General features: G+C 35.0%; 7 protein-coding genes across 8 annotated transcripts in view; 2 read left to right on the forward strand and 5 right to left on the reverse strand.

Annotated features, from left to right (window-relative positions):
• LOC104213671 (WAT1-related protein At3g28050-like) overlaps positions 1–701 on the reverse strand; it is a 4,775-nt gene extending 4,074 nt beyond the window's left edge. The window contains exons 1-2 of the mRNA XM_009763202.2: positions 275–701; positions 100–165 (exon numbers count right to left, since the gene is read on the reverse strand). Of these exons, the coding sequence (XP_009761504.1) occupies positions 100–165; positions 275–486 (278 nt within the window). The 5' untranslated portion in view covers positions 487–701. The remainder of the gene's footprint in view (positions 1–99; positions 166–274) is intronic.
• Positions 702–10,409: 9,708 nt separating this feature from the next.
• Positions 10,410–14,203, reverse strand: LOC104213672 (WAT1-related protein At5g40240-like). Its single transcript, XM_009763204.2, has 7 exons — positions 13,917–14,203; positions 13,766–13,828; positions 13,555–13,671; positions 12,409–12,646; positions 11,712–11,870; positions 11,477–11,628; positions 10,410–10,680 (listed from the first exon to the last, which is right to left on the reverse strand). Exons 1-7 carry the CDS (start codon positions 14,117–14,119, stop codon positions 10,536–10,538), a joined length of 1,077 nt encoding a protein of 358 aa, XP_009761506.1. The 5' UTR covers positions 14,120–14,203; the 3' UTR covers positions 10,410–10,535.
• A 6,204-nt stretch (positions 14,204–20,407) lies between these two features.
• On the forward strand, positions 20,408–20,899 carry LOC138882214 (uncharacterized). The gene has a single exon (XM_070162705.1). It carries the CDS (start codon positions 20,408–20,410, stop codon positions 20,897–20,899), a length of 492 nt encoding a protein of 163 aa, XP_070018806.1.
• A 2,603-nt stretch (positions 20,900–23,502) lies between these two features.
• LOC104213674 (RING-H2 finger protein ATL46-like) lies at positions 23,503–25,477 on the forward strand. The gene has a single exon (XM_009763205.2). The coding sequence runs from the start codon at positions 24,141–24,143 to the stop codon at positions 25,302–25,304; it is 1,164 nt and encodes a 387-aa protein (XP_009761507.1). The 5' UTR covers positions 23,503–24,140; the 3' UTR covers positions 25,305–25,477.
• Positions 25,478–30,761: 5,284 nt separating this feature from the next.
• LOC104213675 (uncharacterized) lies at positions 30,762–31,836 on the reverse strand. Its single transcript, XM_009763206.2, has one exon. The coding sequence runs from the start codon at positions 31,604–31,606 to the stop codon at positions 31,145–31,147; it is 462 nt and encodes a 153-aa protein (XP_009761508.1). The 5' UTR covers positions 31,607–31,836; the 3' UTR covers positions 30,762–31,144.
• A 22,299-nt stretch (positions 31,837–54,135) lies between these two features.
• LOC104213869 (uncharacterized) lies at positions 54,136–59,127 on the reverse strand. The gene is made up of 7 exons (XM_009763425.2): positions 58,567–59,127; positions 58,391–58,471; positions 57,923–58,099; positions 55,914–56,084; positions 55,520–55,738; positions 55,334–55,422; positions 54,136–55,083 (listed from the first exon to the last, which is right to left on the reverse strand). Exons 1-7 carry the CDS (start codon positions 58,661–58,663, stop codon positions 54,379–54,381), a joined length of 1,539 nt encoding a protein of 512 aa, XP_009761727.1. The 5' UTR covers positions 58,664–59,127; the 3' UTR covers positions 54,136–54,378.
• A 3,228-nt stretch (positions 59,128–62,355) lies between these two features.
• Positions 62,356–69,405, reverse strand: LOC104213868 (potassium transporter 8-like). Of its 2 annotated transcripts, none has more exons than XM_070167627.1 (8): positions 68,823–69,405; positions 68,255–68,738; positions 67,977–68,030; positions 65,746–66,006; positions 65,544–65,596; positions 64,609–64,807; positions 64,223–64,477; positions 62,356–63,615 (listed from the first exon to the last, which is right to left on the reverse strand). In XM_070167627.1, exons 1-8 carry the CDS (start codon positions 68,859–68,861, stop codon positions 62,576–62,578), a joined length of 2,385 nt encoding a protein of 794 aa, XP_070023728.1. In that variant the 5' UTR covers positions 68,862–69,405; the 3' UTR covers positions 62,356–62,575. The 2 variants fall into 2 exon arrangements, with proteins under 2 accessions (XP_070023728.1, XP_009761726.2); XM_009763424.2 differs by having other exon boundaries at positions 64,609–64,732; positions 68,823–69,403.
• Between the last annotated feature and the right edge of the window lie 2,515 nt (positions 69,406–71,920).

Below are 71,920 nucleotides of genomic sequence, written 5' to 3' on the forward strand. Positions count from 1 at the left end.
ATCATCAATCCTGATTTGCAGGAAAAGAAAAAATCTTTTTGGCTTTACATCTGCAGCAGAATGACCCAATAAGAATGAAAAAAAAAAATCAAATGTTACCCGATAACTCCAAGAAGAAAGATTTTGGCAAGAATTGAACAGTTGAGGGGTGGAAGTAGTCTTGATCTGCAATCAGATGATTCCAATTTTACAACCCCCATCAGATTCTTGATAAGATTTACACATACAACAATTGATCAAAAACAGAAAAAAAACATAGAGTGAAAACAGAAACCTGGTAGAGAAAAAGGGAGAAGGAAGAAGGAGAACAGCAGCAAGACCATAACTGTAAACAACAAAGACATGATTACTCATGCCTTTGTTAGTAGCAGCTTTGTAAAGTGTGTTTAATCCAACATTTATACATTCCATACACACCATAGCTGCAAATGGTAACACTTCTTTGTAAAAAACTGACTCTCTAATTCTTCCATTACTGTTTGCCATTTTTTCTCTCTTCTTCTGAGTCTTTGATTTTGTGCGTGTTGACACCAAAATTATCGAATACTACGCGTGGCGGACATGAGCTCTACCTGAAAATCTGGTAGCAAATATAAATAATTAATCATAGGAATGTGTGTCTAATACGCATATATAGTGGTTTCCACTAACAGTTTAAGGACCAGAGTTAAACTGTTTTTGTAGCTAAGATTATATTGAAAGTTGTAATCTTTATTCTCTTTTTATATTCTTTAGGTCCACCTCAAATGTCATTTTCTCTCCTCTTAGAAGTTGCATAACTCATTTTCTGACCATGACCTATTTATCAACAAGAATCTTTTGAATTTTTCCGAGTCATACTATGAGCCCGTTTGGGCATGAAATTTTTTTTACTTTTCCCCAAAATCAGTATTTGATTAAAAAAAATTTAATTTTTACTTAAAAATAAATTTTGGAATTTTTTAAAAATTTGAAAAACTCAAAAAAAATATTTTTTTAAATTCACTCAGATCACTTACAAAAATTCAAAAATAACCCAAATTATATTCATGCACAAACACAATTCTAATTTTCAAATATCATTTTCACTTGAATTTTTTTTATTTTTTTCGGAATTTTACAATTCTTATGTCCAAACGCCCATATATTTTCAACTTGCAAAAGTTTTTCGAATCAAACATGCTCCGTAATTACTACAATTTGTAATTAAACCTAGGCAAGATCAACATACATTACTAGAAGTGTTAATCATTTATGATTGCCAAACTCAAAATATCAGTCTGACAAGTGAGCCCGTCTTGAATAAGGATGGATTTCAATATTGTATTGGTCAAATCTGACCATCTCGACCAAGTTGAACGACATCCCGTCTCAGCAACTGAACAACGAATGTCAACAGAGTCCACTCCATTTCTCCTTTATGATATCCGACGAATCGGTAAGAGTGACGCCTAAAATCATGACCAAGACACATCAGTGGCAAGAAGATGTCGAGTCAAGCAAAGAGCAAAGATACCCTGATTATATATAGCCAGAGAAAGATCTCAACTGGGGGGCTTCTCCGATTTCTAAAAAAAGAAGATAAAAAGCTCCCTTCTGGTATTCTAGAAAAAGAGGAAATGACCTCGAAGAAAATATATAAATCTACTTCCTCATCCCATATGCAATCATTATTGTTAAATTTTTTATCTGGAATTAATTATGTTTGACTAAGATTTACCCCTTCATTTTTGATTGATTTGTTTTAAAAAGGTTTTAATATCTTTTGAGTCAAATAAATATATTTGTCGCAGGCTCGCAACACACCCTATTAATCTATTTTCGGATAAGCTCGATTAGAATACACTTTTTTTTAAAATTAAAATCTAGCAATAGAAATTCTTGTTTGTCTTTGATTTTCAGGAAGTCTTAAGATTCCATATCCTAATTTCCCTTCCCTTGCAAGAAAAAAAAAATCCCTTTCTTCTATTTTTTATCAGGGAGAGTATGCCAATATGAACTTAATGAGATTCATGACTTTATATTTGACATTCGTGGGGCTTCTCGAAACATATTTATAGCTCGTTTGGGCAAGCTGCAAAAATCAGCTTATTTTGAGAAGTGTTTTTTTCAAAAGTACTTTTCTCAAAAGTACTTTTTGTGAGAAACAGTTTGTGTTTAACTAATTAGTTTGAAAAGTACTTCTGAGCAGCCATTAGTGTTTGGCTAAGCTTTAAAAAACTGCTTCTAAGTGTATTTTTCTCAAAAGTACTTTTCAAAAAAGTGTTTTTGCAGAGAAATTACTTTTTTCCGTTTCTCCAAAACTATTTCTGCTTCTCCTCAAAAGCACTTTTTTCATTCCAGAAGCTTGGCCAAAAATAAGTTTGGCGAAACAGGCTATTAGTTTATCTGGAAGCACTAGTTTTAGAAGTAGCGCGGCGCCGAACGAAAGATTTTCAAATTTAATCATTGTTAATTATTAAATTTATATTCTACAAATCCATTTGGATCTTGTGTTGAGTTTATTTTGTTTATGCAAAATTCTTCTGGTGTTTGATTAATTTAATGATTGGTCGCATATCATTTTGAGGAAAGGATATTGGTTTTAGATACCAAGTTGCATAGCTGCATATAATTGGCATCTAATTAAAGATAAAAAACATTAGATACATCAGCACGCTAAGTAGGAGTTATCCTCAGAAAAGATGAGAGTTGCTTGTGGGAGTGATAAAGGCGTGTGACAGTTATGTCTTTATATGATAAAGGGGAAATTTATTAAATTAATACTTTAATTTTAATAGTTAAGAAACAAATCAAAAAAATACATCAATTACTATGATTAAGGTATAACTGTATGTATGCAAATTTACTTATTTATTTATTGGTTTGATATATATATTAAGTGTACATCTACAAATTCATATATCGTACTCCCTCCGGTTCACAATAAGTAATCAATTTGCTTTTAACACGCTCATTAAGAAAATACTAAATTCTATACAAAAAATATATATTATGACTAAACTATCCCTAATTAAACATTTAATGTGAGGAGTAAGAAAACTTTTTAAGGATATATACATAAGAGTTATTTTGTAAAAACAAATTGAATTTTTTCTTGATTACATAACTGGACACTTATTTTGAATCAAAACAAAAAAATAAATTGGTCACTTATTATTATGAATCGGAGGAAATAATAAAAGCGGCTTTCTTTAAACTAAAAGACAAAAGAACAAGTGAAGTTTGGAGTGACATGCAACTGTAGATGGTGAATGCTGACATTTAGACAATGCACTTTCCCTTCAATTATTGGTACTTTAAGCAGCTATAATAATGCTAGGGTCATTAAAAAGAACCAATCATCTAAAGAGAGATACCTAATGAAATTGGAAATTTTGATGGTCTTGCCAAATCCCAACTCCCAAATAAGAAACATATATCTCAGCGCCCTTCTACAAAAAAGAAAGGGAAAAAAAAAAAAACAGTAAGGAAGAGCCTAAATTGAACCCTTCCTTTTGTTTTGAAAGAAAAGTGCATTAAGGAATAAGGAGATTAACCTCACAAAGACAAATTAAGTGGGCGTTTGGACAAAAGAAGTGTAAAATTTCGAAAAAAAGTGAAGTTTTTTTTCAAGTGAAAAAATGACATATGAAAATTAAAGTTGTGTTTGGAAATGAATATAATTTTATATTATGTTTGAATTTTTGCGAGTGATCTGAGTAAAAATTTTGAAAAATAATTTTTTTGGAATTTTTCAAATTTTTGAAAGATCTCAAAATTCATCTTTAAGTGAAAATTTAATGGCCAAACACTGATTTCAAAAAAAAAGTAAAACACTTTTCATGGCCAAACGGGCTCTTAAGATTTTGAATTTTAAGTGTAATTGTACAAACTATAATGGTTCGAAAGTTGCATGTGGAAGGACTTTCGCTCTTCGGAATCAAAGATATGCTGGGGAGCACGAGCTACCTCGCTCCTTGATCATCAGGGAGGAGCAGTTCAAAGCAGGGCGGCTCAATCATATGTGTGACCTAAAGCTAAAGTTTAATATGAGGCCTAAATTTTTAAAAGAAAATTATGATATATATTTTTATTTGAACTCTATTTTTTTAGTTTTTTGAGATGTAAAGTCATTAATAATTTTCTTATAATCGACTTCCTCTAATAATTCCTTTTTAATTGATAACATAGCCAACCCATTTTATCTTTCTTGAGATATTGTTGATCTTAAGTAAGATTTTATTAATTATAATCTTAAAAAACTTCTTTTCTTTAAGGGAACTGTTTTAGAAAAACTTTGCTTTTGTATAAAAAGTACTAAATATTATTTTTTAAATACCTATAAACCTATTATTTCTAAATAATGGATCTCCCCAAATTTGGGACATAAGACACAAGCCTTACTGATGATATAACATTAGAGCAGCCCTGCTTCAAAGTATGCAGCAAGAGAAAATTAAGCATTTTAAAAAGTCGGGAAATTTTTAAATTATAGGAGTTTTATTCATGATCTAAAAATCTTTTCATGTGTAGGCTTGATTTTTTTAACCAAACAAGTGAAATATTTTCTTGTTAACGTGTGACGTAAAATGCAAATATAGAACTTCTACATTCCAGCTTTGACATGATATCTAAAACCACAAGTGAATGCTGAATGTATATTTCACTTTACATCGTTCTCCTTCTCCATAGCATATTTCCCCTCTCTTCTTTGAAATACTTTTTCATGAATAAATGGTTTATTTTTTCTTTTCTTTCTAAAAAATAGTATCTGAAGTAAATAATAATCTTCCTTATAAGGGAACTTTTGCTAGGTGTTGTCCTAATTTTCTTATCGTATTTGGTTTTCTTATCTCTTGAAGGATGAAGGAAAGGACAACATGTTTACCATAATTGAGTTTTCCTTCATGTAGAAGAAAATTATAAATTTTCCGTATTTGGCTAGTCCCTTTTCTTGTAGGAAAAGATTTGGACTTCTATGAATTGAGGATCATTCCTTCTCAGTCAGTAGCATCCACAATGTAGCCATATGGGGTTTGAGAGTCGTGTTTAGGGGGAGAATTTTACGGGACAAGTGTTAGCGCGTCACTTGTGTTTGCCTCTTCATGAGGTTGTTCTCTCGATATTTTGTACTCTCTTTTTATATAGTGGATTGCTCATCCCCATCTGTGGATGTAGGTCAATTGACCGAACCATGTTAAATGTTTGTGCCTCTTTTGATATATTTCTCTTTTGTTATCTGATTTATCGTCATGCAAATGTTGTTTTACTAGGTTCCGCATGACACCTGATTTTTTCGATCCTAACAGTGGTATCAGAGCCTTGGTTATTTATCCGGGTTGTTACAGAATGGAGGCGAATATGAGCAAGATGGTATGTTTAAATGAGAGAAATTATAATGTTTGGAGAAGCAAGATGAAAGATTTGTTGTTCGTGAAGAAGATGCATCTACCCATTTTTGCAGCTCATAAACCCGAGAGTATATTTGATGAAGATTGGGATTTCGAGCACCAACAAGTATGTGGATATATACGATAATGGGTTGAAGATAATGTTCGCAACCATATTGTGAATGAGACACATGCGAGATCATTGTGGGAAAAGCTAGAGACTCTTTATGCTTCAAAAACCGGGAACAACAAATTGTTCCTACTAAAGCAATTGATGACCTTTAAATACAAGGAAGGCAGCCCTATCCTTGATCACATAAATGATTTTTAGGATGTCCTTGATCATCTATCTGGAATGAGAGTTAATTTTGATGATAAGATATAAGGACTTTGGCTTCTTAATACTCTTCCAGACTCTTGGGAAACTCTTCGTGTTTCTTTGACAAATTCAGCTCCTAGAGGCAAGGTGACCATGGAATATGCCAAGAGTAGTGTGTTGAACGAGGAAGTAAGGAGAAAATCTCAGGGTTCGTCCTCACAAGCAAATATCTTGGTTATAGAAGATCAGGGGAGAGATAGAACACTAGAGAAGGAAAGAAAGTTGAAAATAAAGAGAACAATCTTTTTGCTAACGATAAAAACGTCATCAATTTGGTATCCCATGAGACGAGCTGGATAGTAGATTCTAGAGCTACCTCACATGTCACACCAAGAAAAAACTTTTTCTCATCTTATACTCTTGTTGATTCTAGAGTGTTAAAGATGGGCAATGCTAGTGAAGTTAAGGTGTTTGGTATTGGCACAGTTTGTTTGAAAACTAATAATGGTCCAACATTAGTTCTTCAAGATGTCAAGCATGCTCCAGACTTTTCTTTCAATTTGATTTTCGCAGGAAGATTAGACGATGAAGGTTAACATAATGCCCTCTTTAATGGCCAATGAAAGCTCACCAAAGGCTCGTTAGTAGTGGCTCAAGGAGTCAAGTATGGTCATTTGTATGTGATACAGGGCTCTATTCTTAATGACTTCATAAATCTGGTGGAAAGTGACACTTTATCAGAATTGTGGCACAGAAGATTGAGTCATATGAACGAGATGGGTATTACGTATTTGGCTAAGAAAAGTTTACTTTCTGGAGTGAAGCAAGAAAAGCTGAAAAGGTGTATCCATTATTTAGTTGGCAAACATAAAAGGGTTTCCTTTCATAGCCATCCTCCCTTAAGAAAGCCCGATTTATTGGAGCTAGTACACTATGATTTGTGTGGTCCTTTTAAAGTAAAGTCAAAAGGTAGTGCACTTTACTTTGTGACCTTCATTGATGATTATTTTCGTAAGCTTTGGGTGTATCCTTTGAAATCTAAAGATAAAGCACTTGGCGTGTTTAAGGAATTTCAGGCCTTAGCTGAGAGACAGATGGGGAAGAAATTAAAATGTATTCGCACAGACAATGGTGGTGAATATTGTGGTCCCTTTGATAACTATTGCAAGGAACAAGGAATTCGTCATCAGAAAACTCCGCCCAAGATGCCTCAATTGGATGGTTTGACAGAGATGATGAATAGAACTCTAGTTGAGAGAGTCAGATGCTTGCTTTCAGAGGCTAAACTTCCAAATACATTTTGGGCAGAAGCACTTAACACTGTTTCCTTTGTTATCAATTTGTCTCTTGTTATTGCCTTGGATGGTGATGTCCTAGACAGAGTTTGGCTTGCCAAAAATGTTTCTTATAATCACCTGAGCGTTTTTGGGTGTAAAGCTTGTATGCATGCTCTTAAAGATGAGAGATCGAAACTGGATGTCAAAACTAAGCAGTGCACCTTTATCGGTTATGGTCAAGATGAGTTCGGGTATCATTTTTATGATTCAGTTGACAATAAACTTATTAGAAGTCGTGGTGCAATATTCTTTGAAGACTAGACTATTGAAGATATTGACAAAACTGAGAAGATAGATTCTCAGAGTAATGAGAGCTTTGTTGATATTGATCCAGTTTTTATTGCCAAGGAACCTATTGCACATGAAGGAACCCAAGATAATAATAAAGATAGTGACCAAGATCAAAATGATCATCATGGTGTAGATGTTATGGATGCTCCAGTTGCTGAAGTTGTGGTTGATCAACAACCAATTCCTGCCTAGGTAACTACTTCGAATGCTCCTGAAACCTCTTTTAGAAGATCTACAAGGGAGAAGCAAAAGTCCATGCACTATCCTCCTGATGAGTATGTACTTTTGACTGATATGGAAGAACCTGAGAGCTATGATGAAGCCATGCAAGATACTCACAAAGATCAGTGGATAGAAGCCATGAAAGATGTGATGAAGCCACTCCATGAGAATGGCACATATGAGTTAATGAAATTACCGAAAGATAAGAAAACTTTATCAAACAAATGGATATTCAGAGTAAAACAAGATAACCATACCTCTGCGCCCAAGTACAACGCGAGGTTAGTTGTTAAAAGTTTTGGCCAGAAGAAGGGAGTTGACTTTGATGAAATTTTTCCCATGTTATGAAGATGTCTTTTATTCGTGTAGTTCTAGGCTTAGCCGCGAGTCTAGATTTACAGGTTGAGCAGATAGATGTCAATACTACTTTTCTTCATGGTGATTTAGATGATGAGATTTATATGGAGCAGTCTGAGGACTTCGTAGTTGAGCTTGCAGATAAGCATGCGTTTTGCAAAAAATTGGCAGGCATGAAGCCTGTCAATAGTTCCTCTACTTGAAGACACATTTGGACCCTTGGTTGGAGGAGGAGTTTGTTGGGTACATGCCCATGTTGTCCGACCAAAGTCCCAATGGCCTAATCCTATTTTCTTTTGGTTGCCATTCTTATTCGAAATTGGATTCGGTTTTTATTCCTATTTAGAGTTGGTTTTGGCTTTAAGATAAAACACCACTCATTATCTATAAATAGGACAACCTTGAAGAATTGCTCTATGCTCATTGGTACAAGTCTTTGAAAGACTTAAGCACATATGAGTGGTTTTTTAGAGAGCTTTCATCAATAGAGAAGAGAGAAGAAAAATATTCGTTTTGCTGCAGATTTTATTCCGACCAGCTAACTTCAAATTACGTTTTCCGAATTGTTAACCGTTAGATTAGGCTAACATTTTGACTGAGTGTTTGTAATATCTTTATCTTTGATTTGAATGGTGAAGATCTGGATTTGAGGCCTGTAGCATCTGATTTTGAGCCCCGAACAGCAGTTCCGGTTTTGTGACTTCTCCTCCTTCAATTGATGTGTTGTTGCTATTGTTGCTCCGTGTTTGGCAATTGTCATGTAGCCAATTTGGAGAACTTTTGTAACTCTCTTATTGTTATAATGGAGCTTTTTGGATCTTTGTGATCTCATGGTTTTTACCTTCGATTTGAAGGTTTTTCCACGTTGAAATTTGGTATTCTTTATCTTTTTTATTTTTGGGTTTGCCTCTTCCTCAACATAACAAGTGGTATCAGAGTGAGGTTCAAGACAGGCTCATCTTGACAGGTTTAGTTCTAATCGCAATGTATTTGACGATAATCATGATTTTTGTTTGACAAATTTGACCGGAGTAGTACTCACGTTGAGATGCGATTATTGAAGATTATGAGAAGAAGGTGGATCAAGTTAATTTCGTCAGAAAATTTAGGCCAGGGGGAGAATTGTTAGGTATTGTCCTAATTTTCTTACCATATTTGGTTTTCCTATCTCTTGAAGGAAAAGGCAAAATGTTTACTATAATTGAGTTTTCCTTCCTGTAGAAGAAAATTATAAATTTCTCATATTTGGCTAGTCCCTTTTCTTGTAGGAAAAGGTTTGGACTTCTATAAATTGAAGATCTTTCCTTCTCATTCAGTAGCATCCACAATGTAGTCATATGGGGTTTGAGAGTCGTGTTTAGGGGGAGATTTTACGGGACAAGTGTTAGTGCGTCACTTATGTTTGCCTTTTCGTGAGATTGTTCTCTCGATATTTTGTACTTTATTTTTATATAATGGATTGCTCTTTTCCATATGTGGATATAGGTCAATTGACCGAACCATATTAAATATTTGTGTCTCTTTTGGTATAATTCTCTTTTGTTATCTGATTTATCGTCGTGCAAGTGTTGCTTTACTAGGTTCCCTATTATACCTGATTTTTTCTTTCCTGACAGCTTTAACCAACTCCTTTTGACCGAATCAAATCTTTAATTCAGTGGTATATATTATCTTAATATTATCTTAAGCAAATAATCAAATCTTTCCTCCTTGTATGTTACTACTACAAGAAGACTAGTCCGCTGTTTTATCGGGTGAATAGTACTTATCTTCATTCAATGTTTACAACAAAAAGAATTCAACTTTTAGTATAAATTAAAGTATAAATACATCACTTAAATCATGAAGGTGATGAACGTCTCAACTCTCATGTGTGCATATAACAGAGGTTACTGTTCTGCTTTAAACACAGGAAAATGTAAGTATTTTTTTTCCTTTTATAGAGTAGCATATGCTGTTTAGCCTTGTAAATGTTTACATGTGAGTCGATATCCTAACACTTATAAATTATACTCCTTTCTCGTCACTTGAGTACCCCTAATACTTATAGAGTGACAGAATTCCAGGCAGTAGACAAATCAATTATGCTATACTCTTCCAAAGGGGTGGATTTCTGGACAGCGAATTTCTGCCCAAACATGTTTAACCAAATGAAATAATCATGCAAATAGACAATCTTTATTGGACTTCTTCCTACCACATTTAAGAACCAGAAAAAAAGGGAAGGAGGTTAAAAATATTTGCTGGTATTAAGCTAATCTGCTTTCTTGAAGAGTTTTTGGATGCTATATGTCTTGGCACATACACCTATTAAGCAGAGGCGGATGCATTATGAGTTCAATTGAACCTAATATTTCTACACGGAGCATAAATATATATGTGAAAAACTAAATTTCTACAAATATTAAGTTCTGAAGATTCAGTGGTAAGAATAAATATAGAATTCGTCAAATTTAAATCCTGAGTCTACTCGTGACTAATTTGCCTCTCATTAATCTAATGCCTCATCCACTAGCTTTTATCATCTTCATCTGAAATTAAGCAGCACTCGCTGGCGCATTCAAATACTTGTGAAATAGTAGTGTTAATTAACATGGTTGAGCAGCATAGTAAAAGGGCCATAAATAACACTTTATTTTATGTGTTTTTTTGTGCAATTTACTTTTGCAATAGAGGGCTTCTTTGGCTTGATGAGTCAATTCCAGAAACAATGTCCTCAATCTCAAGCATGGACTTGATCTCCTTGGCCTTTCCCCACAGCACAGAATAAAATCCAGCAGATATGATAACTGCTCCTATAACACTGCCCACCACATTGTAACAGATATTTACTTCATGAATTTATATATGTGCATTAAAAACTACTACTTCAAGCCTTTTAACCAATTATAGATGCATTAAACAAAGAGAGTTTAATTTTCTTTTTCTTTCTTGCTGACAAAAAAAAAACATTAAACAAAGAGGGGGAAAGGGAGCCTTTTAGCAATGGTAAAGTTGTCTCCATGTGACTTATAGGTCTCGGGTTCGAGCCGTGGAATTAGCCACTGAGGCTTGCATCAGGGTAGGCTGCCTACATCACACTCCTCGAGGTGCGGCCCTTGCCCGTACCCTGTGTGAATGGAGGATACTTCGTGCACCGGGCTACCCCTTTTTTATTAAACAAAGAGAGTATTACAGGGAGCAGGATGACTGCAGCACCTCATTACATAAAGTCGTAGAAGTGTTACTAGTAGCAGCAGCAGCAGAGCTATACCTAAACTAGTAGTAGAATTAATGGCAGTAGTAGCTATGACTAAACTGGTAGTGTCCGTTTGACGCTGGTCAGCCTAGGTTTTGTAATATAACTACAAGCAACTCAAAGCTAATTGATCAATCATGTATCAGCATGAGGAAAAGAATGACTTGAATATACAACAATAACAAACCCAGTGTAATCGCACATGTGGGGTCTGGGGAGGGTAGTGTGTACCCTGACCTTACTCCTACCTTATGGAGGTAGAGAGGATGTTTCCGACGGACACTCAGCTCAAGAAACAGTGAAAATAAAGTAACAAATTGCAGCAAACAACAATATAATGGCTTGAATATATTATATATACCTTCCTAAATGGAGTGATTCGGTAAGGAATAGGATCCCCAAAATTGCTGCAATTACCATTCCCAAGGGCTTGAACATTGCTACATAAAGAGGACCTTTCTTGTCCAAGCACCATGTCAAAACATTGTAACGAAACACACTTCCAGAAACCGCCTACAGTTTAAGATAACAGATCAGATGTCTGTTAAAGAACAAGGTATAGAAGAGAACTGAAAATGAAGCATCAAATTTCTTACTGAGAAAACAATGGCTATCATCCCAATCCCAGGCTTCACCATCCATGCCTCTGGATTTCTTTCTAATACCAGAGTTAAAATTGCACACTGAATACTCCCAAAGCAGCAAGTGAAGAACACTATTGTCATTTGTTCAGGGTATTTCTTCACGGTATCTGTCTAAGAGAGTACAACATGAAATGAATTTGTAATAATGTCCTAATACTGAGTTATAAACCTACTTATAACTTAAACCAATATCAAATTAGCAGCCACAGTTTAATGTTAAAATGGTTGAGACGACGAGAGTCTACAATTAAATAATTTAGGCACTATGTGAAATTCTAGTAAGTGTAAAATGAATCGAGCCTACCAAAACTTTGCTCGAGACAAAATGATTTTTTATGACTTATGAGCTATGAATTGGAAACAGATTGAAGCATCCTCTACTATGACATGTTCTACAGGCAGTATAAAAAGGGGCACCCCGGTAAACTAAGCTCCTGCTATGTGCGGTATCGCGGTATCACGGTATCAGGGAAAAGGCCGGACCACTAGGGTCTACTGTGAGGCTGTTTCCACGATGTTCTACGGGCAGTATCATTAACTGAAATAAGTCCTACATACACGAAACACACTGCTAACTCTGAAAGATTGTGAAGATGGTTTTTAACTTGAAATTCATTCTCATTGTTGAATTACATGTAATATGTTTTACCTGAAGAACGTTCCATCCAGAAGACATGATGCAGGTGATGGTAATGAGAAGACCTCCCAGTAACCAGTTCGATTCTTGTGAAAATAAAGAGTGATGAGATGAATCTGAATGCAAATTAGATGATCCAAGTACTCTTGGGCCTTTGTACAGAGTCATGATAGATGCCCCTATAATTGCAACTATGGTGCCCAAAGATTTTGCTTGACTGCTGGCTTTTCTTATATCTAACTTCTCCATCCTGAAAATTGCAAAAAGACTATGAAGAAATTCTGAACATGTGAACCACTAGACACAACTAAAATCTTGCAATCTTGCAAAGTACCACTTCTACTATTCAACTATTCAAGAAAAAAGCTCATGGTTCAAAAGCCCAGGCTATTCAGTGGCAGAAGCTAGTGATTTTGCAGCACTATGTCAAAAGATTTGTGTTTAAATAAGAAGATTACAACTTTTTGCATATGCCATGATAGAATAACTTGGGTACTGGAAACATCACCACCAAAGGAAGTGGTGCACTGGATGGGGCTGCTCTTCCCTTAACTAGATGTCTCGGGTTCGAGCCCTAGTATGGAAAAATCTTTGGCAGGGAGCACCTCCCCGAATGGGGTCCTACGCGGTGCGAATCCAGATATAGTCGTGCTCCAATGTAAGTACCGGACACCGAGTAAAGAGCAGCCCGGTGCACTAAGCTCCCGCTATGCGCGGGGTCCCGGGAAGGGCCGGACCACAAGGGTTTATCGTACACAGCCTTACCCTGCATTTTTGCAAGAGGCTATTTCCACAGCTCAAACCCGTGACCTCCTGGTCACATGGCAGCAACTTTACCAGTTACACCAAGGCGGACAACGGGTAAGAAACTCAAAAAAAAATACTGGAAACACCTAACTGCGGACTTTGACTCAGAGATAAAAGTGAGTTTACTGCACTAACAGTATAAAATATTTTTATACAGCCTGGTCATTTATAAAGTGATTACAGGTAAATTTCTATGACAAACATTACTTGGTAACCTAATAAAAATGGTATTTATCCTACTACAATATTTTAAGCTAACTGATAATATAAGAATCCATATACTGTATGAGCATGTTACTTAAATCTAACAAAAAGTAGAAGTTGGCTAAGCCCAATTTGGCAGTCCTATACCTGAAAATGATGGTAAGCAAAAATGTAAAACCAGGCAACAAATTCCCTAAAGCAGCTGCCAGAGTAGGAGAGCTGTATTTGATACCTGTATAGGCCAGGACCTGCAGCAAACATATTCTGCAATAGAATTTACAAGTAAAGTTCTGATTTTTTTAATCGAAAAGACCCCAAATTTGGTATCAATAAAACAGAGAAGAAATTTGTACAATACCCCAATAGACCAAGAAGGAAGAATCTCCACAGTATAGACAATGTAATAAGAGCCATATTGCTTCTGGAAAAAAAAAGATAGAAATTTGAGCTACTAAAAAGTAAGAAGTAATCACAAAAAAATGGCAGAAGAGTATTTGATTTTGACAAACCTGCACCTATGGAAGATTAAGAAAGGAAGAAGAAGAAAGGTACCAAGGGCATTATAGTAAACAACATAAACAAGATTACTCATTCCATCATTCATAGCTGCTTTTCCAAGTGTAATCATTCCCATTTCACAGCATTCCACCAACACCATTGCAACAAAAGGGAAAACATCCTTTGACCAAGATTGCATCTCCATTATAACCATTTCTCTTCTTTACACTCTATTCTATGATAAATAATGAAATCTTGTTCAGAATCTGATAAAAGACAGTTACTTTTCACTGATGAAAACCATGAGAATAGCTTTTCAAATGACTGGTATGTGTCAAGTGACTCAAAACACATGATTCCGTACTAAATTGACAATGTTTGTTTTGTTTTATGTGGGAAAAGGGTGATGTCATTAATCAAGTTGGCATTTGTTTGTCTATAGTATTGTCTTGTGTACTATAATACGATCAGTTATTTTAATGACCTCTCCTTTTCAATATTAGCTAGAAAAGGATAAAGAAAGAGAAATTTGATTACAAAAGGCAAAGGAGGGCCAAGGTGGAGTTGCCAACTTCACTTGATTTTAGTGGTTAAGTCATTATAGCAGTTAATTTGGTTTCAAACAACAACAATAACCCAGTATAATGCAGACCTTAACTCTACCCTAGAGTACAGAAGCTGTTTCCAAATAGACCCCCGACATCCTTCCTCCAAGAACTTCTCACCTTACTCTTGGGAGACTCGAACTCACAATCTCTTGGTTGAATGTGGAGGTTGTTTACCATCAAAGCAACCCGTCTTGTCTAGCAACCCCTCCTGTCTAAATATAGTGCTTAAATAGTTAAGGTGAACTTTTTAATTCGCGTATACAATTTTTATTTTAGTTTTATGCAAGGTGAAAATTTCAGGTAATTATTTTGAACTTAACCCTCTTGGAACATGTAATTTGAGCTTGAACACTGCGAAGTTGAACTTCATTTAAATGACTGAATATTTGTTGATGATGATTGTAAGCACGTGATTTTTGCCCTATGAGAGAATTACTCTCAAAAAATTCAAAATAAAACAATTTTTCTTTTGGGTGCAATTTTGTGAATTTCGTGGCATTTTTTGATAATTATTTGAATTTTGTCCATGCATGTTTATTTGTGAAATTAATAAAAAAAAATACAAAAATTTGCATTTAGGATTTAATTCTACAATTAGAAGTAATTAAGTTTGTTTTACAAGAAAGAAAAAATCATAAAAATAATGTACGTTGCATTTTTAGCATTTAATGTTCAAATTGTGTGATTTTTTCGTAATTGTTATTTAATTGTGTGTTAATTGTTATTGGGAGTTAATTTGCGCTTTTATAAATTAATTTAGTTCTATATGATAATTTAGGATTTTTAGAATTTAGTTTCAGTTTAAGAAAAAATAAAATAAGAAAAAAGAAGCAATAAAAGAGGAAGAAAATCGGATTGGGCCACCTTTTAATTTAAATCAACCAGGCCCAAACCAAATAAACTCCTACCGGGTCGACCCAACCCGGTCCGCCCCATAACCCCAAGCAAACACCCCCCACCATTTCTTCCATTTGGACATTTGTTTTGAAAAAACCCCAAAACAAAACCTAAAAGCTACCCCCCCCCCTCTTCTTCTTCTTCGCAACACCCCATCCCTCTCGACTGCCATGGTTGCCCTCCTTCCAGCTCCACCACTACCATCTCCCTCACTCCGGCCGAACCACCATGACCACTACTGCTTCCTCGTCGACCACCCTCGTTGTTTCTTCTTCTTCGTCCAGCATCCATGGTTGCCCTCCTTCCAGCTCCACCATGACCACTGTTGCTGCCTCGTCGACCACCCTCGCTGCTTCGTCTTCGACAACCAACGACCCTCCAGTCGCGAAGCTCCAGCCATGAACGACCCTCCAGTCGCGAAGCTCCAGCCATGAACGACCATCACAGCAGCAACCAATACACCAACCAAACAACCCTTCTCATCTTCTTCGCCTCCATTCCCGTCTACCACATACATAGCTCACGTCCTCACAACCACGCCTGAGCTTCGTCTTCTTCATCGCACACACCCAGTTCACGTCCTCACGACCACAACAACCAGTAGCTCGACTAGCCTCACGCGGCAGTGAATGACCACGTCATGCTCAAATCATCGTCAACCTCCATGAATTTCACCTGCTGCTTCTTCTTCTTCATTGCTGCTGCTCCATCTCCTCGTCCCAAACGACCAACAGCTCGACCAGCCTCACGCTGCTTCATCGTCATCTTCGTGGTCGAGTTATTGTTCGTCTTCGTCGTCCAGCTTCATCGCCTGATATCAACCGGAAAACATACAAAAAAATTCGGGCAGATTTGTTTCCGTTCGAGTTCGTCGTTGTTCATTTCCGGTTAGTTGGTTTAAGTTTCATTTTTGTTTGATATTCTCGGATTTGAAATCAGTATATGTTTGATTCTTTTCTTGTTCGTTGTTTTTCATTTCTTGATTATTTCTTCGGTTTATTTCCATTAATTTGTTTTTGTTTAGTTTTAATATAGAAGGGTGTTAGTTTAATCATTTGAATCATTCATCTTTGTTGTTTAATTTAGATTTAATTCGTGTTCATTTTTTGTTTGAAGTTCGTTTTTAATCCAGTGATTTAATGTGAGTTTATGTTTTGGTTTTTAGTTTTTTGATTTAGTTTGAATCATTCATCTTTGTTGTAATGTTGTTGGATTTAATTTGAAGATCAATTGATTATTGAGTTTAGTGATTTGAATTTGTTTATTTGTTTTGTTTAAGTTTAATTTGAATTTGAGCTCAATGATTTGAATATACTTGTTTGTTATTGTTGTTGAATCTGAAAGTAGGTTTGTTGTTAAAAAATATTGTTCAGTCAAAATAATCCAGTTGTTTCTTTGTTGTTCATCATTTAGTTTGAATTTGTTGATTAAATTTTATTAGGAATTGGTTATAGTTGCTGTATTTTGGTTAGAATTGATTAGGTGAATTGGTTATACCTGATGAGGTAGATTGGTAAATTGCAGTATTTTCAGGGGTAAAATGGTCATTTCAGTAATTTCATAGGGGTATTTTTGGAATTGAAAATCTGAACAATTATTTATTTTGAGTGCTCTGTCCACTAAGCTAATAAAATTAAAATAAGGTATTAAAATAATATAGTGGGGGACAAGACATGTGGTAGTGGAGAATAATACATTTGTTTAATCAATAATGGGGAACACGACATAGTAGGATTACGGGGCTCAAGAAAATTTGATTAAATAAATAATAATTGCATTTTTTATGTAGTAGTGGGCTTGGTAAGAGAAAATGGATGATTTTATTATTTGATTAATTGATTAAGGGGTCTGTGATGAGACATAAATAGAGCAGACTTGGACAGAATTAAGAGAGAAGAATTAGCTGAAAATAGAGAGAAAAAATTCGAAAATATTAAAAGATTTTTGGGGATTCGAATTTGAAGAGAGTTTAAAAGAAAGAATTTTTTGAACATTAAGAGAGAATTAAGGGTTAAACATTAACTGGTCTTTCAATTTTTTTTTAAAAAAAGAAGGTCACTTTGTTTTTGCCCGTTGATTATTATTGGTGTTTCTGGATTTTCATGTGGTTTGTTCCTTGAGTTTGATTGGTTATTTGCTACTACTTCACTGGTTATTGCTGGATTTTATTTGGTTTTCAAATCTGTCACTAGGTGTTCCGTTTGTTGGTTATTGCTGGTTATTGTTGTTGTTGCTGTGTTACATACTACTTTGCTGACTTTCTTCTTCTTGTATTGAAAATACCAGGTACACAACTGTAACTTTGGCATATTGTGAGCTGAAATGTGAAAGTATGAATACATATAAAGAATGGAACTTTAAAGTTTTAATTTAGCTTTTTCTTTGTTTCTTTTACAAATTGTATTTAGGTTATTTTATGTATTATTATTCTGTAAATTTCTGTCGCTTTGCATAACCAGGCATCTTGTAGTGATGTATTAAATAATACTTTGATTTAACTTGAATATTAGGTAGTATATATTTATGCATGTTCATTACTGTCAAACTGTTTAATAATTGGAATAAGAGGAAAATAACATGAGTTGGTCTTTAGTGAATCGGCTTGGCAAAACTGATTAAGTTCACTAGCTATGAAGGTTTTAATATTGTCAACATTAAGTTAATCGTAAACATGTAACTAAATTTAGTTAAAGCATGAATTTAAATTAATTTCGCGAATTAGGCATTATGGCATGAATTGAGTTCAAACAAGACGAGTTAATGTTAAATTTAATAAATTTTAGAAATACGCATTAGTAATTAAGATTGATTCTAATTTCCAATAGTTGTAAATAATTAATTTCAACGGTTCAAGTCATCTAACAATGCGAGTTTAATCTGGTTATGGGATAATTAGTTTCTTTTGAATATATTATTTAACGATTCTGTATTGTATTTATAATTTCAATTTTTAGTAATATTCTTTTCCGTTAACATTTGTCTTAACCTAGCATTTAATATGTTACGTTTTTTTAAGCATGTAATTAATTAGGATTTTTTCTCTTTTATTTTAGAGACGAATTTAATAGAAATGTAGTCATTTTAAGATATCCATAAAATAAAGGAGGCGTGCTTCGCCAAAAATAAATACAAAAATTGCGAGGCCCTCAATAATTATTTATTTAAAAGTACTTAGATTCCGAGATGGGCCGTTTAGCAAATTTCGCGGCCCTACCAAAAAATAATAACAACACGTTAGTCTTTAGGCGCATATTTAATAATGTTATTTTCCTATTCTCGGGTGCACATTTATGTGACCCAAATCCAAATCTCAACGGAGTCAAAGTGTGTCGACGACCACGGGTACATTGATGGTGACGTGGTTCAAGATATATTTTCACAAAGTTGCAATTCTCGATAAAAAAAATAATAATAATAATAATAATAATAATAATAATAATAATATAATAATAATAATAATAATAATAATAATGATAAAAGTGGTTAAAAGTTAAAATTCGCACATATATTCAACATGTATTATATCAGATAATCAAGCCGAATATGACAGTTGAGCGACCGTGCTAGAACCACGGAACTCGGGAATGCCTAATACCTTCTCCCAGGTTAACAGAATTTCTTATCCGGATTTCTGGTACGCAGACTGTTAAACAGAGTCATTCTTTTCCTCGATTCGGGATTCAACCGGTGTCTTGGGACACCATAAATCTCCCAAGTGGCAATTCTGAAATAAAGAAATAAATCTCGTTTCGATTGTTCGTTAATTGGAATAAACTCCCTTCCGAATCTCTGTTGTGGGTGGCGCGGGCGAAAAAAGAGGTGTGACAATGATCTTGAAAATTATGTTCTCGAGAATACTCTCTTGGCTATCTCGCAGATCCGTTGACTTTACGAAGAAACTCTACCAATGTGATGAAGGCGTTTTTGATTGGTTTGGACTTTGGACTCGGGGCATATCATTTGAATAAATTGGAAGACTTAGTTGGCTTTCAATTTGTGTGGACACGCCACATCAATTGAATGTATAACGTGATCTTATTAGCGTTGAATTTGACTCAGCACACTAATAGCCTTTTGGCCAAGCTTCTTTTTGGCCAAAAACAAGTTAAGGCGTTTGACCAAGTGTTTTAGGAAAAATTATACTTTTGAGTAGAAGTAGTAGCAGTTTTTAAAAAGCAGGAAAAATAGCTTCTTCTTAGAATCACTCTTTTGAAAAGCACTTTTAAGAAAAATACCCTTAAAAGCAGAGGCGAGTCCAAAAGTAAAACTTTATGGGATCAAATTTTAAGGTTCCTAGCATTGAACTCATCAAACTTCAAGGCCCTTTCGGTAGCTAACACACGAAGTCGTGATGGGTCGATTACCGGCAACGACATCAATAGAAGAAGAAGATTGGAGGCGTCACTAGATCTGGATCTAATGGAGATGCGGAATCCATGGCTTCTTCTCCTTTTTTGTATCTCACAACGTCTGAGTGAATTTTGGTTGATACAATGTGATAGTGTATTCTCAGACCTGGACGAATTTTTGTTCGTCTTCATTTTTTAGTTTTAATACAATATGTACAGTGTTTTGCTTGGCTAGAAGACACCATCTCCGGCGAACTTTCTTCTTTTATTTGCTATTTAGTCACATATAATGATACAAATACATTATATTCTGTACAAGTACACTCAAATTTGAATGTATTCTATATTTTTCAAGGCAAATACAATTTTTTTTTTGTATTTTTGCCTGTATTTATGTATTCGGAAGGTTATTTTTTTGTGGCAGATCCTTATATTTTTTGAATCTTTGTTGTTTGAATACAACCGTATTAAATATAGTGAATTGAATATAGTGTAAAAGCAGCTACCTTAACGAGACATAGTCCTAATTGACGAGACGCGAGGCAGAGTTAATGCTAAGTTGGAAGTTTGGAGACAAACGTTGAGTCTAAAGATTTCAAGTTGAGTAGGTCAAAAACTGAGTACTTGGAGTGCAAGTTCAGTTGGGGGATGCATGAAGAAGAAGTGGAAGTGAGGATTGGTACTCAGGTCATCCCTAAAATAGATAGTTTTAAGTATCTTTGGTCGATTATCCAAGACAACGTGGAGATTGACGAGGATGTTACTCATCGTATTGGTGCAGGGTGGATGAGATGGAGGCTCGCATCGGGGGTTTTGTTTGATAAAAATGTGCTACCTGGACTGAAGAGCAAATTCTATAGAGTGGTGGTTAGACCGACTATGTTGTATGCAGCTGAGTGTTGGCCCGTCAAGAAGTCCCATGTCCAAAAGATGAAAGTAGTTGAAATGAGGATGTTGAGATGGATGTGCAGGCATACTAGGAAAGACAAGATTATGAATGAAGTTATTATGGACAAGGTAGGAGTGGAATCCGTGGAGGACAAGTTGCGGGAATCGAGGCTGAGGTGGTTCGGACATGTGAAAAGGAGAGACATAGATGCTCCGGTGAGGAGGTGTGAGGGGTTATCCACGACGGGCTGAGGAAGGGAAGGGGTAGGCCTAAGAAGTATTGGGAAGAGGTAATTAGGAAGGACATGTCATTGCTTTAGCTTACCGAGGACATGACCCACGATAGGAATGTGTGGAGGTCGAGGATTCTACATACACACTACCTTCCCCAGACCCCATTTATGGGATCAAGTTGGTTTTTTTTTTTTTGTTGTTATTGTAAAAGCAGCTACTTATGAACAGAATGAATTGAATACAAGTGAATATCACCATTTTTGTGATTTTTTGTTGTTTGAATACAGCCAAATTGAATATAGTGAAATTGAATACAATGTAATATAGTTAAGAATGAATATAGCCGAATTGAATAGAGCGGTATACACCCTATTTCTTTTATTTTTTGTTATTTGAATACTGAATTCAATACAGTGAAATTGAATATAATGTAAAATATATAAGAACGAATAAATCCGAATTAAATACATCGACATACATCCTATGGTAAGCAATTAGTAGCCAAAATGTAATTAGCTAAATTATGAAATGAGTAAAAGTAGGTAACAGAAAGGAGGGGATTGCTGTTTTTTATTAGTGAGGACAAGCAAATAGCTACACCCAGCAATAAGCCTCCAAAAAATAGTCATTTTTTAAAATTCCCCATTTTAGAAGTTTGGCCAAACAAATCATTTAGAGACTAACTTGTTTGGGCCTTGAGATAAAGTGCACCGAAATGACCTTGGGCCTAGAACTATGAAATAGAGTGAAAATAGCGGGCTAGCTAGCTTGCGTACTGGTAATTGAAAAATAGTCAGTGTTTGTAAAATCATTAAAAAATAGCCACTATTTTGTTACAACACGGAAAGTTCCAGCATAATATATTGGAGATTGGAGCACCTGTATATGAACTTCCATCATATTATGCCGGACCAGTATATTATACCGGAACTCCAGTATATTATGCTGGAATATTTTCCAGATTTTGAACAATTTTTTTCGTTCAGATTTATCTTTACATAAAAAGTGACTAAATTTCGGCTACTTTTGAAACTGTGATTATTTTTCAATTACTACTCATAATTTTGGCTATTTTTGAATTTCACCCAAAATAGATTACTTCTGGGCAACCAAGTAAACGACTCAAAGACGAAATGAAGTTGGAATTTAGAATTATTATAAGCTTGAATGACCACATATATAATGTGGAAGTAGGTAATTATGAGTTTGACTTTAGGAACCCTAATATCTGCATTAGCAACTTATTATGTGAAGTCATAATCATGAAATAACAATTTTGAATCAATTGATGATTCAAGAAGAAGAAAAGCGCATCGTGTGGTGCAATGTGGGGATTATAATGTGCGTATCCCTTTATCAACAACTAACACTTGTTTTCATACATTCTTCACCAAATTAATTGCCTTCTTAATAAAGACAAAGCAATATTCTTATCCTTCAACAAGTGACAGCTAAATAAACCAGTATCATCATTTACACGTATAATTTTCTATATATATATATATATATATATATATATATATATATATATATATTTTAATATTTTTAAGAATTAACCCAAATAGTTGGCCATCTAATCGCCCAAACTAAAAATAGCCGATGGAGGTATAATATATACATAATTTATGTATTATACGTGTATAATAAATATAAAATTTATATATATGACTAGAAAAAGTAAACAATGAATATAGACGGCTATTTATGTAAAGATCTCATTTTTTCCAGCTTGGCTAGATTTGTCACAATATATGCTAATTATAATGCTTAATACTTTTAAAACCGTTAAACAAATATAGATTTTATATTCTTCCAAGTTGGGAGATTTTATATCAAACGATTATTTATGCATTTAAATCCTTTAAAAAATTTCTCAGATCCAATGCAATATGAAAGGAATCTAATCTTCTTAAACTTGCAAAAAGTACGTTACATTTGCTTAAACTTCAAGAAAGTTAAACCAAAAAAAAAAAAAAAATTGAAAGGGTGACGTTTAATTCAAAAATTATGTGCACCTCGGGTTATTAATAAAGGATTTTGAGCTCAAAAATTAAAAAGTATGCCAGTTGGCAATTGTGTAAGAATATCGTCAATACACCTAATTAAAGGAAATATTAGTAATTAAAGGCTAATTCTAGTAGTTAAGACATTGCTATTCGTATCATAATGACATACTTTCATTTAATCGTTTCATCATTAATATTTTCCAATTAAATCTTATTTATTTCCTATTAAATGTGTGAATAAAATCACCAGGCGCGAGTGCAGAGATTTGAAACTTGTATAAGTACATTCCAGTTTATTGCTATTCGAATCATAATAATAATAATATTTCCATTTCAGTTATTTCATCATTAATGTTTCCCAATTAAATCTTATTTATTTCCTATTAAATATGTGAGATTTTTTGGCAAGTGCATGATTTGAAACTTTTTTTTTCCTTTTTCTTTTCCCCCTTTTTTTACTCCTTTACTTTTTTCCCCTTTACCTTTAATCTTTTATTTAAGGAATTAAAAAGTGCGACAGTACTGAATATTTCTTTTTGGCATTCTTTACTGTTTCTTTTTTATTTCATCATGGCATTGTTTACTGTTTATTTTGGAGAATAGTGACGATTGTCAGTCCAGCCTTTGGCTTCCAAATAAGTCAATGTCCTTTTCCGGTTCAAAAAACACAACCCCAACTTCTCATTTTTCCTTGTTTATTTATTTATATTTTCTCACACACACACACTCTCTCTGTTCTGTAGTTTTGCTAGAAATTGTTAAACATATAGAAAGAGAGAGAGAGAGAGAGAGTAAGAGAAGAGTTGTAGGCTCAAATATTCAAACTTTTTCCTTATTTCTGCTGTATAAGGTATTTCAAGATCCTCATTAGGTACTAAATCTTTAGGGTTTTGCTGCTACAAGAAGTGATTTTTAATATAAAGGGTTGTTATAAGTATTAATATGTCCTGAATAATGGTGCCTATTAAGTGGGAATCAAGACAGGTAAAGATTCCGCCTTTAGCATTTTCTGCTTGGTTTCATCACCGTCTGCTGTTATTTGCACTGTCAGTGAAATAAACCAATTAAAATATTGCTGCCTTAACCACCGCCCCAACTTGCTGCAAGATTGCAACTTTTTGATGTACCCACTATTTTCTTGAATCTGAGGATGAAATTTGTGATTTTGGGTGTTGGATTTTTTGGTTCAGAGATGGTGAAAAGAAGTTGAAAAGTTGGTGGTATTTGGTTTCTTTTTGAATGTGTTGTTAAAGATGATTTGTTCATTTGCTGAAGTTAGGTCACAAAGATGGGTTTCTGGGGGTACCCATTTGAAAAATTCTTGGATTCAACATCAAAAAGATGGTGTTTTTACATACCCCCCACCTCTATTCCCCCCATCTGCTCCTTCATTTGGCTCAAGTTCTAATTTTCACAATGAACCAAACACTTCTAGTTCTTCCAACAAAATTAGTCCAGCTGTTCTTTTTATTATAGTAATATTAGCTGTCCTATTTTTCATATCTGGTTTACTCCATTTGCTAGTTAGATTCCTTATCAAACACCCTTCTTCTTCAGCATCATCTCAGTCTAATGGATACCCTGAAGTTTCTACTTCAGATGCTTTACAAAGACAGTTACAGCAGCTCTTCCATTTACATGATTCTGGTTTGGATCAAGCATTTATTGATGCATTACCTGTCTTTATGTACAAAGAGGTTGTCGGTCCTAAAGAGCCATTTGATTGTGCTGTTTGTTTGTGTGAATTCTCTGACAAGGATAAATTGAGATTGCTTCCTACTTGCAGCCATGCTTTTCATATTAACTGCATTGATACTTGGCTCCTCTCTAACTCAACATGCCCCCTTTGTCGAGGAGCCCTTTACAATCCTGGTTTTCCAATAGAAAATCCAATGTTTGATTTCGATGAGCCAAGAGAAGATGATGGATATTGTGGTAATGTGGATCATGAGTTCTCCACTTCTCATAAAACAATTGAAATAGAAGAAGTTGCAGGTGCTAAAGCGACTTTTCCTGTTCGACTTGGTAAGTTTCGAAAATTGGATAATGGAGCAGGGGAAGGAGAAGGTGTAGGAGAAAGCAGTAGTAGTAATTTGGATGCTAGAAGGTGCTTTTCAATGGGTTCATATCAGTATGTGGTCGGTGATGTTAATCTTAAAGTAGCCTTGAGCAGTGAACGGAAGGCAAACAATATGAATCGAGCCAATTTAGTAGAGAGGGATCCTACTCCATCAATTGATGAAGATAATGAGGGGAAAAAGATAGGTATTGGGACAAAAACAGATAGCTATTCTGTTTCCAAGATTTGGCTATGGTCGAAAAGAGGCAAATTCGCGAGTTCTTCAGACTGTCAAATGGACGATCGACCTCCTTCTAGTATGGACTTGCCATGGCTTAGAAGAACAGAAGGCATGTAGTGAATTCTGATCTCTTCATCTCTTTTGTTTGGTCTTTTTGTTAAATGATAACTTAGAGGTGAGTTTGCCTGTTGTGTAGTATTCTTTTAGAAGCAAATTCAACAAAGCATGCCATACTTGATAATCAGCTTGATTTCAGTCTTGATCCAAAAGTGTGTTCCACAGCTGTTCTTTACTATTATTCATTTGTTTCTTTAAGTCCTGTAAATTTATAGGTCATCTCTTCATTCTATTGGTTCTTGAAATTTTACTCGACACCACGAGTTTTTTGTCGCATCCTAATACTTTCAGCTGCCACAATTTAGCTTAAATGCAATATGGTCCAGTCGCATTCATGATTAACATATTAACCGTGAAGCTCAATGATCAGAGTTAAGGAATAACACTTGTTTCATTTGTCATAAGCTGTGTTAGAAACCACCTGTAACATGCCTAACACTTTGTAACTTAGTACCTTTCCTCAAGCATAAAGCTCATAAATGCTGTGTTCCAAAAGAACAAAAAATTGTTGAAGATACAAGAGACAAGAAACTGCTAGGTTAAAAAATGTTACTTGTCCTTATAAAAAAAAGTTACTTGTCAAGCACAAAGACAAGGAGCTTCCTTTGTTTCTTGAGAAAGTTGGGTGTCTTGTTTTCCTCATAGTTCAAGTTTGAGAGAATACAGTTATCTTGGTTCATTTTTTTTGGTAACCGAGGAATGTACAAGTGCTAGTTGGCGCACTGTTTAATCTCGGCCCACACATCTACCTAACCCATACATTACAAGCTGCGCTCTTACCACTAAACCAAAACATAGTTCTAGGGCAGCAATCAACTTTATTCATAGGAAATGAAGGCTGGGATTCTCTTATGTTCGCGAAGCATCCTAAAAATTTGGCTTCCATGGCCTTTATTTTCTGGTCTTATTGACCTATCTTTTACTTTACACTCCTCACTTCAGCAAACTCCACTCTTTCTTTTCTTCTCTTTATCTTTTTCTTTTGGGGTGTTTGTGGGGAAGGGTTGTGTTTGAACACAATCTTTTTGTTTTAGTGGTGGGATCCATGGAAGCATTGCTTTGTTGGAGACCAAATTAAGTGGCATCTGTCATGGGGTCATTTGTCTTCAATAAATATGACTCTTGAAATTAAAGCCTTGCTGATTCTCTTAGAAAGAGTGTTAGTGAAACGATTAAGTTACAAGTAGAGATTAGATAGCTTAACCCCTGCTAATTATTGGTGAATTTTCAATACTACTGTAGCCTCATGTGTTGCACTGAAGCTGAAGCGCTTTGATTAGCTGAAAATGTACTTTTCTTTTAATGCAGGAACAATATTAAATTTACTTTTTTTTTTTTTTGAAGTTTAACTTCTTTTGCCAATGGACTTTAACACATTATAATTTTCCTGTTTCTAGCAATTTTGCATAATTCCTTTTTCTGCATTAATTTTCTTCTTCTTTGTACCTTTCCCTTTTCTTCTTTCTTTCCCTAGATGTAGGGTAAAGGTTGGCACAAAATTTTTAGCAACCACATTACAGCGGCAAGAAGCTCTATGGTGGGAGCTTTCTTTCTATTTTCAAGGATTAGGCTACTAAAAGTAGAAGGGGAACGTTGGGGACTTGGATTAACGGTCAAGTTGTCTTTGTGTGATCTATAAATCACGGGTTCGAGCCCTGAAATCAGCCATTGATGCTTGCATTAAGGTAGGCGGCCTACATCACTCTCCCTTGGGGTGCGGCCCTTTCCGGACCCTTCGTAAACACGGGATGCTTTGTGCTACGTGCTGCCCTTTTTCTTTTTTGCTACTAAAAGTCAAAAGAGTTGGATTGTCCTACAAAAATCCCTTTGTTTCTTTTAATATAGGAGACTCGCCGATAGTTGGCGCACATGTTCAAGACTCCGGATTACCTCTAGTGTCATCGCTTAATTCTTTGTAGTGTTTCAACTCGTGACGTGCGTCTAATCTTCATATCACTGCAACCACTGAACCTGAACCAAAACCCTGTGGCCCATAAAATTCCCTGGTCCTACCATAGTCTAACAAATGATTGTAGGCACAGGTTTTACACATCCTAGAGCAAGGGGTAACTCGCATCTTCACTCAAAAGATGGAATCACGAGTGTAGATTAAAGTACGACAAAAGTCCTTAACAAAGAGTATATGTTGAAATTTTGCACCACATGACGACCCATATAATTGTACAGTGGACCAGGAGAATTTTAGATTTATTCTAGTTTCTTATAGGCTCGGGCGTTAGCTTATTTTTCTGTGTTGACAATGAATTGTGAATGAGGAACCGTATTCTGCAATGACTGGAAACTGACTTACTGGATACCAACCAGTTAAGTGGTCCACACATCACTAATCATAGATGAAACTTCACCTTTCAATCATGACGAAGTCCATTATTGGTTATTAGTATTTTTTATTATCATAGTTCTTTTGTCTCTTGTTAGTTTTCTATATTCGCATGTCTTGTTTGCTAGCGGTACTTTGTTCATATTCTCGTTTGCTGCCTTGGATTTAGTTTTTTAAATATATTATCTTGCTATCGGTACCCCTTTCATATTCTCTATTGTTATCTTTGATTTAGTTTTCTAATTATTTGTCTTGCTATTACTTGTTATCAGAGCTTCTTTCACCTTCTTTAGCCGAGGGTCTATCGGAAACAGTCTCTCTGCCCTTCCAGGGTAGGGGTATGGCTGCGTACATCCTACCCTCCCCAGACCTCACTTGTGGAATTATACTGGGTTGTTGTTGTTGTTCTTTTGTCTCTTGTTTTGGATCTCGCTTCTGGTTCATTTGCTCATGGTATCCTGGCCAGGTTATATATATAATTACAATTATGAAATTCAATTGTTAAATTAATCTTAATAGACGATGTCATTATTATCAGATTAGGTAACTTTTTCTTCACAAATAATCCCAAGGCACTTGAGACATTGCAGCTGCAACCACCACCCCATAATTAAGGCATATGACCAATTAATATTGCTACTAGGGTTGGTTGATATGGGTTGAGAATCTTAATTAGATCCTTTTCCCTCTCTCTCAAGAAAAGGGGTAAAAGGACAAAAAAAAATGGACAGATACAAATGCTCCAACAAAACCAGACGATGAGCAAAAGTCTGCTTTAATAAGTATCTCGAGGAACCTATGCAATGCAGCCCAATCTAGTCTAAGGAGTAGCGAGACTATGAAAGATGTAGCAAAGGAAAAGAACTTTCACCAGTTTCTTGAATGAGAAACGAATGTTTGGTGAAAAAAGGCGTGACAGATTACTTTGTATACATACCAAAGAGAATGGATGACTAGAAAAGGCTTCCATAGGCAAAGAGACAATCTAAACCGAAAGTATACCATATAGCGAGATTACAATTTGGCGGATTGGAGAACCATAGTATTGGGGCCATGGACGATGAAAATGATCAAAGTTGAAACAAAGAATGGTATTTGTAAATGTTGGCGGAGTCCAGCCAGGGGCGAAGCTATGTTGGCCCCTTCGCCGAAAAATTATATTATGTATAAGGTAAAATATTACTTGTTTATTGATTAAAAATAGACTTTGAACACTCTTGCATAACTCACTGGTAAAGGGTGTTCAAATCTTATTGAATTTTCTGGCTTCGCCACTAAATCCAGCAATCTGTGCATAAAAGGAAATGATCCAACTGAATCAGTAGTAGTGATTCATGGCTTCATGCAATACCCTTCTCACCATTGTTCCAATGCTACTCTCTTGGTCACTAAATTGTTCTCGTAGAGACACTTGTATAATTATCACTTACCCAATTAAGCAGCAAAGAGTGGAAATGAAAAAAATATCTAGTTAATTAAGGGTGACTAAGATATTATACTTCTCGCCAAAGAGACATTGTTATAATCTGTTTGGTCAAGCTTCTTCAAATTTAGAAGTATTTTTTTCCGAAGCTGAAGTGTTTAGCCAAGCTTTTAGAAGTAAAAAGTACTTTTCAGTAGAAGCAAAAGCAGTTTTAGAGAAGCAGAAAAAGTAGTTTCTCCCCAAAAACACTTTTGAGAAAAATCAACTTAGAAACACGTTTTAAAATCTTGATCAAATACTAATTACTGCTCGGTGCTTTTCAAATTAATTATTCAAACACAAACTGTTTCGGGTCACACCAAAAGTACTTCTAGAAAAGCACAACGGTATTAGTCTAGTATCCAAGTATGTTGCCTACGGAATATCGCTATAGAAAATATCGATAAATGAGTCGAGATAACTATTTTATAAGGTTTCAGTTTCAATAAAATTGCAAAAATATTCAGAAATTCAACCACAACCAGACAAGCAGAGCTCCAGCCACTTGAAACAAATTATTGTCGACTAGCTAGCGAATTAAACTAAGGAAAAGTTGAGCAACAGGTCAACTGAAAGACAATTCAGATTTTTTTTTTGAAGCGACTTAATAGCAAAGATGACTTTCAATTAGTGAATGTATTAACCATAGGCTACCACCTATTTTATGCATACAAATAACTTCTTTACGAATATAAGTTAACAAAGGTTCAGACAAGACTAATGTTAATATAGTTATAATAAAAATTGTATGTTTCCTTTTCAATGTCAGACGTCATTTGAAGATATACTGAAAGAATTTGCTTGTTCTCAAAGAAAAAAATTTAGAAAATTTGCATCATACACTTTTTAAGACAAAAAGGAGCAAAAGCACGATTAAAATAACAACAACTCAGTAAAATTCCACTAATGGAAAAAAGCACGATTGTGAAGGGAATCTAAAACAGGAGGTTTTCATAGAACACATAATTACAATGTGGCGAAGCTAGAAATATTTCCGAGGGTGTTCAAATTTGAAAGAAGTAAAAAAAAAAATCCAACAAAAATGTTCAATATAAGTTTTATATATCTAAAGTCAATATTTTACTTATATATCTAAAATCAATATTTTACTTATATACATAGTGTAACTTTTCGTAATCTTTCGACAAAGGGTGATCAGTTGACTTCGCCCATGTCATTACATCATTCCAGTCAACAGAACATGCCAACAAATGTACACCCATCAGTTACTTATCTCGTATATAAAGTAACAGCAAAACTTACTATCCGGGAAGGGCGTCGGACTGTTTTCACGATTTCAACCCATAACCTCCCGGTCACATGGCAGCAACTTTACTAGTTACATCAAGGCTCCCCTTCGACAGTTTATGATACAAAATGTTTTTAAATTAGTAACTATCTTTTTATAGATCTTCCCTGAATCAGTGTCATAACTCTTCATTTAGTAAATATCATTTGATATAGATTATGTTAATCTTCTCTGGACCAGTACAACTCTCACTCTTTAAGTAGCAAATATAGTAATCCTTATATAAGAATTACGTTAACATTCTCTGGGTTACTCTAATTTAATCAGATTCAATCTCATCCAAAAACATCACACGATACTATACAAAAATCATGTGGCAGTCGGTGGAAATGAAAAAGACAAAAGTGAGAAAATGGAAATCGAAAACAATTTTATAAATTTGTATCCTATGAACTTGTATACAAACAAAGTTGGTTGTATTTTCCTATTAAAGTATTCAATTGAATAATACTGCAGTAACTAACATCAACCAAATAAAACAAATATATGACTAGAAAAATAAAGACAACTATTTGATCACAACAAATCAATCAACCGACCAAGTTTTTATGTCAGAGAATCAAAACCACCTGTTTCATCACCGTCACAAGCGTCCAACAACAGAGTCCACTCATTTTCTCCGCCTCAATTCTCGGTCCGCCGCCGCCGCCGCCGCCGCCGCTCATCAGATTCCACATCATGGCCACTCTCTTTCATAATTCGCCTCAATTTTCCGACGGGAATGGAATTCACAAGAAGGATGGCGGATCCTTGCCCAAATCCATTGAAGACTTAGCAGAAACCGGAATCGACGCAAATCTCGACGAGAAATCACGAAACAAACGATCATCTTCCGACTGATCATTTACCCCTGGTCCATCATCGAAATTCAAGGAGTAACTTAACGGGTCGTAATTGAATTTATTCGTTTTGGACCGGTTCTTATTAAACCGGCGAATGAACGTCTTCCATTTCGGACCCGCGACGAGTTCCGACCACTCTCTAACTTTCTTAACGGCGTTTACACCCTTATCCCACCAACGGGGTTCTTCCTTTTGATCGCTCGTTGAGATCCGTTCCCATACGCTACGTCCACACCTTAAAGATGGTAGCCAGAAACAACAACCCCGCTTGGTAAATTCAAGCTCCTGTAATTCTTCGTTCACATCGGGTTCTTTTTGGGAGAATTCCGGGTTGGTTTGACCCGCCATGTCGGAAAATTAACAACAATTGCGACGAATTAAGATAGAATTGAAATTTAAACAGAGAAAGGAGAAGAAAATACCACAGAAATGATGATCTCTACAAACCGCAGCCCCTATAAATTAGGGCTTTGTGGTTTGCAGAGAAAATGTGGATCTTTTCAGAAACCCTAAACATTCTCAATTTCTTCCTCCATTTTTCTCTGTGTATTTGTTGTGATTCTATATATAAGGAGAGAAGAATATCAGATTTTGGGAATGTTGTATAAATTATAAAGGAAAAATCGCAGGTATTAAGGGAAACCGGGAAATGCCGGTGACAAATTATGAGTGGGACGGTGCTGGTGGTGAGGTGCACACAACTGTTAGGTACACAGCTGGAGCCAACCAATTATTGGGCCGAGGTTTTGTTTGTAATCGTGGCAACGTTTGATTGGCGGAACTGCTAATCAACTGTGGGCCTGTGGCGCGCCTCATAAGATAATGTAATTTCGCCTAGCAATTAAGAGGTAGTTTAATTAAAAATCACCTGTTATTGCCGGTAATTTTAGCAAGGCCCTAAAGCCTTCAACGGTCGAAAATCGAAGTCATTTATAGACTTTCTTTACAAAGACAAAAGTTATGAGAAATAATGACCCAATATTGGCAGGACTGTTATAAAATAAAGACTATAAAGTAAAGACAAGTATATAGAGAAATTGATATATTATTCGAATTCAAACTGATGTACATAATGAACTGAAATCTCTTCTATTTATAGAAGAAAGGAAGCTGCTCCGTAAGCTGCTACTACAAGCTGCTGTGTAAGCTGCTACTACAAGCTGCAGTATAAGCTACTATAAGCTGCTGTGTAAGCTGCTACTACAAGTTGCTGTGTAAGCTGCTACAAGCTGTTGCTATACCAGATATGGATAATCTTCTACTGAGAGCAATATTTATCCATAACGGAGTACTGAATGGATAAGCTTATTATACCCGGTATGGATAATCTTTTACCGGGGGTAATGTTTATCCATAACTGGGTACTGAAAAGATAAGCCTATTATACCCGGTATGGATAAACTTATACTGGGGGTAATGTTTATCCATAACCGGGTACCGAAGTGATAAGCTTCTTCAGGAAGCTTATTTCCAATATAGTACTAAATAGATAAACATATTTACGGTGGAGTCCCATATGGATAAGCTTCTTCAGGAAGCTTATTTACAACGGAGTACTAAATGAACATCCATAATATAATATATTTATAACACTCCCCCTTGGATGTTCATTAAAAGATCATGTGTCTCATTAAAACCTCACTAGGAAAAACCACGTGGGAAAAAAAATTCTAGTGAAGGAAAAAGAGTACACATATTTAGTAATACGCATTGTTAGGTGCCTCATTAAAAACCTTATAAGGAAAACCCCATGGGAAAAAACCTTAGTAAGGGAAAAAGAGTGCATCGCGTATTTTACTCCCCTGATGAAAACCTTGTTTCAAATATTTGAGTCTCCGCATTCCAATCTTGTATACCATCTTCTCAAAAGTTGAAGTTGGCAAAGATTTAGTGAATAAATCTGCTGGATTATCACTTGAACGGATTTGTTGCACATCAATGTCACCATTTTTCTGAAGATCGTGTGTGTAGAATAATTTTGGTGAAATGTGCTTCGTTCTATCTCCTTTTATAAATCCTCCCTTCAATTGGGCTATGCATGCAGCATTGTCTTCGTATAAAATTGTGGGTCTTTTCTCACATTCCAAACCACATTTTTCTCGAATAAAATGAATTATTGATCTCAACCATACGCATTCCCTACTTGCTTCATGAATAGCTATTATCTCAGCGTGATTTGAAGAAGTAGCAACAATAGATTGCTTTGTGGAGCGCCATGATATGATAGTACCTCCATATGTAAATACGTAGCCGGTTTGAGATCGAGCTTTATGGGGATCAGATAAATAACCTGCATCTGCATAACCAACAAGGTCTGCACTATCTTTGTTAGCATAAAACAAACCCATATCAAGAGTTCCCTTTAAATATCGCAATATATGCTTAATCCCGTTCCAATGTCTCCGTGTAGGAGAAGAACTATATCTTGCTAGTAAATTAACAGAGAATGCTATGTCAGGCCTTGTAGCATTAGCAAGATACATTAGTGCACCAATTGCACTGAGATAGGGTACTTCGGGACCAAGGAGTTCCTCGTCCTCTTCTGGAGGTCGGAACAAATCCTTATTCACTTCAAGTGATCGAACAACCATTGGTGTACTCAATGGGTGCGCTTTGTCCATGTAAAAGCGTTTTAAGACCCTTTCTGTATAGGCAGATTGATGGATAAAGATCCCGTCTGCTAAATGTTCAATTTGCAGACCAAGACAAAGTTTTGTCTTTCCAAGATCTTTCATCTCAAATTCTTTCTTAAGATATTCAATTGCCTTTTGGAGCTCTTCTGGAGTTCCAACAAGATTTATGTCATCAACATAAACAGCAAGTATAACAAATTCTGATGCCATTTTCTTTATAAAAATACATGGACAAATAACATCATTTATGTAACCTTCTTTCAGCAAATATTCACTAAGGCGATTATACCACATGCGCCCAGATTGCTTTAAACCGTACAAAGATCTTTGTAATCTGATTGAATACATTTCCTGAGATTTTGCTTCAGGCATTTTAAATCCTTCAGGAATTTTCATATAAATTTCATTATCAAGTGAACCGTACAGATAAGCTGTAACTACATCCATTAGATGTATTTCAAGCTTTTCATGTAGTGCTAAACTGATGAGATATCGAAATGTTATGGCATCCATAACAGGTGAATATGTTTCATCAAAATCGACTCCAGGTCGTTGTGAGAATCCTTGTGCAACAAGGCGAGCTTTGTATCTTTCAACTTCATTTTTATCATTCCTTTTTCGCACAAAAACCCATTTATGACCAACTGGTTTTATACCAGCAGGTGTTTGGACTACTGGTCCAAAGACCTCTCTTTTAGCAAGTGACTTCAATTCCGATTGAATTGCCTCTTGCCATTTTGGCCAATCAAATCTTTGTCGACATTCTTCGACAGATCGAGGTTCAAGATCCTCACTATCTTGCATAATATTAAGTGCAACATTATATGCAAAAATATTATCCACCACTATTTTAAATCGATTTAAATTAATCCCATCACCGTTCGAACTTATTAAAAGTTCCTCACTCACATGAGCTTCAGGTTCATTGATTTCTTCAGGAATCTCAGAACTAATCAGATTTTGGGTCTCTTCAGGGGATCCCTTCATAGTATCGTTTTGATCATTTGTCGATTTTCTTTTTCGAGGATTTCGATCCTTAGAACCCAAAGGCCTACCACGCTTCAGGCGTGCTTTAGGTTCACTAGCTCTCATGCTAGTAGATGGTCCCATTGGGACATCAATTCGGATAGGCACATTCTCTGCTGGGATATGTGACTTAGTTATCCTTTTCAAATCAGTAAATGCGTCTGGCATTTGATTTGCTATATTCTGTAAATGGATGATCTTCTGGACCTCCTGATTACATATAGGGGTACGGGGATCAAAGTGAGATAATGATGAAACTTTCCACACAATTTCTCTTTTGATTTCCTTTTTCTCTCCCCCTAATTGTGGGAAATTTGTTTCATCAAACCGACAATCTGCAAATCGAGCAGTAAATAAATCTCCTGTCAATGGTTCAAGATAGCGAATAATAGAGGGTGATTCAAACCCAACATATATTCCTATCCTTCTCTGTGGTCCCATCTTACTACGTTGTGGTGGTGCTACTGGCACATATACAGCACATCCGAAAATTCGTAGATGGGCAATATTTGGTTCATGACCAAAAACTAATTGTGACGGAGAATATTTATTATAATGTGTCGGTCTAAGACGGATAAGTGATGCTGCATGCAAGATAGCATGGCCCCAAACAGTAGTGGGCAATTTTGTTTTCATAAGTAGTGGTCTTGCTATCAATTGCAAGCGTTTAATAAATGACTCTGCAAGGCCATTTTGAGTATGAACATAAGCTACAGGATGTTCAACTTTTATCCCAACGGATAAACAATAATCATCAAAAGCTTGAGATGAGAATTCTCCAGCATTATCAAGGCGAATAGCCTTTATAGGATAATCTGGGAATTGTGCCCTTAATCGAATTATTTGGGCTAATAGCTTTGCAAACGCCAGGTTGCGAGATGATAGTAGACACACATGAGACCATCTTGAAGATGCATCTATTAGGACCATAAAATATCTAAACAACCCACTTGGTGGGTGAATAGGTCCACATATATCCCCATGTATACGCTCTAAAAAGGCAGGGGATTCAATATCAACCTTCATTGGTGATGGTCTAGTGATCATTTTTCCTTGATAACAAGCATCACAAGAAAATTCGTCATTTGTAAGAATCTTCAGGTTCTTTAATGGATGCCCACTCGAATTTTCAGTAATTCGTCTCATCATTATTGATCCGGGATGGCCCAAACGGCCATGCCAAAGCACAAAAGTATTTGAATCCGTAAACTTCTGGTTTACGATAGAGTGTGCTTCAATTGTACTAATTTTTGAATAGTATAAGCCAGAAGATAAAGTTGGTAACTTTTCTACAATGCATTTCTGGCCAGAAATATTCTTTGTAATACAAAGATATTCCCTGTTCATTTCATCTATTGTCTCTACATGATACCCATTTCGGCGGATATCTATAAAACTCAACAAGTTTCTTCGGGACTTGGAGGAGAACAATGCATTGTCTATAATAAGTTTTGTTCCCTTAGACAGAAATATTATGGCTCTTCCGGAGCCTTCAATCAAACTTATATTACCAGAAATTGTTGAAACATTTGCTTTTTCCTTATGCAAATAAGAAAAGTATTTCTGATCGTTGAATATGGCATGTGTTGTTCCACTATCAATAACACACATATCTTCATGATTTGTCTTTGATCCAAACATAATTTGAGGGTTATCCATATTCTTCAAAATAACATAAATAAAATATATTATAGTAAATATCATTATCAAAACATAACTTTTATTTATGTACAATAATTACATAACCATACTATTTATTACAAACAACACAAATTAAAATATTTACATTTCTACAGATTCACTACCGATTACATGACTTATTTCTCCTTCTGGGAGTGCAAAGTAATCAGCTACATCCAAATGCATGAAGTCTAAATTATCTTCAGAAATAAAATTTGCTTCAGCATTTTTCTCTGTCTTCTTCAGGGAGGCTTGATAAAGCTCAACCAGATGCTTTGGCGTACGACAAGTACGTGACCAGTGCCCTTTTCCTCCACATCTATAGCATGCATTTTCTGCATTTGGCGCTTGCACCGCTTCATGCTTTTGTTCCTTCCTTTTCCACTGCTGGTGGTGAGGAGGCTTCTTTGGTGCATTATTATTACCATGATTGGGGTTTCTTCCCCGACCACGGCCATGACCACGACTGGGGCCATGACCTCTTCCACGTTTAGCTTGGTGGAAGTTCGTCTCATTCACTTCAGGGAATGGACAAGAACCAATAGGTCGGCTTTCATGATTTTTCATTAATAGCCCATTATGTTGCTCTGCTATAAGAAGATGTGAGATAAGTTCAGAATACTTTTTAAATCCCATCTCTCGATATTGCTGCTGCAGGAGCATATTCGAGGCATGAAAAGTGGTGAAAGTTTTCTCCAACATATCATGATCAGTAATATTATCACCACATAATTTTAATTGGGAAATAATTCTGAACATAGCAGAATTATACTCACTGATAGATTTAAAATCTTGTAGCCTTAGATGAGTCCAATCATAACGTGCCTGTGGAAGAACGACCATCTTCAGGTGGTCATATCTATCTTTCAAATTATTCCACAGTATGACTGGATCTTTAATAGTGAGATATTCCATTTTCAGGCCCTCATCAAGGTGATGGCGTAGGAATATCATTGCTTTGGCACGGTCTTGGTTTGATGCCTGGTTTTTATCCTTGATGGTGTCTGCCAGACCCATCGCATCAAGATGAATTTCAGCATCAAGTACCCAAGACATGTAGCTTTTGCCCGATATATCCAGGGCTACAAATTCAAGTTTAGAAAGATTTGACATTATTTAGGAAAAGAAAGTTCTTACCTCAGATACTTTCAAAATATTTGCTCGAGATGGTAGAGCTTCGTGCTGATAACGTGTTATAAAATAAAGACTATAAAGTAAAGACAAGTATATAGAGAAACTGATATATTATTCAAATTCAAACTGATGTACATAATGAACTGAAATCTCTTCTATTTATAGAAGAAAGGAAGTTGCTCCGTAAGCTGCTACTACAAGCTGCTGTGTAAGCTGCTACTACAAGCTGCAGTGTAAGCTACTATAAGCTGCTGTGTAAGCTGCTACTACAAGCTGTTGTGTAAGCTGCTACAAGCTGCTGTGTAAACTGCTGCTATACCAGATATGGATAATCTTCTACTGAGAGCAATATTTATCCATAACGGAGTACTGAATGGATAAGATTATTATACCCGGTATGGATAATCTTTTACCGGGGGTAATGTTTATCCATAACTGGGTACTGAAAAGATAAGCCTATTATACCCGGTATGGATAAACTTATACTGGGGGTAATGTTTATCCATAACCGGGTACCGAAGTGATAAGCTTCTTCAGGAAGCTTATTTCCAATATAGTACTAAATAGATAAACATATTTACGGTGGAGTCCCATATGGATAAGCTTCTTCAGGAAGCTTATTTACAACGGAGTACTAAATGAACATCCATAATATAATATATTTATAACAAGGACAAAGATTCATTCACATGCACAACATAGATAACATTCGATATAGAGAAATTTTCCTAAAACATTACAGTTAAAGAGTGTAATTACGAAACGGAACTATAGTTTGCCTAATTATCATTTATTAACCGAATATAACTTATGTTATAGACGCGCAACGAATATAACTTATGTTAATTGTATTCGTTGTGCGAACAAATACAACCAAGACGAAACACAAAAATACAGAAAAATAGAATATTAACCGAGCTACGAAAGCTTGTTGCTCTCTTGTTTCAGTTCAAAATAATTGATTTCTTGTTTCAATTCAAAACAATTGATTTCTTGTTCTAGTACTACAGGTGGATTTGCTAAAAAATTCAAATATAGCTACGAATGATAATTTTTTGAAAGTATAGTTACGAATGATAAATACACTACTAGAAAACCAGTAAAATCCGTGCACAGAATACCGACTGAAATCGGTCGAAAAGAAAAACCCGATCGAAATCGGTCGGAAAATAAGTAAATTGGTCACACAAGTCAAAGAAAAAATTTCTAACAACGGAAATATTAGTCCCACAATAAAGATATAGAATTCCGACCGATTTCGGTTGGAAACTGGTCAATCTTGACCAAGACCTGGTCATACTTGCATATTATCTACCAAAATAATTTTTAATTAAAAATTTTCAAATATCCGAACGAAATTGGTCGGTATATTTGAAATTATTCTTTCGCCCAAGGCAATTGGTTTATTAATATAACAAAAATTATATTATATTATATATATATTCACCAATTGAAATAAGGTTTAATTAAATTTTTTCGACCGAATTCAGTCGAAAATTTAATTTTAAAATTTTTGAAATATTAATTTAATGAAAATACCGACCGAAGTCGGTCTATTTTAGTCAATTTATATAAATAGCTTTTAAATAAATAATATTTAATACTTAATTGATATAGATATATGTGTGTGTTTTTAAATTACTTTTATACACACACAAACACACACATCATCTTGAATATTTTGTTCTCGATCACCTTATTAGTACTTTGCTCGGATACTTCATCAGTGGTTCAATTGAAAATTCAATTATATTCGATTAAATCTTACTATAACACATTTAAAAATAAAGTGTATAGTTCTTTCTATATTAATATTTTAGTTTTAGTAACAACTAAATATAATTGGATACAACTTAATATAATTGGATCTGTATCCAATTATATTAAGTTGTATCCAATTATATTAAGTTGTATTAATACAATTTAATTCAATTGTAGTAAGTTTTAATCGAATATAATTGAATTTTCAATTGATCCACCGATGAAGTATCTAAACAAAGTACTAATAAGGTGATCGAGAAAAAAACATTCAAGACTGTGCCGACTGTACACATCTTGGAGCATCTAGTCACTCATTATACCAGAGCATCTCGTCACTTAAACTCCAAGATTTGTTTTCTTATTTAGTCACGTCGATCAAGCATTCGAGTATGAACAGTTGAGAATAAATCATCAACGCTAGTCATATGTATGTAAGTGTAAATTATCGAGTTTAATCGATATAGTCGTTGTATCCAACATGCTATGATATAACACACACGCACGCATAATTATATTAAATTATATCAAGTTATATTAAGCTGTATTAATACAATTTAATTCAATTATGGTAAGTTTTAATCGAATATAGTTTAGTGGAGATGGTGATAATATTTTGCTAATATATATAGTTTTGATAGTTGTTATTGTTGTTGTTATTATTGTTCTTGTTGTTGTTGGTTGAATGGAAGAAGTGTAGTGCTACCATTATTGGTTATTGGCAGGTGGTGCAACTATAAAACAACTGTTTTCTGGCAAAAAAAATACCCAGAATGTAACACACCAAAATATTTTATAATATTTGTATTCTTGATTGGACATTTTTATAACGAAGAAATATTTTACTTTGCATTTCCTAAATGTGAAATTGTCAATATATGAAAATTTCTTACTTTAGGTTGTGTTAATATTGGCAATGAAGTTTCATGATGTTGCTATATGTAACACTTAATATTATTTTGACTAGTTATTATTAAATATAATATATAATTAAGTTTTGGTTTCCAACCTTTTGTATTTATCTAAGAATATTTAGTAGTTGAGTAACCATTTTATTTCTACTCTTCAAGACAAAGAATCCATCTCTCTCTTTCTATCTATCCCTCCTTCTCTCTATCTCTCTCTATATCTCTCCTCCGTAGAAATTTGAAAATCTGAAGTTTCATGAAAAAAATCACGGATTTCTACTAAATCAACAAACAAATTTCGTTTTTGGTGAAGATCAAGTTGCTCCTCTTGGTAAGTTTCTAAACTCGTTTTTATACTAGACACCTATTAGAATTTTTTATATATCTTTTTGGTATCAGAGCCAAGTTTGTGATTTTAGGATTTGTTTTGTTGTGATAGTACCTAGTAGTTTTTGTTATTTCCTTTCTTGAAAATGACTTGGAGTTTATAAATTTTTGCATACTTGTTTAATTTAATTTATTGTATTCTGTGTACATGATATACAAGATATACAAGATATATATATATATATATATATATATATATATATATATATATATATATATATATATATATATATATATATATATATATATCACACTTATGTTATTTGGAGGCTTGTTGGATTTTAAAGACCAAAATCTTGTAACTTGAATTTGTAGCCTATTTTATTGTATTAGGGTGTTTTAATAACTCAAGTCTTGTAATATGCTGAATTTACACTTTGTCTTGTAAATATGTAGAAAAGGAGAAAACTAGTTTTTTTTTACCCGATAGTTTGAAATTTATGTACAATACAAACTTGTAGTGATTTTGAATGATTGTATAAATATGTTAGGAAGTTGCTTTAATTTGTTGATTAATCAAGAAGGGTTATATCACCATATGTTAATATTTTGACATTGTATTTCATTTAAAATAAAATTATGGTGTATTTTCAAAATATATATATATATATATTGCACTTTGAACCTTTTCGCATGGGCATACTTCCGCTACTAAAATTATTCTGAATATTTTTATTAATATCTCTTTTAATATTTTGTAAGTAGGAAATTAGATTTGTTTCCTAAGTAGTACCCTTCCAAAGGGGTTGTTACACAGAAAACCGACCAACTTCGGTCAGAAATGTTCATATTAATTCCAAGAAAATCAAATTAACGGCCGACTTCGGTCAGAATTTATGATTTTAAAATTTAATTATTTAAATAATACCGACCGATTTCGGTCAGAATTAACAATTTTAAATAAAAATGTATAATTTTATATTTTGACAATACTAACCGATTTCAATCGGAATTGAATAATTTTTTAAAAATGAATAATTAAATTTCCGACCGAATTCGGTTGGTAATTTAAAAATAATTTAAAAAATATTTTTAACAATACTGACCGAGGTCGGTCCGTAAAATTAATTTGTGTCAGACATTTGGTTAAACTGTGTTGACAGTTACCGACCGACTTCGGTCGCTCCCCGTTTGCGATCATTATTTTATCGACCAATTGAAATGAGTCGGAAATCGATCGATTTTTATTGGATTCCGACCGATTTCGGTCGGTTTTTGTGGACGCTTTTTGGCAGTTTTTAGTAGTGATACAATATATATATTTACTATGTCGCATAATTTTCCTTCTACATTCTCATCGCAATTTATCACTAATCATAATATATAATATACCTAATATAGACGTTTGTGTAGATAACGTTTCTATATAATGGCAGTTTTAGAATGCTATTAAAATAAAAACTTGCTGTACTGTGATTCAGATTATAGCATCTTAAAAACCGAATTGTTTTTTTCAGATACAAATTATTTGACTTTTTTCTCTCCAATTGATTAATAATTTCATCATCTTAATTTAAAATTGCAAATATTTTATTATTGATTACGTATAACGATGTGAAAAGAATATAGGTCAAGGTATGAAATTGCTCTTACATTAAAGTCATGTTGACGCCCTAGAATAAACGCATATAAGTAAAACTAAATAAAACTACTCATGAAATTTCAAGCATCACCGATTGATTGCCAAAATGAGTTGAAGGAAAGAACAATTGTTGAACTAATAAAGATGTGTGCTTATGTTTTGTAGTGCTCTATATAAAATTCTTGAAGTTCGTCATTTGCACCTAATTAAAATTATTTAAAGATGAACCAACCTCTATATAAAACTCTTGACTTCTTTATTTTCACCTAAAGATATTGTATTTATTAGTACTATAAACTAACAGGAGTACTAATTTGGTCAACTTTGAGGAAACAGAAAAAAGAGAATAAGTCTGTCTTGACTTATTCAGTGGAATAAAGTTCTAAGCTTTATATATTCCACCAAACTCGGTGTGCAGATATTAGCATAGCATAGCTGGAGAAAGCTATCAGTGGCCTGGAGCCTTTGGGGATTAGCGGGATTTTCTTTTCTTAATTATTTGGTGTTTAATATCTGTATTGGGCTCGATTAAATTCTAATGGCGATGGATAATCTCACGTAAAAAGTAAAATACATCCTAGACAACTTTATACCCAAGATTAAGCTTGCGTTTGGACATAAATAAAGAAAGCCAGCTTTGGGAAAAAATCATTCCTTTGCCGGGCGCTAGTCAAAATAGTAAAAACGTGCACAAACCGGGGAAGCTTAAGCGGAAATGAAAGAGTAGGGTGAGGGAAGCCACTAAATTGAGGGCTTCGCTCGCTCGCTTTAAAGCTCGTTTAGTAGACAGCGAGTGGAGTGCATAAGCCCCTTTAGAGATAGGGGATTTAATTGAAACTTGAAAAAAGAGTTTTTGAAATTGTGTTGAAAAATAAATTTTAAAAGTTAAAGTTGTGTTTGGACATATTGGAAATTAAACCAAGATTAATTAATTAGTATTCTTATATCGTCTAGGATTTAGTATTTACTAGTTTATTTAATTCATGTCTAGTTATGTTTTTCTTTACCAATTTCATATTGGAATAGATTTTGTTAGTCTAGTCAAATTTGATTTATAGTATTATAAATAGGGGTGCTACTATATAATTTCAATTATGGAGAAGTAGCTAAGATGTAGAGAGATTCAAGAGTTTTTGAGTTCTAATAAAGCTACCTACCACGTTCTCTCTCTAGTTTGATAATTTTCTTCTATATAGCCTTTTGTCACGTCCTTAAACATAACCTAAGCGTACGTGTGACACTTGATAACTCGCTTATGATCTTGCATAACTTTCCCACATTCTTGCTAGCAACATCCTAGATGATGTCATTTCGCGGCCCCATTATGCGATCGCATACCCATTTCGCGGGCCGCATATTGATCACATATTCGCCTTTGAGATTTGTATGTGGGAGTTCTGCGGCGCATTATGCGGCTACAGAATAGGTTTGCAGATCGCAGACTAGTCGCACACCGAGGCAGAAAAATGCCAGGAGTTGAGGCAAATTATGCGGCCCATTTGCGGACCACAGAAGCATTATGCGATCGCATAGATCTGTATCGAGGCTCTTATTTTCTTATTTTTAAATCCGACCCTATTCCGTTAAAACACCCATTTTAGACCATTTTGAGCACATCTTCTGATATTTCTAAAGTGAGAGAGAGAGAGAGAGAGAGAGAGAGAGAGAGAGAGAGAGTCCTAGAGGGAGGGCCTAATCTTCATCAAATTGTTCTTCAATTATCACTTAAAACCTTGAAGATATTCAAGTGAGGCATCTAAGTCTTCATCGTAAGAGGTAAGACTTCATCACCCTAGCTCTTAATTCCAAACATAGCTATAATGGGCCATTAGTGTGATAATTCATGGGGATGAAGGAGATTACATTGCATGCATGTGTTCTTAGAAGATGTGGGGAGTTATAAATCAAAAATAGAGAAGAATGAGGAATGGATTGGTGTAATCTTCCATAAAATGATCATAAAACCTTAATGAACACATAATGTTTGATAAAATGCTCAAGTGAGCTAGGATTATGATCATTTTCCTAATTACGGGTTCAATTGTGCTACATTACTAAAATAGATTGAAGTTGCGAACATTCCGGAACATTGTAGGAATTAAGGAAAGCTCAATTGAGGTATGTATGGCTAAACCCCCTTCTTCTTAGAATCAAACTCCTGGTATTTGTGTAATTTGTGTAAGTCCCTAAATTGATCATACTAGAATTGTTTTCCCTAATGTGCTGTGTTGAAAGATTTACGTTCAATAATTGTTCTAAATATTTACCCTATCATCATGCTATTTGGAATGTGTTTAAAATGTGAAATATGTGTTGAGAAAGGGTCAGAAATTCACGTCAAGAATCGAATAAAGTCTGCTATGCTAATTTATATGAAAAGCCTCCGTGTGATTAGGATTTTCCAAGCTTTCCCCTTATGTGTGCAATGTCTTATATGATAGGCCTTATTGATGTGGATGATAATGTTATTTGAATGAATAAAAAGGAAAACGCGAATTGTAAGATACGGTCAAGTGCCAATGACGACATTAATAAATGAGGCTACTCGCGCCATGTAAAGAAATATCAGAAGAAAATATGAATCGAGATGAACGATTGAAAAGATGATGTCTCAAGTGAGATGATCTAGCCGATCGAGCCGTAGTCGGATACCATGTCGCACACATGGTGGTAATTGTGTTGGATTGATTAAAATTATGAATATGGTTGATGTCTCAAATGAGATGACCTAACCGGTCGGGTCGAGATCGGAGTCCGTGTAGGAACACGGTGGCATTGTGGATTATGGCACATGGCACTAAGATTATAAACCTAATAAGATGAAAAATTGAATCGGGAACTATATGATCCTTACTTGATGTTTTCATATTTGTTTGAAGCTTTTATTGTCCATCGTGACTGCTTTCTCTTTGTTTCGTTCTTCAATCTATTAAGATTGATGTTTAGCTTTACATACTAGTACTATTCGATAGTACTAACGTCCCTTTTGTTAGGGGCGCTATTGTGGGGTCCATCCCATAAATCAAGGAAGAAAATTTTCTTCCTTGATTAGCAACCCATGTTTCCCTTCTGCATTTGTCAAATATGGCAGGCGTGCAGAAGAAAAATGTCAAACGTAGTAGGTGAGGTTCTACCTATAAAGGAGAGATTCGGCTCTCATTTTTGACACACCAATCTCAGAGGAAAAATATATCTGAGAGTTAGAAAGAAAGAGTGAGGTTTCACAGACAGGGTATAAGAAAATAGTGTGTAAGAAAAATAGAGAGTGAGAGATATTGTAGTAAAGTGGGAATATCAAAAGAGGGTTATTTCTTATGAGTGTTGTAGTGGTCTTTTGAGTATTTTACTCGGACCTACAAAGTGTAAAATTCCTTGCTATAGTGATATCAGTTGCTCTTCTTAGGGTCGTGGTTTTTTCCCTTATTCAAAAGGGTTTTCCACGTAAAAATCTTGGTGTCGTTGTTACTCTTTTATACTTGTTAATTACAGTATCTCAGTGCTACATTCTTATTCAGCTTTTATTACCATGAATATTATTTTTGTAGGGGGTTTATTCCCAACAACTAGTATCAGAGCACAGGTTATGCTCATTCATTAAAATACTATTCACTACCGATAGTACTATACTCGGTAAAAATAAAAATGTCTGGAGTAAAGTACGAGGTAGCAAAATTCAACGGAGATAATGGTTTCTCAACATGGCAAAGAAGGATGAGGGATCTGCTCATCCAACAAAGATTACACAAGGTACTAGATGCTGATGCCAAAAAGCCTGATACTATGAAAGCTGAGGATTGGGCTGACTTGGATGAAAGAGTTGCTAGTGCAATCAGGTTGCACTTATCAGATGATGTGATAAATAACATCATTGATGAAGACACTACACGTGGAATTTGGACAAGGTTGGAAAGCCTATACATGTCCAAAACGCTGACAAATAAATTGTACCTAAAGAAGCAGTTATACGCCCTACACATGGGTGAAAGTACGAATTTTTTGTCATATTTAAATGTGTTTAACGGACTAATCACACAGCTTGCCAACCTCGGAGTGAAAATCTAGGAAGAAGATAAAGACTTCTTGCTATTGAACTCGTTGCCATCTTCGTACGATAATTTGGCAACAACCATCGTGTACGGTAAGACTACTATTGAGTTGAAAGATGTCACATCGGCTCTTTTACTCAATGAAAAGATGAGAAAGAAGCCTGAAAATTAAGGACAGACTCTCATCACAGAAGGTAGAGGCAGGAGTTATCAAAGGAATTCGAGCAACTATGGTAGATCCGGAGCTCGTGGAAAGTCAAAGAACCGATCCAAATCAAGAGCCAGAAATTGATACAACTGCGATCAACCAGGTCACTTCAAAAAAGATTGCCCAAATCCAAGGAAGGACAAAGGTGAAACCAGTGGCCAGAAGAATGACGACAACACAGCCGCCATGATGCAAAATAATGATAATGTTGTCCTCTTTATAAAGGAGGAAAAAGAATGCATGCACCTGTCAGGTCTAGAGTCAGAATGGGTGGTTGACACATCAGCATCTTACCATGCCATACCGGTAAGATATCCTTTTTTTGCAGATATGTAGCAGGTGATTTCTGCACAGTGAGAATGGGTAACACAAGTTATTCAACGATTGCGGGGATTGGTGACATTTGTATCAAGACAAATGTCGGGTGCAAATTGGTTCTAAAGGATGTGCGACATGTACCTGATTTGCGGATGAACTTGATCTCGGAAATTGCTTTAGACCGAGATGGATACGAGAACTATTTTGCAAATCAAAAGTGGAGACTCACTAAGGGATCATTGTGATTGCAAAGGGAGTTGCTCGTAGCACGTTGTACAGGACAGATGCAGAAATATGCCAAGGTGAATTGAACGCGGCACAATATGAGATTTCTGCAGATTTGTGGCACAAAAGAATGGGTCATATGTGCGAGAAGGGATTGCATATTCTTGCCAAGAAATCACTCATTCCTTATACTAAAGGTACAACGGTAAAACCTTGTGACAACTATTTATTTGGTAAGTAGCATAGAGTCTCATTTCAGACATCGTCTGAAAGAAAATTGAATATACTTGATTTAGTATATTCTGATGTTTGTGGCTCAATGAAAATTGCATCAATGGGCGACAACAAATATTTTGTTACTTTTATTGATGATGTTTCACGAAAATTATGGGTTTATATTTTGAAAACCAAAGATCAGGTGTTTCAAGTTTTCCAAAAGTTTTATGCTCTAGTAGAAAGGGAAATGAGTCGAAAGCTAAAGCGTCTCTGAAGTAACAAAGGAGGTGAGTACACTTCAAGGAAATTTGAAGAGTATTGTTCAAGTCATGGGATCAGACATGAAAAGACAGTTCCTGGAACCCCACAACATAATGGCGTAGCCGAGAGGATCAACCGCACCTTTATGGAGAAGGTGAGAAGCTTGCTTAGAATGGCTAAACTGCCTAAGTCATTTTGGGGTAAAGCAGTTCAGACAGCCTGTTACCTGATCAATAGGAGCCCATCAGTTCCGTTGGCGTTTGACATCCCAGAGAGAGTTTGGACCAACAAGGAGGTGTCCTACTCGCATTTGAATGTGTTCGATTGCAGAGCTTTTGCATATGTACCAAAAGAGCAGAGAACAAAGCTGGATGATAAATTTGTTCCTTACATATTTATCGAATATGGAGATGAAGAGTTCGGGTATAGATTGTGGGATCCTGTAAAGAAGAAGATCATCCGAAGCAGAGATGTAGTCTTCCGAGAAAGTGAAGTTGGAACTGCTGCTGATATGTCAGAAAAGATGAAGTATGGTATAATTCCTAACCTTGTTACTATTCCTTCTACTTCTAACAATCCCACAAGTGTAGAAAGTACGACCGACGAGGTTTCCAAGCAGGGGGAGCAACCTGGTGAGGTTATTGAGCAGGGGGAGAAACTTGATGAAGGTATCGAGGAAGCGGAGCACCCCACTCAGGAAGAAGAACAACCTCAAAATCTGAGGAGATCAGAGAGGCCAAGGGTAGAGTCATGCAGGCACCCTTCCTCAGAGTATGTCCTCATCAGTGATGAGGGGGAGACAGAAAGTCTTAAGGAGGTGTTGTCCCATCCAAAAAAGAACAAGTGGATGAAATCCATGCAAGAAGAGATGGAATCTCTACAGAAAAATGGCACGTACAAGCTGGTTGAACTTCCAAAGGGTAAAACACCATCAAATGCAAATGAGTCTTTAAACTCAAGAAAGATGGAAATGACAAGCTGATCAGATACAAAGCTCGATTGGTGGTTAAAGGCTTCGAACAGAAGAAAGGTATTAATTTTGACTAAATTTCCTCACCTGTTGTCAAAATGACTTCTATTCGAACAATTTTGAGCTTAGCAGCTCGCCTAGATCTTGAAGTGGAGCAGTTGGATGTGAAAACTGCATTTCTTCATGGAGATTTGGAAGAGAAGATTTATATAGAGCAGCCAGAAGGATTTGAAGTAGATGGAAAGAAACACAGGGTGTGTAAATTGAATAAGAGTCTTTATGGATTGAAGCAGGCACCAAGGCAGTGGTATATGAAGTTTGACTCATTTATGAAAAGTCAAACATACCTAAAGACCTATTCTGATCCATGTGTATACTTCAAAAGATTTTCTGAGAATAACTTTATTATATTGTTGTTGTATGTGAATGACATGTTAATTGTAGGAAAAGACAAGGGGCTGATCGCAAAGTTGAAGAGAGATTTGTCCAAGTCATTTGATATAAAGGACTTTGGCCCAGCACAACAAATTCTAGGGATGAAGATAGTTCAAGAGAGAACAAGTAGAAAGTTGTGGCTATCTCAAAAGAAGTACATTGAACGTGTACTAGAATGCTTTAACATGGAGAATGCTAAGCCAGTCAGCACACATCTTGCTAGTCATCTAAAGTTGAGCAAAAGGATGTGTCCTACAACAGATGAGGAGAAAGGGAACATGGCTAGAGTTCCTTATTCTTCAGCAGTCGGAAGCTTGATGTATGCAATGGTATGCACTAGACCTAATATTGCTCACGCAGTTGGTGTTGTCAGCAGGTTTCTTAAAAATCCTAGAAAAGAACATTGGGAAGCAGTCAAGTGGATACTTAAGTACCTAAGAGGTACCACAAGAGATTGTTTGTGCTTTGGAGTATCGGATCCAATCTTGAAGGGCTATACAGATGCTGATATGGCAGGTGACATTGATAACAGAAAATCCACTACTGGATATTTGTTTACATTTTCAGGGGGAGCTATATCATGGCAGTCAAGATTGCCGAAGTGTGTCGCACTCTCTACAACTGAAGCGGAGTATATTGCCACTACTAAAGCTGGCAAAGAGATGGTATGACTCAAACGGTTCCTTCAAGAGCTTGGATTGCATCAGAAGGAGTATGTCGTCTATTGTGACAGTCAAAGTGCAATAGACCTGAGCAAAAACACCATGTATCTTGCAAAGACGAAGCATATCGATGTGAGATATCATTGAATTCGAGAAAGGATAGAAGATGGGTCTATGTAGATAAAGAAGATCCATACAAGTGAGAATCCTTCGGATATGCTGACCAAAGTGGTACCAAGAGACAAGTTTGAGCTATGCAAAGAACTTGTCAGCATACACTCAAACTAGAACCTCTGATATTACCTCCTTTAGGTGAATGGGACTGGAGGGGGAGGTTTGTGGGGTCCATCCCATAAATCAAGGAAGAAAATTTTCTTCGTTGATTAGCATCCCATGTTTCCCTTCTACATTTGTCAAATATGGCAGGCGTGCAGAAGAAAAATGTCAAGCTTAGTAGATGAGGTTCTACATATAAAAGGAGAGCTTCGACTTTCATTTTTGACACACCAAGCTCAGAGGAAAAATATATCTAAGAGTTAGAAATAAAGAGTGAGATTTCACAGACATGGTATAAGAAAATAGTTTGTGAGAAAAATAGAGAGTGAGTTATATTGTAGTGAGGTGAGAATATCAAAAGAGGATTATTTCTTTTGAGTGTTGTAGTGGCCTTTTGAGTATTTTACTCTGACCTACAAAGTGTAAAATTTCTTGCTATAGTGATATCAGTTGCTCTTCTCAGGGCCATGGTTTTTTACCTTATTCAAAAGGGTTTTCCACGTAAAAATCTTGGTGTTGTTGTTACTCTTTTATTCTTGTTAATTACTATATCTCGGTGCTACGTTCTTATTCTGCTTCAATTACCGTGAATATTATTTTTGTAGGGGGTTTATTCCCAAAAGTTATATCTTTTAATAGATGTAGGTGGTTCCATAGCCGACAGTGTAGATCGCAGCTAGTAGTGCATTGTCATCATCTTCCCAGCAGACTTGGTGAGTCCCATTTCTTCCTGGGGTCATGTAGTACATCTTTTGTTTATATGCTTACCACATTTTGAGGTATAGCCGGGGTCTTGTTGCCGGCATTATCATAATTGTCTTTGTATCTCTAGAGGCTCCGTAGACATTCATGTGGGTTGTATATGGGTATTGGAAGGGTCAGTGTATTATGTTGTAATTTGAACCCTTGTTCCTTCAAATTGTAAAGTGTATGAAATTTTGAAAACTCATCAATGATGTAACAAATGAATCGATTTGAAAATGTTTACAAAATCTTCCAACTGTGTAATTAATAATAACCTATTCTCTTGATCATAATGAGTTGGGTAGAAAGTGTCTAATAGGCTTGCTCAGTCGGGTTCACTCGGTTGAGCGCCGGTCGCGCCTCCCGAGGTTAGAGCGTGACATAAAATACTACCCTCAAGATCGCTTAGGGAATGTTAGATAAGAAAGACAAGAGAAATTTGTCAAATGAAGCTTTTTATTGTAGAGAACTTGATTGTTTTGCTTGATGATTTTACAAATGAATAGCCCCCTTTATCTACTAGTCTCCTAGGGGCTAGTGAGTAGATAATAATTATTGCACAAGGCCCTTATTATTTATAAGTAAGTCCCTTCTTTAGAATTTTCTATATAACTAGAATCTTCTAAGGATTTTCCTAGCAATTCTGTAGGGTTCTAAGGTCTCGCATAAGAAATCTCCATATTTCTCCAGAACTTTTCCACATATGCTAGTTTATTTCATATATAAGCTTTCCATTTGGCAAAAAATATTTGCCAAGTGGCACCTATCTGGCATGATGATATGGCGGGCCATGACACTTAGTTGAATTTTTTCCTATGCCTAAATTGTTCTTCGGGGACATGCATTTTATTAGAAAAAAAGTAGAAGTTGTGAAAGAAATATTTTCACCAAAAAATGACCTAAACTAATTTTTGGGAGCTTGACAATTTTATGAATTTTTTCCCCCAAAATATGATCATAGTTCATAAACAAACAATGTTTACAATTTTATTTTATTTTATTTTTAAAAAAATGAAGCTAAAATCTATGGCCAAACGGGAGCTAAAAGTCAAGATTTTTAGTTAAAGCTAAATGAATGTTTACTGCTCTAGCACAATCCTTATCGGCAATTAGATGATAGTTAGACAGACGCAACTAATTAGAGGCTAAAACTGGGAATATGGAATCTAGCGGACGGTGTATATGTTAGCACTACATAAGTTTTTTGCTGTTCTTTTTAGGCGATTCTTCACAGTTAGACAGCGAGACCTACGTACCCTTATTATAAAGCACTCGTTAGTCGTTCCTTCTGTTTGTGATTGTGATTATGATAATGTTTATATGTTACAAACCGGGTGTTATTGACATAATTTAGGAGGTATTATATGAAATGTCCAATCCAATCATCTTCGACAAAATATTGTTATGACTGTCAATCATAGAAGCTCGTCACAGAAAAGTTTTCTGAGAGTTCGATTTCCCATCTTGTAATCCCTATTCTATTTTTCCTTCCCCGCCTCTATATACTGTTATGAGATCATAATTACTATATTTGTTATAACTTTTCACATAAAATTGTGTTCTGCGTTAAAATTATTGGGTTTAGATGTATTTAACGGTAGATCCGCCCCGAACACATTAAGAGTTGTATAAGCATAGATCTAAAGTGGCCAATATCGTTATGGGCTGAACTGTTACAAAAAGAACTCAACTAAGCTCTAATATCTCAAGTTTCTTGTCATTTCATTTCTCTTAAAATTTATATTAAAAATGACAACATAGTGAATGATATACAAGTCACATTTGACCAACTCACTCGTTGAACCTTGCACGTCAATCAAGGGGATTATTGGTTTGGTCATAGTTGTTTCTATTAAGCTGGGAATAATTAGTGGTGAGCATGTGTGGTATTCTTCATTGGTAACACAATCCAAAATTGCATGGCAAAACGTAGTTAAACAAATAATTTCTTGTGCCTAGCTAAGATTTCCTATTTGATTAAAATTCAAACAGAGTTTTTCTAGTTATTATCATCCTTCTAGTAATTTCACATTTATTATTAAAAAAATTAATGCAAAGTAGAAGCTCAAAAAATATTAATTAATGGAACTTAATTGGTAAAGTGCTAAATTTTTTAAAGCATATTTGAACTTATCTTGCGGGTCATTGCTTAACACCCCCGCGTGGGCTAGATTCTTTTTGATGAGCCAAGTACATGTAAATCCTTTTTGATATTGGGTGGCGGTGACCGGTGAGTCTATTTTAACACAAATATTGAAGTATGTGACCATCTCATCTAAAAGTTTAAGTTATTAGTAAGAACACGCTTTTATTTACTTAATTATATCTTCTAATACTTATAAACCCAATGAAATCATTCTTTCAAACCTCTCTCCATATAGATAGGTATATCCGTGGATAGAGATAAAGATAGTGATCCATCTAGATCTTGATTCACTATTTCCATATTTTTTCTTGATTCTGATTGATTGCCTTTTTTTTTGACGACAAGTTTTAAGATTCGTGTTTGTTTTTCTTCAAATCCCCAATCCGCACTCGCTCGTCGCTACTAACAGGGTCTCCATGGGCCAATAAGACGGTGTCTAGGATGACAACCAACTATTTCCAACATAAATACAATAGAATTGAAATGCTGTCACTAGAACGGACCACACAAATAACATCTTTCTAGCCGAACCTGGCAAAGTCATTATCAATGAATTCCCGAGCAATTCTCAACCCACATATGCGATTCATTCCCATAAGGTTGTGCATCTTTACCGTGGTTGTTGCCAACGGGGATCCCCCATTCCGAAAGGTTACTAGGTCGGCCGTTTGGTCCAAAGTTGTATACCACTGCTATGGTGCCGATAGATTCACTACTTCAGCGCCGTTATCGGACATTGCAGGTTGGTCCGCTATAAAGCCTACCGTCCAGAAAGTCCTTAAGAATAAGAAAGCCGACTAAAAGGCTATTCCATAACCGACCGATGGACCAACGCCTTCGTATGTATATCACCCGAATTTCTTGGTTCACGGCGTCGAGTATTTGCACTTTAGATCTCATGTAGAACAGACATTGAAATGTTGTATTTACCCGCTAACTGACACAAGGCACCTCTCTAACTAACATACGATACAATTTCACTTCACGACACGGCCAAAAAAAGAAAGAGGTGAATTGTGTGAACCGTCTCATCTAAAAAACTTAGATATCAGAGAGGGAACACTTTGATTTAGTTAATTATGTATTAACAACTAGTAGTCGCTTTTATTTACTTAATTATATCTTCTAACACTTATAAACCCAATGAAATCATTCTTTCAAACCGAACTTCCACCTCCTATTACTTTTGAAAACGTTTCAGTCAGGCTACCATATGTAAAATTGGTCCCATTTTCTTGGCTAAGATCATAATGCACTCCATCTAAGTAAATTTAATTTGTACTACTAGAAGAAAAATTATATTTCCAATGAGATACATGACAAAAAGATTCACTATAAGAGCATGATACATTGAAATCCACACAATTCATCTCACTTCTGTTGTGCTACTTTCTATTATCATATTAATTCCCTATGAAAGATTACAAGAAAATGAAATCCAGACATAGTCCAAATTGATGTCTACTCTATAGTCTAGCTATTTCCATTTGCATTAAGTATTTTATTCAATATCCGAAAGAGTAACCCGTGCTGTAGTTGAACCTGGATCGGATGTTGTGATTATTATAAGCAGGGTCCCCATAATCAACTGCCTTTATCACCATTGTTTCACGTCGTCCATCCTGTTCTTGAACTGCTCCAAACACAATCTCGTTTGATTCACAGCTTTGCTCGTAGTATGTTTGAGGACTAGGCGACTGGTGCTTCTCGTGATGCTGATATACTTGTGGCAGAAACTGTTGTTGATGTTGATGTTGCTGAAAATTACCGTGCCCATGTGCATTCCCATTCCATCCACCATAATGGGATTGACTTTGTCTCATATGTCGTGCTTTCTCCGGCTCTTTGTTCATTAATGGATAGGTTTTACGGGGTGTAGGATCTCTCGTGTCTAGGGGCGGGGCTTCATCTTCATCTCGAATTACATAGCTTTCCTGCATTGGCCATGCACTTGATTGTTTGTGAGGGTAATGATAATGCTGCTGGACATGATGGGGGTAAGGCTTCTTTCTAAAACCTGAGAACATTCCTCCGAATATTTCACCCACAGTTGAACCTGTGTTCAGAACAAGCCTTCCCAGCGATAGAAACAAGTTTTCCTCTGGTTTATCGTATTCATCTTCTGACGGAATTAAGGGAGGCCTCACTGACTTCATATTTCTCTGATACGGTGCATGTTGCACGCCCCTAACAGGAGTCCGTAGATCGTTCTGCCAATCAAAAGGAAATGCATAAAAATATCATTCTGCCAATCAAAAAGGAAATGCATGATGTTCTGCACTAATTCATCCATTCTGTTAAGCTATATGTGTAGTGAGTTTGGCCTTGACATAGATAACGAAAATTTCTTAGATTCCTAAAATATTTATGGTCATTTATGCATATTCCTGCCTTTGTTTTATCCATCCTTTTTGTACCAATTCCTATGAAAGGAATTAATCAAGGTCATTAGTTGCTTACGCTGTTCGATGAAAATAGCGCTCCAATTCTACGTTGTAATAAAGCCAGCATGTAACCGAAAAATCCAGCAGCACAAAGCAGTGCCAAACCTGCAAGGATGAAAATATACTTTCTTCTGAACTTTTTTTTGTAATTAGTGGTGAATTAATTGATAACTGGAAAGAATTAGAAAGTTTGGAATTTTACCAAGATGGAGATTGTTGTCGTCAAACTGGTTGTGTGAACAGTCATCATCATTGAGATGAATTTCTCTAATTGCCCTGTTTCCTCTGTCTATAACTAAAAGTGAACAGCTACTTCCAACATAAACCACATCAAAGTCGTTGGAAAACTTTGCATCTTCACTTGGCCCATCAATATGACCTCCACCTCGTGCCGACTTCCCTCCAGCAATAGTTACAACTCCTGCTATACAGAAAATATGCTCGAGTCATGCACATTACTCGATTTAATTTTTTAGTTTTCTCTTATCGAACTAGTATTACTGTGTGATTTTACTAAATCACATGCATGTCACATTTAGATTTCAGAGTAGAAAGCCTCAATCAAGACAAAGGTGAGGCAGACATCGAAAATTTACCAGCATCACTAATTTTTCTGATAGCCATATTTATGGTATCTGCAACATATATATTTCCTTGATCATCCATGGTAAGTCCTTTAGGATGGTCCATCCTTGCTTCTCGTAGCCTCCCATCTATATGCCCCGAGTATCCTTCAGGAGATCCGGCAACCAATTTTGGACGGCTATCTACAGTTCAAACGTCCACTCAATCAACAAGTCAAATTTGATTAAAGTATATATAACATTACATCACTCATTCGAAGTGCATGTCTGCATGTAAAATACACATCCCGTTTATCCAAAGGAAGGAAATGAAAAGCGAGTAAAGCTGGACTATAGAGCATAATAGAATTTTACAAGTGACAGTGACGAAACATACCACTCTTGCCCCAACAAATTAAAAGTTAGCTCATTTTGATTGGATTAAAGAAAAGGATCAAAAGAGAAATTATGGAAGCAAAGTGAAGGAGTTGATTACAAGAGAAAATGAAGGCAACTTAAATGTGTGTTTGGTATGACAGGAAATGATTTTTCAGGAAAATAATTTCCTAGAGGAAATGACTTCTACCATACCAAAACACAATCTAAGAGTTCAAACAGTGGAGACCATCAAGACCCTGCCTGCTTTAAGTAGTACCATGCTTTACCAGGGCAGAGCTACAATATTAGCTACGGGTTCGAACCTAACAGCTTTTGCTTAAATCATGTATTTGTAGTAGAAAATTCATTAAATATGTAATAATTATGAACCAAGTAACTAAAACGAGTTATGAGTTCGATGATAAGTTCATAACCCGTAAACTTCAAATCATGACTCCGCCTCTGTACTTTTGTGCTAAAAGCATTTGAAGATATATTGTAATTCTCATTACAGGGCCACCCAGGATGATTCAATGTTCGTAATGTCTTAGGGAAATGACTATTCCATAACATCTTGAACTCAAACAGTCTATGTTCCTGCTGAAAGAAAAGGCTAAAGCCTAAAGTAATAGGCAGGTAATGAATAGTACAGAGGCATGCCTAAATTCTTTCCCCACAAGACTCACAACCTTTTATCTTGGATTGAAAAAGATGGAGGACCCCATAAAAATGGTCGTCTCACTCAGTCCCAGAAAAGAATAAAGCAGAGAAGTTAGCCTAGCACTCACTCAAGGAACTTTGTCCCTAAAGAAAAGCAGAAGCTAACAAATTTAGAAAAAAGATGGAATGTTTCTAGATTCAAGTTAACTATAATTAATAAAAGATATTGCGAAACTCCAAAAGTATAGTCTTCATTTAAATAAAAGCAAATATGAAACCCAAACATAAAAGTACATTGTAATAAAAATTCAGATTCGCAGAGAGCTTGTTAATGAAACATTTAGAATAAGAGAATATTTTGAAAACGACAAGATAGAGAGGAATATTAAGTCCTTGAATATGTCAATACAACCGTAATGAACAAATAAAGAGAGTGATAGTATTGTATATATCAGTAGTGATAACATAATTAACCAAATAAAAGTATGTGATTTTTAACAGCTTAAGCATTTAGATGAGATAGTGACACACTTCAACATGATATCAGAGTAGGCAGAAGTCTTGTTCAAGTGTCATCCACGTGCTTGGCCATAAAAAAGAATTAAACGGCGTGTGTTAAAAACAGGGGCGGAGCCAGCATATATGTTACGGGTTCAGCCGAACCTAGTAATTTAGGTCCAAACCTTGTATTTGTCTTAAGAAATCCATTGAATATATACAAATTCTTAATTTAGAACCCAGTATCTTAAAAGAACTAGAATACCGAACCCAATAATTTTAAATCCTAGCTCCACCTTGGAACTTGAAAAAATAATTATATATAGAAAAGTATGTTCTCTGTAACAACTTAACCTTCAGATAAGTTGTAGTGGAACAAGTGTCATTTGTTAAACAAGTTCCTTTATTGTTTGAGTTACACTCACTAGACTAACTAGTAGAAGGGGTCTTTAATGAAGAATTATAGAAGTGCAGAACCAAATGAAACGCTCTAAATAGCAACTTACATCGAGACAATGGTGTTGAAACCCTGTAAATATTACTATTCTCAGAGTCCAAAATGAGAACCTCTCCAGTTGAAGAAACTTCTACTGAGTAAGGTTCAATTCCAAGCTTGCTTCCATCAAACACAGTTTCAACAATATATCCACTCTCAAACTTGACCATCGAACGGCTGGAAACAGCTGATTAATCAAACAAACCCCATCATTTCCACCAACAATCAAAAAGGACAACTAACAGGGCAGCCCGGTGCATTAAGCTCTCGCTATGCGCGGAGTCCGTGGAAGGCCGGACCACAACGGTCTATCGCAGCAGTCTTGCCTTACATTCCTGCAAAGAGGTTGTTTCCACGACTTGAATCTGTGGCTTTTGGTCACATGGCAGCAACTTTACCCGTTACGCCAAGGATCCCCTTCCACAATTCACTAACAATTGAAAGGAAAAAAAACATGGGAAATATACCAAGAATGTACCTGTTTTTGCAGGCGATTTTAGTGACCACAACCACTTAAATAGCACAGAAGCAACATTTGTGACAACCCCACCAACAATCTCTGCATATACATGAAAAAGACTGAAACTTTATTAAACAAAACAAAGATTTGAGATTAAGGGGTCATTGAGTTAAGTAAATGAAACATGCACTAACTTGCAGCAGGAGTGGCTGAGGTTGAGGCTGAGGCAGATGAAAATTCAAGAAGTAGAAGAAAGATTATGAGAGATAAGATGATAAAATTCCTTCTCATGGTTCTTGAAATGGTCAGTTAAGTTGAAATAACATGAACATTTTAATTATAGGCAAAAATACTGGTAGACAAAAAGCTCACAAACAATGTCTCCTTAGACTTTATACATGGTAATCAGAATATAAAACTTATTACTTTAGTGAAAGGACAGAGCAGACATATATACAGTGAAACAGAGAGTATTATATTAAGGAAGCTAAAAACTTGAAGTTAACTCTATTCAAAAATTGGGTTAAAAGAAAGATAGGAATCAAATGCTTCTACTTTTCCTTGTTAATTTTTCTTTAATAAACAGTAAATAGAGTGGATTTCAGGACCAGAGTGAGATTTTTGAGTTGAGATTTAAGATGGGGTGGCAGGTGGGCGCATGACTGGCAAAGAGATGAATTCTCTGAAATACCCTTGGGCAGTCAGGTACTGTAATCGAGATTGATAAGGTTAATGCTGACATTTTCGTCTAGAAAGTTATCTTCCCTAGACAAACAACAGCAACATATGTCAGAGAACCGATGAATCACAACTCATGCGTGCGTCTGCTAAGCCGGTTGTTCTGTTTCTTTAACTTGTTTTTTATTTTATTTTTCAGATTTCACTTACCGCTTTTTGGATGGTTGTTTATGTATTATATTATTACTTTAAATATAATATTTATTTTAATTGTTACTCAAACAAGTTAGTTATATATATACACAAGTGTAAGAATTATTATGTTAACAAGTTTTTTTTTTTTAATGAAGTTGGTGTTCGGACGGCTTGCGCACTTGACTAACTTGTCTATGTGAATACCTTGTCTAAGGTATTTTTTTAATTCTACATGTGTATTGCTAAAAAAATTGTAGCGAATAACTTTGTCTATCATGACTTAGACAAATAAGAAAATATAACATAGCGCTTTTATCTCCACGGAAAATTGAATCAGAGATCTAATGATTCTCCACTCACTTCTTTGATTATTAGGCTAATCCTAAGAGCGTTTTAATTATATATCTTATTTTTCAAATTAGTACTTTACCTAATATAAATAATTACTTATAATTATCTTTCAAGAGTAGATTTTAAGAACTTTTGTGTATAAAAGTTAGAATTCAATTGGTAAATAGTAGCGGGGAAAGATTAATAAGAAGGTGCAATTATGCACGTGCAATTTTTAACTAACTATACTAATCTTATTGTAACAACCAAACTGCAAAATCAATCTCAAGAATAATGTTTGTTTTCTTCTCTTTTCGTTTCTCGCGTTTTTCTTCCTTTTTCTTTTTCTCTTTTTGTTTGTTTCTCTAATTGTCTTTGAGAAGATTGTATAAAAGTTGTAATCCCATTGGGGTTAGGTAATTTGAGACTAAAAAAATATGGTATACTTGTCCTTTTTCCTAATCATCACGTTTTGTCAAGAAAGAATAAGCAAGCTTGGCATGTCGACTCAACTTTTAGTCATTTCTTAATGTTGAGTTTGATGTTCCAAGATGCAATGCGTCCTCTCTACTCAACTAAAAAATTCACATTTATCCAAAAATTCTACATGTTACAGCATAATTACATAAGACTTTAAGTTTGATGAACTAACAATAGGAAAAATATCAACACAATCATAAGGTAAAAATGGTAACATATAAATCCTTAACATTAATAGTAACATGGTAAAAATAATAACTAACATGCTATCATAGATTAAAGTGGTGTATATAATTTATAATCAACGTGATGGAAAAAATAGTCTTTTGGGCTTAGTACACTAAGAAAGAGTGTTAGCTAATAAGTTGGCTCATTAGACGGTCTAACCCTAAGTTTTAATGCAGTCTACATAAACACCACTATAAATGTTGGGAGACTGACTTGTTCATAAGGGAGGGTTGCTAGGGTTGGTACGTAGTTATCTGTATCCAAGAGGAATAATTAGGTTATGGAAACAAAGAAGTTCATCCGCGCAGCGCCTCCATAAAGCAAGTAAAGCAACCGGTTTAGGCCCCATATTTGTGGGGCCCCATTTTTTATCGCACCTAATAGACTCAGAGACGGATTCAGAACAGTGATTCACCGAAGCGACGAGACCTTGAAAGCTGCTTTTTCAAGTGTCAGTAGCGGATTTTAAGCTTATGGGTTCCTACAACAATCTCAAGTTAATCTAAATGATAATTGGATCAACGAACTGGGTTCCAAGTTAAATATTCTTATATTTTTAATAAATTTTTTAATACAAATACAGAGTTTATGCAAAAGTTACTGGGTTCACGGGAACCCGTATCCTTTTCTCTGGATCCGCCCCTGAATAGACTATGTATAAGTTTAAAAAAGAGTTCTGTAAAGTAAAAAAAATTTATTTCTTTCTAACAAATATAGAGAAGAAGGATTTGCAACTGCTATAATTTCTACTAAGGAAATTGCACTTAAAATGGATATCGAACCTGAATTTTGTAAGAAACGTGTGCTATATAGGAAGTAACAATTTGATGCAAATATTAATAATGAAATCCCAAAATCTTTCGAAGAGTCCTTTAGAGTTAATTACTTTTATACATAATAGACAAGGTTATTTTTTCACGTCACAATAGATTTGAACAATTCGAAGCATATGAAAATATTTTTAGTTTTCTATTTGACAATAAAAATTAAGATCACTAGATGTTGGAAATTTGAAAAACTATTGCCTTAATCTTGAATGTTCCTTAAAGCATAATAGTCAATTCGATATTGATGGTTTAGATTTATTTTCTGAATTAAAAATATTAAGAAAAATAGTACAATTAGAAGATAACAGTTTAATTGATACACTTAATCAAATAAAAAGATTTAATTCTTTTCCAAATGCCTAAATTGCTTATGGAATAATGCTCATAACTCAAGTTACCGTTGCTTCAGCGGGAAAAAGTTTTCAAACTTAAAATTGATAAAATCTTATATAAGAACAACAATATCACAAGAAAGGTTAAGTGGATTCCTTATATTGTCAATTGAGAAATACTAAGAAAATTAAATAACTATGTATCTAAAAAATACTAAAAAAAAAATAGACTTCAAATCAATTTAAAAAAAATTAAAAAGTTAAGGTCCCTCATAAATTTTGGCTTTAGGCCACAAAATTCGTCGGGCCACCCCTGGATACAAGTTGTTGTTGTTGTAAATACGCTTGTGTAAAGAAAAAACCTGTAAGTCTTGTACTATTTATACTGTATCGTTTTGATGTATACAATGTTTGGATAGATTGTCTTGTTTGTTGTTGTTCCATGATGTCATGCACCAATAATATATGAAAAATAAACTTGTAATATTATAAAATAAAATAAAAAGTAAGGTGATAAAATAGATTTATTTAATAATAAGTAAGGGCAAGATGAGAGAAAAAAATTAGATAACGACGCGATCACACCAAATCTCATTCCATAAAGTGGTACTTTTTATCGTTACGTAGCGACGGATTTAACAATATGATACAACAAAATTTAAGTAACAAATCAAACAAGCATTGTATTTAAAATAACAATACAACCATCCAAACAAGTTGTACTATACGACGATACATTATAAAACGATACATAACAACTATCCAAACAAGCTGAAACTAGCGTATACATGTTTTACTACATCCGTAAGTCTCCTAAACTAGCGTATACATGTTTTAATACACAACGCGAAAAGTAATCATCTTTCACAGAGTATATGTGTACCTGATAAATGTAGTTGTATAAGCAAGACAGTAGACAAATTGTTAACCTCATATTTTCAGCTCTTTATTCAATACATGCAGCTCTAAGCTCAGTATTCAGTATACTTTTTCGTGGTATTGCATTGTACAAAGCAAAATTCATGTACCAGCACAACATTTACAGTTTTCACATTTGAAATACAAAAGTAAGAATGAAGAAAAAAAAGCATATGCTACAGTTCTATCCTTTAAATAGAAAAGGAAAGAACAAATTATACATGGTAAATCATTCCAACCTCCAAAGTTGAAGCACGAGGGAAGCTCAATGCATATGTTGGCCCGCGACAATTCCTTCTCAAAAAGTCATATCCTATGTCAACCACCAGTTTTTTTATCAAACTTGAACCTCTCTTTGCTCTTACATAACAATGTCCAAGGATAAACGCCATGCCTGCTTCCCGCGCTTCCATCAGTTCTTGCAACTCTGCACGAACGCTTAAATCCATTTGTGGACTCTCTGGCACCAGAAATCTCACTCTCTTTCTTGGTACTTCTGGGGAACTGATCTCAATCATTTCTGTATCTTTAGTGTCTATGTCCTCGCACATTGTTACTCCATCAACATGTGTTGAAGTTGTTCCAATAACTGTCAGTTTCTCGTTGTCGTCTATACCTTCAGCAGCTTCAAAACTCTGTGCTGGTCCCTCTGAGCGGATGAATTCAGCTATGCTACAAACTAGATCTTTTTCAAACTCTACGTCGTCCATGTGAATATCTCGATAACCATATCGTGCTATACATCTGTAGACGCGGTACTCTTTTGGTCCAATTCTTCCCACCAAGAACCTTTCTTCAGGTCTCACGTGAGGTACTGGTACGGACTTGACACAAAGGAAAACAAGAACCTGGTGGAAAGCAGGTAGGTTGGTGACGAAATGTGAGAAAATTGCTGGAATTCCTGAAACAAGCTCGGTGTGGATGAGGCCAATGCCACGGACCCGTGTAATACCCAGGTTGGGACTCAAGGTGAGCAGCCAGTTGATGGGAATTTTGTTTTCAACATCAAACTCGTACTTTTTCAGGGTGCCATAATGCCAACTGTACATGACGACTAGAAATATCAAAGAGAGAACAATCGGTACCCAGGCCCCTTCGAGGAACTTGATTAGGGAAGCTGAAAAGTAGAGGGCTTCAATGGAACCAAAGAAGAATATAAAGCAAATGGCAAGTAACACGTTTTTGTGCCAGCAGAGGACAATGACTAGAGACATAAAGCACGTAGTGACCAGCATAACAGTTATAACTGCCAGACCTGCAAGAGAAAAAGGTTGCACTGTAACAAATACGCGTAGTGATTTCAAACAAAATTTAGTCCTACACTTTCTCAGCCTTTTGGCTAAGATCGAGGGAATTTCAATAAATTCAGTTTACATTTAAAACTGTTCAATTGCCTGATGCACAAAATGATAACTGCAAGTTGCGATTATCTGGTGAATATTTATTTTGGTACACCTAAAGTTCAATTGTAGTCTGTCTATAACATTTTCTATGAGGTTGAGAGTTAATTAACTTCCTCTCAGTATCAGAAATAACACGTGCACATTTGGAAGATCGTCTTTTTACATTATGTGGCTTGCAACTTATCCTTGCATTTTTCCCTATTAATAGTAAAGTATAACTAATCAAGAGGTTATATTATTATAATAAACTACCAAGATCAATTTGAGATCAGAAAATATCAGGAAAAATGAATTTTCTATTCTACCCACTGATGTGTTAAAAGAGAGTTATGTTCCAATCAGAAAAGAAAAGGAGGAATATGTAATAAAACGTGAAACTTAATCAGGCTTTTATATAACAGACTCAGAATCCTTTAGTGACTTCATGGACAATGCATATTATTTGGCTGTTAATGATACCTGATGCGTTGCTTATGTGTTTCGTGTCACGGAAGCCAATAGTAACTGCCAAGCATAGCAACATCAACGTCCAGTTTATCTCTGGAATGTAAATCTGGCCATGGATTTTGGACGATGTATGTACTATTTTGACCCTTGGGAAGCAACCCAAAGCAGAACATTGCTTGATTATAGAAAACGTCCCAGTGATGATGGCCTGGCTTCCAACCACTGCAGCAAGTATAGCAATAGCCAGAACAGGATACCGCAGTTTTTCTGGGACAATGATGAACATATAAATTAGTTGAAATGTTTAAACTAGATATACATGCTGCATTCAAATGCACGAAGAGAAAAAGGAAAGAAAAAAAGAGAGAATGTAGCGAAGAGAGGAGCAAAGTACTTACCAGGTACTGATACATAGAACCCGATGTGGTAATCACCTTGGATAACATGATGCTTGGAAAGATACGCAGCTTGTCCCATATAAGCAAGAATTAATGATGGGTAAACAACAAACGTAAAAGCTATCTGCAGAGAAGCAGCTCTTATTGGGACTTGGTTGAATTTGCAGTTGCCAACGTAAAGCATTTTAACTCCGTACCTCTACAAGGAACTTTATTCACATTGAACAAAACATCTGCAGATAATCTCAGTTTGACAATAAACACTCCAACACACATTAGCTCAGTATCTTACAAAATGTGTGGTACACATTTGACAGCTCTCATATGAAGCATAGTTCATCTCAGGATACTGCTCTCAAGCATGCCGAGGCAGCTTACTAAGCTAAGATGACTAGATTTGACCAATCTTTTTCGAGAAAGTAAAGCTGGAAAGACTTGAGAACATGAGTGAGTCAGTCCAAGGAAATTTTGGAAAATTTGAAGTGATCAAAAGCATCTAGATGTTATCCGACTTAGATTAGGAGAGCAGAGATTTGCAGGTATGACTACCTAGCATACATCTATTCAAGTTTTGCTAATTCCTCAGTCACCTTGCAATAAATTAAATGTTGTGCACCAGTTTGTCTATCAATGCTCCTCATTGCAGTATTTAACACAAGTTCAAGAAACTGATACAAAACCATTCAGTGCCAATATTTCTGGAATGGGCAAAAGGGAAAGAGTGCCAAACATACGAGGACAGAAGGAGTAATATGAAAGATGGGTCAAATAATTAAGAGTAGTAACTTTAAGTCACAGCTGAATGCTAATTCATTGTGTTCATTTAACCTAGTAAATACCAGTTACATGCTTGATTGAACAGTCTCTATCTGAAAAGTTAGTCTTACAATAATAAGCTTCAAGAGTTGCATAACAAAATTACTTGAGTTATTTACCTGAATAGACAGCTGGGAAAAGTGTCCAAGATCAGCAAACATAGCTTCTGAACCTGAAAGTTGGACAAGCAAAGAGAGTATAAAATTAACTAGGAAGAAAGAAGGCCCATCCACTGTTAAAAGAATAGGTCATATGCCAAGAAATGTCAAATTCCCACCAAAAATATCAAGAGAACAAATTTCACATAAAGGAATGCCGTACCTGTTATACATAATAAAATCCCACCCAGGGACATCCATCCTCCTCTTTGGGTCTTCTTTAAGAATTTGTACATGTAGTATGGAGATAATGCTTGATAAACATGAGGGTTCCAGTGGAAGATGTTGTACAGCCCAATTGCACTAATGCAAAAAAGCCATGTAATCACAATAGGTGCAAATAGAAATCCTATTCGATGTGTCCCATAGTGCTGGAGAAAAAATAAGAACACAAGTATCACACAAGCAACTGGAACTTCTACATCTGCAGGGTAAAGAAATAATTCAGCACATTATTCATTAGTTCCACAGTTGTTGTTTCTTGTTTCAACAAAAAAATAAGGATCTCGTGTTAATATGATATGAGGACAATACTAACTAATGACATCATCTTAACAGGCAAAACTAGAATTCAGCAATTATAGAAACAAAATAAGTTAGCTTCTGACTTGCATAATTTCAAAAGTTAACCAGAAAAATCATGTAAACTCCGAACAAGTTAAGAAAACATCACAATTGTATCAGATATTACAGAGAACTACCTGCTGTTTCACTTCGCAAGTAAATTATTAAAGGCAAGGAAACAGGCAGACTTTTCACCTTTGGTTCGCTCATGGACTATTGATTTTCTGTAAATCATTTAACTATCATAGAGGAATATAAGTAACCTCAGAAGGATGTAGTATGACAGAAAGTTGGAATTTCATCCATACAATTGAATGGAACTATTCTGGAAATTATATGTCTGGTTTGAACCACATTCTCAGACTACTTCCAATACAGAAATCCATAAGTTATGGGTATGAGTCCATCTTCGAGTAAACTTTTCAACTTACGAGCCATAGGCAATATTTATATGAATATTAAGATTTCTTAGCTTATTTTCCAAACAATTCCATAGATTGGTTAACATTATGCTGTCAAAGGGATATACTCAATCATTTAGGTAAATATTTTCTAGAGGACATTCATTATCATAATCCACAATGGTTAATTGTATCAATAAAGGTTGATGGACTTGATTCAAGCCTTGTGCATGTGAACTTAGCCTGGTATTTAAATGGAGAAAGGTATAGGGGCGGGCACATTATCCCCGAGTTTCGAAGGCTATGGTTGGTCCTATAGGTTGGACCAGAGAGAATTTTCTCGGTCATCAAAAAAAATCTTTTCCTGTGTTAGAATGTCAGAATGGTAGATTGGATAAATTATCCAAACCAGAAGTCAGACGAAAGTATAATGTATATATTGGATAAACTATCTCTAAAAGCTCACAGGTGTAAGAAAACTTGTCTAATGCATTCTCCCAATATATTTTCTTATTTTCTCACATTATATATTATATCTCAGATATGCTTCGTGATACAAGAACAAACAGAGAGGGCACTTGTCTTTAAGGAGCTCCAAGAGACATTCATACTAGTGCCATATTTTCTTCCTTTCTATTTCAACAGAATAACCATTTTATTCATAATTTCCAGTAAGTTAAAACATTATCCACCACCTCTGCTTTACGAAATAAAAAAACTATGTTTCTAAAGTTGAAACCTCACTTTAAAAATTAGGATAACATCAATGTGGTCTATGGAGAAAGCACCTAACTTTATTTCTTTATTGATGTTGATATGACTTTGATTACCATATACATTTTGTCTTAATTTAGTATTAAGGGACCCACAATAATGCATCTTCATTAAATATTGGTAACCTCTCCATGTCACAAATTGCACGACCATTAGAAAAAGTTTCCAGAAAAGTGAACCAACTTATTATATTAAATACTCAAGTCTTGTTACATCTAGCCCAAACACATCTGAATAAAGTAGGCATAAATCAAAATATAATAAGTTAGAGAAATCAAGAAAAACTAAAGATAATCACTTGAGATCAGCCATAAGGAACTGATCTCTATCTACCCCAACAGTTCATTATGAAACTATTTCAAATTATTATCTTCCCCATTTCCCACCCGTAGGATTATACGGTATGTTGTTGTTGTATCTTCTCGCCTCGGCCATAAACACTCACTGGTTCTTTTCATTGATCAGCCGGCTAGGGTATCAGAATATCATCTATTATTATTCTTTGGCATAACAAGGATGAAAATCTATTAACATAATGGAATAAAGCTGTAAAATAAAATAGATATAACTTTTGATTCCTCATCTTATTCAACAAAGGGGTACGGGCAAGGGGCCATAAGGGAACAATAAATCTGCCAAAAAAATTTGGACTCACATTGGTGATGATGCTTTGCCATTGAAAGTTCAAGTCCAGAGACAGCAGAGAATACTGCAGATTCAATGCACCATAAATTAAATAAAATAGGAAAGGATTAATTTATCAGCATCACAACATCTCCAATCTGGCAGATAAACCAAGTCTAACACGGATCATACACAAAGGCGGATTCAGAAACTAAATTCAATGAGTTCAACCTTTATAACACGGATTCAGAACTTGATATATATTGAAACTTCAGTAATTTTTACATATATGCTCCGCGTAGAAAATACCTGAGATTGCAGGGGTAAGGACTCCATCACCAATAACCATACAAGTCCCAATCAAAGCTAAAATGAGCAAAATTTTCTTCAAAAATCTGTGTTTCTCAAGAGTTGATTTCAAGCTCATTCCAATCCTATCAGCTGACAATTTTCTATCATTCTTGTACTCATATAAATCCTCATCAGCCAATTGACCATTAGGCAAAGTACTAACACGGGCATGACGGCACAATAAGGAATACAAAGCAAAAGTCCCACCTTCACCATTATCATCAGCTCGTAATACTATGAACACATATTTAAGCAATGGAATAAGAGTTAATGTCCAAAACACAAATGATAAAACTCCAAATATCTCCTCATTAGACTCTGAATGATGAATATCCTCTGCAAATGTGCTCTTGTATACATATAAAGGTGAAGTACTCAAATCTCCATACACCACACCTAAACTCTGATAAGCTAAGGCTAAAACTGTCCTCCAAGATTCTTTCTGCAACAAAATTGGAATATCAAAAATGACTCAAAAGCTCAATTTTTTCAAACATGGGTAACATAATATTGCCAAAAATCTAACCTTTATTGGATTTTCACGACCCCAACTTTCAATATCCATTACTAGACTAATCAAGAACTTGAAAAAAAGCTCATACTTGGCAAAATCTTGAAATGGCTAGTGGTTGAGCAGCACTGCCTTTAGTTGAAGATATTGCAACAAAAATCCAAGAATTATAAAGCTTTGGCCTTATGAGTGGACTGAGAAATTGAGCGACCCACAGGAAAGAACATTTAAGGGACAGACACAAAACACCATGAGGAAAAAACAAAGATGAAAAAAAAAGGTTGGTGGAAATTGGAGCTAAGCTGTTTTTTGTTAAATAGAAAAATGATGACAAAAATATAGGAGCACACCTTTTGGTTCACCTTAAATAATGACACTAATCCCTGTAAGAAAGGGCATTATCACATACCTAAAACAAAATTATGGAATAGAAAATTTTCAACTTTATATGACAAGAACCCAAATATATACGTGCAGATGCACTAAAACAAGAAATGTGTGAGGTTTTGTTTCTTGGCTGGAGGTTCTGGTAATGGAGTAGTGGAATATTTTGAGTGGGTGGGGTGGGTATGAAATTCACCAGTAACACGTAAGCTACAGAGGCAACTGAGTTTTGGGGTGGGGGGTGGGGGTGGGGGTGGGGGTAAGGGGAGTGAGTTTTTGTCAGTGAATGAATGTATTGACTGCAGGCCACCAACTTAGCTGATATTCTGACATATAGCACTCCCCATTGAAAGCAACGGTTTATTTGCACCACAAGCGTTTTAATGGAATAGTAAATGTTAAGTCCTCTTAATTAAAGATTTCGGTTAATGAAATACTCCTTTCGGTCCATAATAACTTATCAATTTATTTTTTTATTTTGGTCCAAAATAAGTATTTATTTATATAATCAAGAAAAAATTTAATTTATTTTTCTAAAATTACCTGTATGTATATATCCTAAAAATCATTTACTCCTCATATTTGAGAAGATGAGTGTTATTATAACATGATGCAACATTTAATGAAAGGTAGTTTAATCGCACTAACTATTTTCGTCTAGAATTTAAAATTTCCTTAATGAGTGTGCCCAAAGTAAATTGGTCACTTATTATGAACCAGAGGAAGTAGTAAAATCTAACTCTCTCTGTTTTAATTAAATATTTCGAGTTCCAGTCCTCATACTAAAATTAGCAAATGAGAATCTTTTTACTTAAATTTCAAATTCAAACTGTAGTAATTAAAAAAATTAATCGAAATGACGGTCAATTTAATTTTTTAAACTAAAAATAGTCGATAGATATATAATATGTGTATGACTATATATAATTTATGAACACTAACTAGAAAAAGTAAACAATAAATCTGGCCGACTATATTTGTAATAATATAGAGAGTTTTTAGTGGGCATACAATGTACGAATTTAATTAGTGCAGTTAGTAATTTTGAATCAAGGATGCATGAAAAAAAAAACATTTGATAAATGGACCAGTGATTCAGTAACCAACAGAGACAGAGAGTTGGCTCGAATGGTAACAGTTACAAGAAAGAATGTGCTAAACTTGAGAAAAAGTAAAAGTAAAAACAAAGAGAGACCCATAGGAAAGAACAATGTACAGAAAAAATAGACAATGGGGAGGGACAAAGCAAAGAGATAACAGAAGTGATCGGTTTTTGTCGGGCCAATATGTACAAAATACAATATATTCAAACTTCCAACCACCTTAGTTTTTTTTTCTTTTTCTTTTCTAAAATGAAATAGTACCAAAAGAATCTCAATGTTCATGACACTACACTTCTTTATGGGGAAAAAATTGAATGAAGTAAAAGTCTTAGGGGCGTTCATACCAACCCGAAAAATCGAACCAAACCGAAAATCAAACTATATCGATCAAAAAATCGATACTTTTTGGTTTGATTTATTTTTTATTTTGAATTTTAAAAACCGATCAAATTTGGTTTGGTTTTGGTTTTAATCAAAAAATAATCGGAAAAAATCCGAACCAAATCGACTATAAAAGTAGCTATTTCAAATTTATTATTATTATTATTATTATTATTATTATTATTATTATTATATATTATTGTATATGTTAATCATTTGCACCTTTAATTGCCTTTATATTGTAGTTTGATTGGTAGTTTTCTTTTGCTAAGTATAAGAATTCATTTTATGTTAAAACTAATCTATTTTTAATTGAGTCCTTAAATTATTCATTCAATTATCATCAATATATCTTGGTAAATGATAGATTTCTCAAAAGGCAATTGATTTGATAGTGTTATGTTGAAAATGTAGTCGACGGAATATGTGTTTGGTGGTGTATGTCTCATATTTAAGAAAAAACCCGATAAATAACCGAAAAAACAAAAAACCGACATAAACCGAATGATAAAAAACCGACTTAATTGGTGTGATTTGGTTCTAATATTTGAAAAATCGACTTACTTAATTTGATTTCTTTTTAAGGAAAAATCGATCCAAACCGAATCATGAACACCCCTAAGTAAAACATTGTTCTTTTAAATATAAGGATTAGTAGCTTCTTCTATCTATGGGTAAATTATCTGCTAGCTAGGCGTAAAATCATATTGAGGAATGTTATATTAAAAGACTTATAATTTTTCCAAATCAATGCTAAGGACAAAAGACAGTAAAAGCGAAAAACTCATATAGGCAATACTATAATATAATTTTAGCTTGGTAGAAACTTGTATATCAGACGTCTAATTGTCTAAATAGAAGTGTGAGATTTTGATTAATCTTAGAAAAATCATATTATTATAGCTTTAAGATGAATTAAACCCAAATTAAGCGATAAAGTTATATTCAATTCACACATTTTACCCAACTTTACTTAAACTAATCGACGGCTCGACTGATAATTTTTTGACATTACGTGACGTGAGTACAACAAATAAAGTAACGTTGTCATTTTAGTGTATGTTATGGACTAATAACTCAGATGTTGAAATATGTGAATGTGAAATGACATAAAATTTGGGTAAATTTTGGTTGCTTCTGTAATTGTGGACCACAAATTTTAGGATCGGAAACTTCAAGAGAGAAAATTGACAACTTTAAATAATACTACTAGAAGGAAAAGGGGGCTATCAAGTGTCCCCTACC

The sequence above is a fragment of the Nicotiana sylvestris genome, chromosome 2 (genome assembly GCF_000393655.2).
Source record: "Nicotiana sylvestris chromosome 2, ASM39365v2, whole genome shotgun sequence".
Lineage (NCBI taxonomy): Eukaryota > Viridiplantae > Streptophyta > Magnoliopsida > Solanales > Solanaceae > Nicotiana > Nicotiana sylvestris.

Bases quoted from the DNA above. Each gene is read 5' to 3' on its own strand.
- LOC104213868 (XM_070167627.1), bottom strand. From the start codon at position 68,861: ATGGATATTGAAAGTTGGGGTCGTGAAAATCCAATAAAG. The intron at 68,739-68,822 runs GTTAGATTTTTG...ATTTTGTTGCAG, and splicing joins GTCGTGAAAATCCAATAAAG to AAAGAATCTTGGAGGACAGT. The intron at 64,478-64,608 runs GTAAGTACTTTG...TCATTGTCCCAG, and splicing joins GTTCTATGTATCAGTACCTG to AAAAACTGCGGTATCCTGTT.
- LOC104213674 (XM_009763205.2), top strand. From the start codon at position 24,141: ATGATTTGTTCATTTGCTGAAGTTAGGTCACAAAGATGGGTTTCTGGG.
- LOC104213672 (XM_009763204.2), bottom strand. From the start codon at position 14,119: ATGGTTATAATGGAGATGCAATCTTGGTCAAAGGATGTTTTCCCTTTT. The intron at 12,647-13,554 runs GTATAGGACTGC...TGCAATTTTCAG, and splicing joins TTGCTTACCATCATTTTCAG to GATGGAGAAGTTAGATATAA. The intron at 11,629-11,711 runs GTAAGAAATTTG...CTTAAACTGTAG, and splicing joins TGATAGCCATTGTTTTCTCA to GCGGTTTCTGGAAGTGTGTT.
- LOC104213675 (XM_009763206.2), bottom strand. From the start codon at position 31,606: ATGGCGGGTCAAACCAACCCGGAATTCTCCCAAAAAGAACCCGATGTG.
- LOC104213869 (XM_009763425.2), bottom strand. From the start codon at position 58,663: ATGAGAAGGAATTTTATCATCTTATCTCTCATAATCTTTCTTCTACTT. The intron at 58,472-58,566 runs GTTAGTGCATGT...ATGTATATGCAG, and splicing joins CTCAGCCACTCCTGCTGCAA to AGATTGTTGGTGGGGTTGTC. The intron at 55,423-55,519 runs GTAAAATTCCAA...TCATCCTTGCAG, and splicing joins CGACAACAATCTCCATCTTG to GTTTGGCACTGCTTTGTGCT.
- LOC138882214 (XM_070162705.1), top strand. From the start codon at position 20,408: ATGCATGAAGAAGAAGTGGAAGTGAGGATTGGTACTCAGGTCATCCCT.